At 40.5% G+C, this 72,089-nt stretch overlaps 2 protein-coding genes, 1 long non-coding RNA gene and 1 pseudogene across 4 annotated transcripts; 1 reads left to right on the top strand and 3 right to left on the bottom strand.

Moving 5' to 3' along the window:
- Nucleotides 1-18,042: 18,042 nt before the first annotated feature.
- On the bottom strand, nucleotides 18,043-18,875 carry LOC143742067 (uncharacterized). Its single transcript, XR_013205341.1, has 3 exons — nucleotides 18,841-18,875; nucleotides 18,577-18,721; nucleotides 18,043-18,487 (listed from the first exon to the last, which is right to left on the bottom strand). It is a non-coding gene; the product is annotated as an uncharacterized LOC143742067 (long non-coding RNA).
- A 2,719-nt stretch (nucleotides 18,876-21,594) lies between these two features.
- On the top strand, nucleotides 21,595-26,355 carry LOC143741434 (EF-hand calcium-binding domain-containing protein 4B-like). The gene is made up of 4 exons (XM_077233783.1): nucleotides 21,595-21,599; nucleotides 25,561-25,683; nucleotides 25,908-26,124; nucleotides 26,252-26,355. Exons 1-4 carry the CDS (start codon nucleotides 21,595-21,597, stop codon nucleotides 26,330-26,332), a joined length of 426 nt encoding a protein of 141 aa, XP_077089898.1. The 3' UTR covers nucleotides 26,333-26,355.
- Nucleotides 26,356-36,962: 10,607 nt separating this feature from the next.
- LOC143742062 (scavenger receptor cysteine-rich type 1 protein M130-like) lies at nucleotides 36,963-54,246 on the bottom strand (annotated as a pseudogene). Its single transcript, XR_013205336.1, has 21 exons — nucleotides 54,020-54,246; nucleotides 53,398-53,703; nucleotides 52,745-52,877; nucleotides 51,491-51,675; nucleotides 51,091-51,406; nucleotides 50,681-51,004; nucleotides 42,642-42,959; nucleotides 42,012-42,247; nucleotide 41,404; nucleotides 40,641-40,704; nucleotides 40,254-40,331; nucleotides 39,761-40,075; nucleotides 39,442-39,654; nucleotides 39,260-39,343; nucleotides 38,681-38,740; nucleotides 38,519-38,575; nucleotides 38,047-38,124; nucleotides 37,807-37,866; nucleotides 37,614-37,676; nucleotides 37,364-37,426; nucleotides 36,963-37,244 (listed from the first exon to the last, which is right to left on the bottom strand). The product of XR_013205336.1 is annotated as a scavenger receptor cysteine-rich type 1 protein M130-like (transcript).
- Nucleotides 54,247-57,177: 2,931 nt separating this feature from the next.
- On the bottom strand, nucleotides 57,178-71,582 carry LOC143742042 (scavenger receptor cysteine-rich type 1 protein M130-like). The gene is made up of 20 exons (XM_077234670.1): nucleotides 71,415-71,582; nucleotides 70,862-71,170; nucleotides 70,364-70,669; nucleotides 69,953-70,261; nucleotides 65,768-66,073; nucleotides 65,353-65,667; nucleotides 64,799-65,122; nucleotides 64,405-64,722; nucleotides 63,863-64,165; nucleotides 63,570-63,647; nucleotides 63,030-63,344; nucleotides 62,742-62,942; nucleotides 62,560-62,643; nucleotides 62,091-62,150; nucleotides 61,875-61,931; nucleotides 61,669-61,734; nucleotides 61,480-61,542; nucleotides 58,047-58,109; nucleotides 57,823-57,885; nucleotides 57,178-57,695 (listed from the first exon to the last, which is right to left on the bottom strand). The coding sequence occupies exons 1-20, from the start codon at nucleotides 71,470-71,472 to the stop codon at nucleotides 57,646-57,648; spliced, it is 3,648 nt and encodes a 1,215-aa protein (XP_077090785.1). The 5' UTR covers nucleotides 71,473-71,582; the 3' UTR covers nucleotides 57,178-57,645.
- Nucleotides 71,583-72,089: the final 507 nt, after the last annotated feature.

The raw sequence follows: 72,089 nt of genomic DNA, 5'->3' as shown, positions 1-72,089 counted from the left end.
TTATTTAAATGTTTAATTGAGCTTCCAATACAATAGTATAGAAACTGAGAAAGTTTATTAGTGTGAATTTTGTATCTAAGGTAAATGATGTCACAAACCTGCCTGTTCCTGTCTGTCCAGCTCTCTATTGTAAGTTAAATTGGTCAGAGCACTGAGACTATCACCTTTTGTCTTTATGCACTGCCTGGCCATTAAGATAATGTGAAGGTATCGGTGAAGAGTCTGGCTGATTGGATTAGGATATTTACATTACACTGTTATGCTGATTGGATTAGGATTGGTAACACTCTCAGTCTAGGGCACATTCCTTAACCGGTATGCCTCATTTACATGCTTTTGTTTCAGAGTGCCTCCACCTTTAGGTAACTCCTCCCCCTGAAAGGGTATATGAACTAAATGTATACTGCCTTAGTTAGACTTGATTGAGATGACTACAGCGACGAAATAAAGAACTTATACCTCAACAATCTCCTGGTCTGCAACTCTATCTTTTCTACACTTGAGAAGAAAAAGTTTACAACAGATAGTAAAAGGTTTTTTTTTTGTGTGAAAGTTTTGGGTGGGCCTGTTGAAAAGTGGGGCTGTGCCTGAGCTACAGGACATCGTCTTTGAAAACATAACCTGTGCGAAAGAGAGAAAAAAAATTAATACGTCATTGTACCCAGCACTTCTGAAAATGCACTTCCGAATGCGTCTCTGTCCCCAGCACATTTCAAACCAAACTGACGCCCATGATAACAAAGATAGATTGACAGGTGACACTGCAATGACTACCCTTTTAAATTGCTAATTTATCCCTTTACACTTTTTTTTTTTTTTTTTTTACATCAGCAGGGTTCACTTGGAATGCTCCGAATGCAATGGGCAAACACGGTCCTCAAGGGTAAATGCCCTCTGCCCTGCAGAGTTCAGCTTCATTTCATTTTTTCTAAATGTAATAAATTTTCAGTGAAATCAATTCTGATTTAAAATAGTAATGCATATGTTAACAAAGTGACCCACTGTACCTTTTATCATGCAGATGATTTGTATGAATTTATGATCACAAGCTTGGATGGGTTCTGTCAGTGCTTGAGGAAGGTAAAGTAAGTGGGGAACTGAAAAAAAAAAACGAGTTGGCTTGAAACTCCTCCCCCTGAAAGGGTATATGAACTAAATGTATACTGCCTTAGTTAGACTTGATTGAGATGACTACAGCGACGAAATAAAGAACTTATACCTCAACAATCTCCTGGTCTGCAACTCTATCTTTTCTACACTTGAGAAGAAAAAGTTTACAACAGATGGTGCCTGTGACCCGGATGGAGAAACTGAAACTCAACAAAGAATGAACTTTTGAAACTTCAAAGCTCAAAGGATCTCAACAAAGATCTGACTTTCCAGTTCCAGACTGAATCTTTTGAATCCAGAAAGATCTCAACAAAGCTGCCTGAGTTCGCAAACTGAATCTCAACAAAGATCTCAACAAAGCTGACTGTGTTCCAGAACTGAATCTCAACAAAGATCTCAACAAAGATAACTGAGTTCCAGAACCAAGCTCAACAAAGATCTCTGACTGAGTTTCCAGACGGAATTTTTCCATACAACAAAAATTTGGTGAGTCTCACTCCATTTAAAGAACCGTTGAAAAACCAGTAAAAAGTATCCTTTGTGCCATCAGAGAAGAAGTTAACAGACAGCTGTAGGGTTTGTTAACTAAAGTTATCCTCTTAAGTTGCATTTAGAGATGAAATGTATCCTCTGTTTTTCAGGCAGGGAAGATTAACGTACATGTTAATATTGCTTATCCTCTAAAGTTTCTGTTAGAGATGAAAGTGATCCTCTGTTGTCAGGCAGGGAAGAATTTAGTATTACGTGTTATTATTTGGTGATCCTCTGTTTCAGGCAGGGAAGTTTAGCGTCAAGTGCTACTATATTGTACCCTCTGTTTTCAGGCAGGGAAGATTAACGTACATGTTAATATTGTTTTATCCTCTGCTTTGCCAGGGAAGTGGAAAAAGTTTTTTCAGGCAGGGAAGATTTTAGTATAAATTGCTAATATTTTGTGTGTTACCCTTTGCTCTGGGCAAGGAAGGTTAACTGTGTTATCGAGTGTAGCCTCTTTTGAACAGAGAAGATTTAGTGTTTTTGTTTGTTTTATCCTCTAAAAGTTAAGAAGGTGAAAGATCCTTTGCATTTTTCTTTTAGGGAAGATTAGCGTAACATGCTAAAAGCTTGTGATGTGTTGGTAACAAGGAAGTTTAACAAGATTTGATCTGTGTTAACAAGTATACCCTCTGTTGATCAGAGAAGTTTATTTTTTGATTGTGTGGTAACAAAAGAAATCCACAAAATGGTTAGAAGAAATGCTAGGCTAGTTCCATCAACTGAGAAAAATGGACTAGCTAGCCCTTTATGGACAGACAGTGAGTTCAAGTCATTGTTAGGAGAGAAAATGGATTCCATAGTGACTGAGTCAGTTAGATTGGATTTGACAAAGAAATTTGGTTTTGATCCAGACAAAGTTTGGTCTATTGAAGAATGCAAGAAGGTGTTAGGTGCATGTATCAGAAAGAAAAACATGAAAGGCATAATCTGTTGCCATAGAGAATATAGCTTATCCATTGCACAAGAACAAACTAGGTGTATTGATAAGTTAAATGAACAAAACAAACAATTGCAGACTCAAGTGTCCTGTTTCAAGACAAAGGTGAGCCATAACAAGGCCTAAACCAAATGTGACTCAGAAGACCAACAGTCAGATGAAACTTATCCTGACTTACAAGCATTCTTTGAAACAGATGTAGACATCCCATCAGTAACTGATAAGCCTGTAGATTCAGTAAAGGTATGTGTCGCAAGAAGATCTCAGGGAATTGAGAGAACTGAAAGTGTTCCTCCCAACTCTTCTGTTGTCCAAAACCAAACTGTTGCCAAAGCACTCGGACCTAGAGACATAGAAAGACTATCCCAAAGCTTACCTTCAGTACGCACAGATTTTTCTGAATTCAGAAGGGCATTGATCAGTAAAATGCGTCTTTACGACACGTCGTTGGCAGAAGTCACACAGCTGATGTCACAAATTCTAACTGAATCTGAATTCAACAGTTTTGAGTCTGCTGTTACTTCTGAACTACAACATGCCAGAAAAGATGAATTGAGAGAGGGAGTTCTGAAGGCATTAAAGAACATTGTTGGACCAAACATGGACTGGTCAAAGATCACTAGTTGTGTACAGAAGAAACATGAGAATGTTAGTGAGTACACTGAAAGATTTTGTCAGTCAGCAGCAGCATACAGTGGTATAGCTGACACTTCAGAGAAGGTGCTAGAAGATAATGGTCCCCTAGTTCGCACATGGTTTGATGGTCTGTTATCAGAACATAGAAAAGCATTGCCTTTCTTAGACTTAACATGGTCCACTAGAACCATACAAAACAACTTAGACAGTTTGGCTGCATGGGAAAGAGACTCTGATGTCAAGGAAAGAGTAAAAATTGCAGCAGCATCCTTTAAGGTCAACACAGAGAATCAACAGAAACGCAAATGTCCTAAGAGAGAGGGCAGTAGTTGTTATTATTGTGGTAAACATGGACATTGGGGAAAAGAGTGTAGAAAAAACAAAAAGAATGTTAGAGAAACTAACAATGTAACTCAGCTTCTGCTCAGCCTGCTGGCTGCTCTGAAGCAGCCCCTCCCCTCATCATTAAGCTCGTTGGGCAGCTGTTTTAGTTGTTAAACAGTTGGGCTGTGAGTGCTTAATTTCCCCACTAACTTGCAACAGAGATAAAAGACTTCGGTTTTTGTTTAATAGAACTAAAGGAAAGTGACTATCTCAGTTTTTCCTTTGGGGGACACTGGTTAAAGTAGACTCACAGCCTTAAATGTTATGCTACAGCACAGGCCCTTCATCAGTAATGGTGTTAGGTCAGACTGTAAATGTAAAATGCCTTCATGCAGTGTCCACACTGATGAATGAAACAAAAGAAACTTCTGTCACCTCCTCCCATTGGGGAAATTGGTTAGCAACTCTCACAGCTCCGAACATTGTTTTACAACGTGCACCAGTCACGAACCCAACCTCATGTATGATGTCTGCAATGACTGAGAATTTGTTAGGGGATGAAGGAGAAATGACTCATTATTGTGTTACGCTTACATACACACCTTCAAGGGAAGTAAAAGAAAACTCCCACAGAGAATTCAGAATTTGAGTTGTTTGTTGACGGTTCAGCTCAAGTAATTCAGAAACAAGCCATTAGAGTGACATGGACCACATTAAGTGATGTTGATTACAGCAGCTGCAGTATTGTGTCAGGGAAGGAAAACCTGGACTCATGTGTCACACTGTAAGGTTGTTCCTGCTCCAACAGGGATAGGATTGGACACGAACCAGTGGGGAGCCGAGGGAAGAACCGATTGCAACAGGCGTCGGAGGCCAACCCTTCGGTGAAGAATCCCTCATAGGCCTTCCCATCCATTAATCCATCCTCACCTCACTGCGTTCTTTAGGTGTCATAATTAAGAAATAGGGAAAGAGGGAACAACAATAGCAGACTCAGAAAAGTTTACAACCCTAGTGTTTGAACAAATACTGGTCCACTGTCTAGCAGAATCAGAAAAAGTTCACAATCCTAGTGTTTGAACAAATACTGCTCTCCTGTCTTTTGTTTTCTTTCTTACTCTGTGCAGATACCACTTGATGATGGCTGTCCGGGACCCATACGCACCGACCTCGTCATCTGCGTAGGAAGCCACAAGAAAACCTCAAGAAAATGACGAGACCCACTGCCGAATCAACTATCACCAAAGGAAAAAAAATACACAACGCAGAGACTCACATACGAAACCTTCAGTCATCCATCAACATGATCAAGATTGTCGTACCAGTAACATCACAGACACTCTCGCTTCGCACAAGATAATGATCTTACAGAACAGAGTGGCCTTGGATTACATTCTAGCAACGCAAGGAGGAGCCTGCACATCATCGGACCTGAGTGCTGCACCGGGTTAATGGATCCAACAGAGAACTTGAACAAAATCCAACAAGACATTCTTGATTTTTCAGCAAAATTACACCAGATGACTGAAGATAATTCTTCATGGTTCGGAAACTTGATTGGGAAACCCTGGCTGTGGATAAAGGAAATAGTAATTATGTTGTTGTTTGTTCTACTGGCGTACTATCTATGCGTCCACAGTATCAAGTGTTTCATTCAACATATGAATCACGCCTCTCACAAGAAAATCACAGTTCCTATCAGAAAAGACTATTACCCGTAGGAACGTCATGGACCCTATAATTGCATGTTTGTTTCTGTGTCAGCATGCAATTGCAGAAAAGCAAACATAGAACACGCATTATGTGCCTGTAACGATCACAAGTTACAAGAATGAACTTTTATACAATAGTATAGAACTCCAATAAAATAGTATAGAAACTGAGAAAGTTTATTAGTGTGAATTTTGTATCTAAGGTAAATGATGTCACAAACCTGCCTGTTCCTGTCTGTCCAGCTCTCTATTGTAAGTTAAATTGGTCAGAGCACTGAGACTATCACCTTTTGTCTTTATGCACTGCCTGGCCATTAAGATAATGTGAAGGTATCGGTGAAGAGTCTGGCTGATTGGATTAGGATATTTACATTACACTGTTATGCTGATTGGATTAGGATTGGTAACACTCTCAGTCTAGGGCACATTCCTTAACCGGTATGCCTCATTTACATGCTTTTGTTTCAGAGTGCCTCCACCTTTAGGTAACTCCTCCCCCTGAAAGGGTATATGAACTAAATGTATACTGCCTTAGTTAGACTTGATTGAGATGACTACAGCGACGAAATAAAGAACTTATACCTCAACAATCTCCTGGTCTGCAACTCTATCTTTTCTACACTTGAGAAGAAAAAGTTTACAACAGATAGTAAAAGGTTTTTTTTTTGTGTGAAAGTTTTGTGTGGGCCTGTTGAAAAGTGGGGCCGTGCCTGAGCTACAGGACATCGTCTTTGAAAACATAACCTGTGCGAAAGAGAGAAAGAAAATTAATACGTCATTGTACCCAGCACTTCTGAAAATGCACTTCCGAATGCGTCTCTGTCCCCAGCACATTTCAAACCAAACTGACGCCCATGATAACAAAGATAGATTGACAGGTGACACTGCAATGACTACCCTTTTAAATTGCTAATTTAACCCTTTACACTTTTTTTTTTTTTTTTTACATCAGCAGGGTTCACTTGGAATGCTCCGAATGCAATGGGCAAACACGGTCCTCAAGGGTCAATGCCCTCTGCCCTGCAGAGTTCAGCTTCATTTCATTTTTTCTAAATGTAATACATTTTCAGTGAAATCAATTCTGATTTAAAATAGTAATGCATATGTTAACAAAGTGACCCACTGTACCTTTTATCATGCAGATGATTTGTATGAATTTATGATCACAAGCTTGGATGGGTTCTGTCAGTGCTTGAGGAAGGTAAAGTAAGTGGGGAACTGAAAAAAAAAACGAGTTGGCTTTATAGCACAGTCTCATTTCAGTAAACTGCTGGTTAGGTATGAAATATGCCACATGGTGTCCGGTAAGAGACTTGGTGAAAATATGTTGGAACCTGTTTATTTGTCACCACAACAACTCAGTTATTAACAAGGATTGAATGGTTGTACTTAGTTGTGGGTGTATTAGTGTGTGGTTTTCTATAGAAACAGAAAATGCAGAGTAAATATTCTAACATTAAATATTAGAGACAACACGGCACTGACAACATACATTATACTTCATCTCATTAAACGTCAAATTAAACCCCATGTAGCCTACTATTTAAATCGATTGCTGGACGTCGTAATGTTATTGTAGCCTACATAAATCTGATTTAGCATTTTATTAGCAACCCCCACCCCACCTGTTCCACCCACTTTTTAAAACAAAGTTACGTCACTGATTTTTATGTTTATATGTTTACTTAAATGTTATATGGTGTTTTACCAAAGTGTCTAATAATTTTTGTACAAACGCCGCAAATTACGGCGTTTACAAAGCAAAAGCGCCGTCATTATCGGCGTTTTTTATATCCAGCCAATGACGCCGTTTCTGACGCCGCAGGCCATCCATAGTGCGCCGTTATTTGCGGCGCTTCTGTCTGACCAAGACGGCGGTGGGTCCCTTTATTGCTGATTATAATGATTTAGATGGGCTTAGGTAGATGCTTCACGATATAGCCTAGTCCATTTCGCTTTTTAAGATCATAAGACTCTTTTAGCAGTTCCCAGGATACACGAAAGGAGGTAGAGCCTTCCTAAACGATTGAACTATTAAAACAAGAGATGACTCCAGCCCAAGGAGGACTACAGCTGCTCTTGACCATCATACAAGACTACAATATATTTCACATATAAATTATTTATTATCACGCTGCCATTGCCTTTAAATAGACATAAACGTCAGAAACGGCGTCAATGGCTGGATATAAAACACGCCGATAATGACGGCGCTTTTGCTTTGTAAACGCCGTAATTTGCGGCGTTTGTACAACAGAACGCCGTAATTTGCAGCGTCTTTTCGTCTTAAACGCCGTAAAAAGCGGCGGTTTGAGAATGAAAGGCGTTTGGCTAGTGGCGAAATTTGACCCTTTTGGCGTTCCACAGAAATACGCGTGAAATACGCGTGACATAATCAACGCGTATTTTACGCGTAAAATACACGTGAAATACGCGTGACATAATCAACGCGTATGTCACGTGTATTTTACACGTGAAATAAGCGTAAAAATTTGCGTGTTTTTGGCCCTCTTGGCTTTCCATAGTCTGCCGAACATCTCGTCTGCGTCTGCCACATCACTCGTTCGTGTGCCGAACGTGACGTCTGCGTCTGCCGAACGTGACGTCTGCGTCTGCCGAACGTTACGTCTGCGTCTGCAGAACGTCTGCAGCAAGGGGGTTTCCAGCACATTTCACACTTTTTTTTCCTCCACTGATCTTCTGTTGTATTTTATTAGCAATAAGTGATTTTTACCTTGCTTATGTATAGCTTTTTATTCCAAATAATAAATATGAATTTACACAAATGATCATGTTAAAATTTTTGTTTGCCATTGTTTCTTGTCAACATATCCACAGATACTTAAGAAGAAATCATAAAAAGTTGTTCTAGCATGTATGTAGCCTATATTCAGCACTAGGAGTCTCTTGACCAACACAAAATAATGTTGTAAACATTTGGGCTTATTTAACTAACGTAAATAATATTTGTATTTTGTAATGTTTAATTTTAGAGTTGTAATGTTTAAATTTAGAGTTGTAATATTTAGTTTTAGAGTTTCGCCGAAGTTTGATTGACAGTCGATCTGACCGTTAACAGAATTATATAAAACAGTTACACCTCAAAAGAGAAAGGCGAGCACAGTTTATTATTGAATAAATTGAGGTGTATTCTCAGTGTATAATTGTAAATGTTGCAGAAATTACTTGCATTTTTGATGTTGATACTTCCTCAATATAGATAAATTTATTATTTCCCATTTGTGAATTGAACTGTTCTCAAATCTTTTAATTCTGCCTTTACACTATATTTTCCTGCACTAAATAACATGCTACTATCTCGCTGATTCTACACCTTCACTAAGCCGTTGAATAGGCTATTAGTTGGCATAGTCAAACTGTCTCAGACTAACTTAGCCTACTTTTTTCTCATACCTGCAAATTTTATTTAGTTTCCCCAATTAATTCATTAATGGTGAGGCAATACCAACAGTTTCTCAGAAGCCAGTGAAGAGTCTAGGGAGATGGTACGATGGGGATCTAAAGGACACAGTTCGAGTGGGAGAAGTTAGACGACAAGCAGTGGAAGGGTTGAAGAGCATAAACAGCTGTGCTCTACCAGGCAAACTAAAACTCTGGTGCTTTCAGTTTGGTCTACTGCCAAGGTTGCTGTGGCCACTGACTGTGTACGAGGTTTCTTTGACAACAGTGGATAAGCTGGAAGCGTTAATAAGTTCATACATCAGGAAATGGTTGGGAGTTCCACGCTGCCTCAGCAGAGTGGGACTTTATAGTAAAGGAGTATTGCAGTTGCCAGTCTCTGCTTTAACCGAGGAGTTTAAGTGTGCCAAGGTCAGACTGGAAATGACTTTAGCAGAGTCACGCGACAAATGTGTAAGGGAGGCAGCCCCTGTGGTAAAAACTGGTAGAAAGTGGTCAGCAAAGAAATCTGTAGTAGAGGCAAAGGCTGACCTTCAAATTGGGGATATCGTGGGACAGGTACAGCATGGAAGAGGGGGTTTTGGGCTCAGTTTAGCTCCTCCTAAATGGCACAAGGCAGGCCCAGCTCAAAGGAGGAAGCTGGTAGTCAACGAGGTGCGAAAGCAGGAGGAGAGGATGAGATGTATAAAGGCCATTTCCCAGGGCAAGCAGGGAGAGTGGATGAGATGGGAGAGTGTGGAACAACGAAAAATGGGCTGTCAAGACCTTTGGTCAATGGAAGAGAGTAGGATCAGTTTCCTTATTAGGTCAACATATGATGTTCTCCCATCACCGCAGAACCTAAACCTCTGGGTAGGAGAGGATCCCTCTTGTCCTTTGTGTTCATCACCTGCCACATTAAGGCACATTTTGACAGGATGTAAGGTGGGTCTTAGCCAAGGTCGGTTTACTTGGCGCCATGACTAAGTTTTGCGATGTTTGGCTTTAGCATTGGAAGGCAAGCGTAGTATGACCAATAAGTTGCCGCCTGTTCTAGCAAAACATTACACGCAGAAGACAATATTCCTCCGCCCAGGCGAGCAACCACCAAGAAAAGGTGCTAACACCAATTCTCGCCCAGGACAACTGGAAGCTGCTAGGGACTGGAAGATGCTGGCTGATCTTGATCAACGGCTTATTTTTCCACCTGAGGTTGCCACCACTAACCTACGACCAGATATTGTTTTGTGGTCTGGATCAGCACGGATTGTTCAACTGATAGAGTTAACAGTGCCATGGGAGGATGCGGTAGATGAGGCATATGAGAGGAAGAAATTGCGGTATGCTCATCTGGCCACTGAAGTAGAACAGCGAGGATGGAGAGTCCAGGTTTATCCAGTGGAAGTGGGTTGTCGAGGTTTTGTGGCACACTCTACAACCCGGTTCCTCAGAGACGTCGGATTCAGTGGTCAAGAGTTGCGTCGCACAGTAAAGAACTTATCTGAAGCAGCAGAAAGGAGCAGCAACTGGCTGTGGTTGAGACGGAAAGATTCTAGCTGGCTGAGTACAGGCCGCCATGCTAAGGTTTCGTAGAATTCTTGAAAACTTGAAGGGTGTTGGTTTATTTGTATAGGTTGTATAGTATTTACAGTCATTACGTTCCTGTGTATATTGCGTGAATGACGGGATGTTGGGCAGATATTGTGTTTTGCGGTAGGTGGTATGCCATACGGAACCGTTGCCACTGAAACTGCATATTAACGCACCAGTGGGGCTCGACAGCCTTAGTCAAACGGGTTGGCGCGTATGGTTGGGATGCGGAGAGATTGTGAGATTGTGGTTAGGTCTCAGCAGCACTGTTGGTTTATTTGTAGAGGTTGTATAGTATTTACAGTCATTACGTTCCTCTGTATATTGCGTGAATGACGGGTGGTTGGGCAGATATTGTGTTTTGCGGTAGGTGGTATGCCATACGGAACCGTTGCCACTGAAACTGCATATTAACGCACCAGTGGGGCTCGACAGCCTTAGTCAAACGGGTTGGCGCGTATGGTTGGGATGCGGAGAGATTGTGAGATTGCGGTTAGGTCTCAGCAGCACTGTTGGTTTATTTGTAGAGGTTGTATAGTATTTACAGTCATTACGTTCCTCTGTATATTGCGTGAATGACGGGTGGTTGGGCAGATATTGTGATTTGCGGTAGGTGGTATGCCATACGGAACCGTTGCCACTGAAACTGCATATTAACGCACCAGTGGGGCTCGACAGCCTTAGTCAAACGGGTTGGCACGTATGGTTGGGTTGCGGAGAGATTGTGAGGTTGTGGTTAGGGCTCAGCAGCACTGTTGGTTTATTTGTAGAGGTTGTATAGTATTTACAGTCATTACGTTCCTGTGTATATTGCGTGAATGACGGGTGGTTGGGCAGATATTGTGTTTTGCGGTAGGTGGTATGCCATACGGAACCGTTGCCACTGAAACTGCATATTAACGCACCAGTGGGGCTCGACAGCCTTAGTCAAACGGGTTGGCGCGTATGGTTGGGTTGCGGTGAGATTGTGAGATTGTGGTTAGGTCTCAGCAGCAAGAGGGAAGTAGAGGTCAGTAAGCTGGGCTGAGTTGAGTGGGGGACGGAGGGGGGTGACTCTGGGACGCCAGAGTCACTGTCGAGCCCTCTTGAGGTGTCGTGGGCTAGTCGACGAAACACTGAGGACGGAAGGTGCCTGCTTGAAGACCCTAGAGATGTTCCCTACTCCGCTCAATCCAGAGGGTTGTTATGGGGGGACCGCACTGTGGTTGCAGCCGTTGTGTGTGCTGTAGCTACACTGGTCATAAATGAGTCCACGCTTCATACTGATGTTCACAATCACATTTATTCTTCTCTGAAGTATCATGAAACACCGTGAAAACTAGAAGATAAACAAAACAGTTTCAATCACAAAGCACCCAAAGCAACATTCATATACTCTTATTTCTTATACAGACCAATACAATGCGTCTTACATTTTCTTGTAATCAAAATTTAACAGTGCTTAATAAGATAGTTCGTAATTATTAGTGTTCGCCTGGTAGACCAGCTGTAGAATAATAGACGGGAGCTTAAAAGTTCGCTGTTTTCACCCGCGACTCTCTTCTCACACGCGCTACTCTCAATACTTCCGGGGTTCTTCTTCTTCTTCTTCTTTTCAATTTTACGGCGGTTGGCATCCAGCTTTTTGGTGCATTACCGCCCCCTCTACTCCGGAGTGTGGATCAGATACAATAATTACAAAACATCATTGTCCATTCTCTTTCCTACTCTTACATAACCCTAATTCTCTTCATATAAACACTCACATACACAACAAACTTTATTTATCAATTAAATCCTATTGAAAACTCCCGCCTCCCTTAAAAAAGACATCAATATTCTATTCTGCGTTCCATTTACTGCTCTTAATAACCCTTTTAATGTAATCTCTTGCACCCCAATCTGCCTCGACTTATTCTTCATCACCTGCCTCTGCATTTCATATCTCCTACACCTCATAATTATGTGCTCCACTGTCTCATCTTCTTGACATCCCTTGCTTCCCTATCATCTTTAGTGTTTTATTCAGCGAACAGTGTCCCAACCTTAACCTCGTCATCACAGCCTCTTCTCTCCTATTCCCACTTCCCACCCTATCCTCTTTAACATTTCTCTGAATTTGGTATAAGTGCCTCCCTTTCTTCTCTCTATCCCACCTCTCTTGCCACCTTTTATTTATTTTCTCCCAAATTATGCTTTTAACCTCTGCTTTACTAATATTAACCTGCATTTCTACATTCCCTTTTGTTAGCGCCCTTTTAGCCAGCCTATCTGCTATCTCATTACCTGTAATACCAACATGTGCTGGAACCCACATAAATTTAACCTGACATCCCATATGACTTAATCTTGTATTTAATTGAAGTACTTCATACAGGATATCTTGCCGAGCTTTTGAATGGAATGACCTTAAACTTGCCAAGACTGATAAAGAATCAGAGCATATTAAAACCTTTCCCTGTCTTACCTTTTCCACCCATTGCAAAGCACTTAAAATTGCCAACATCTCTACAGAATATACCCCTAAATTATTAGATGTTTTTATACTCATTTCTACTTCTTTCCCTGGAATTGCCACCCCAAACCCTGTTTCTTCCGTCTCTGGTTTTTTAGCACCATCCGTATAAATCTGCATAAATTCACTATAGTTTCCACCTACTCTGTTATTAAATATACTTTTCAGATTAACTTCTTCCTTTCCCTTCCTTTTTTCCTCAAGCACATACCAGTCTACTTCAGGCCATGTCATCTTCCAAGGGGCAATCTCTGGAAAAACTACCGTAGGGCTTATTCTAAGATTAAATACTTCTAACTCTTTTGCTACATTATTTCCAATCCGACCAAAGTTTTCCTTTAACTTTCTTCTATTTTCCCAGCAATCCTGCAATACTGCTTTCGTGGGATGCGAGTCATTATGGCCCTGCAATCCAGCCCAGTAATTAGCCATCAATTGAATCCTTCTTAATTCCAGTGGCAGTTCTCCCATTTCCACTTGTATGGCAGGTACTGAAGACGTTTTAAAAGCACCACAGCAAATTCTTAAAGCTTGATTCTGAATAACCCCCAGCCTCATTAAAAGAGACTTAGCTGCAGACCCAACCACTATACTACCATAATCCAACACTGATCTTATTAGAGCCACATATATACTCTTAAGCGATGACCGACTGGCTCCCCACTCTCTTCCTGTCAAACATCTCATCACATTAATTACTTTTTTGCACTTGTCTTCCATTTTCTTTATATGTTCTGCAAACGTCAACCTTGCATCTAAAATCACTCCCAAAAACTTAATGGAACTTACCCCCTCCAACTCTCTCCCATACATCATTAGCTTAACTTCTTCCTGAATTCTTTTCCTGGTAAAAAAGACTGTCTGAGTCTTTTCTATTGAGAACCTAAATCCCCAGTCATAAGCCCACTCTACCACTTTATCAATTGCTTTCTGTACCTTCCTAATTGTGTACTGTATGTTCCTTCCTCTTTTCCACATTGCCCCATCATCTGCAAACAATGATGTTCCAATATCTTCTGAAACATTTGCAAAGACATCATTTATCATTATAATAAATAACAAAGGACTTATCACACTTCCTTGAGGTGTCCCATTCCCAACCTCATATTGACTTGACACTTCTGCCCCTATTCTCACTTGAATTTTCCTACCAAACAGAAAATCTTTTATCCAGTTAAACAAATTCCCACCTATCCCTATTTTATCCAACTTGATTAATAGCCCCTCCTTCCACAACATATCATAAGCCTTTTCAATATCAAAAAATACTGCAACTACAGTCTCTTTAATTGCTTGTGCCCTTCTTATTTCAGTCTCTAATCTCACTACTGAATCCATTGTATTCCTTCCCTTCCTAAAACCACTCTGACAACTTACCAGTAATCCTCTTTTCTCCATTTCATACGACAATCTCTCTGTTATCATCCTCTCCATTATCTTACACAAGTTAGATGTTAAAGCAATTGGTCTATAACTTATGGGTTTACTTGGATCTTTGCCAGGTTTCCTAATTGGAACCACTACTGCTTCTTTCCATGCAACTGGCAGTTTTCCCTCCTTCCATATCTTGTTAAAAAGTTCCAGTAACTTAAATAGTGATCTTTCCCCAAGGTGTTTTAACATTACATAACATACCTGATCCTTTCCTGGAGAGGTAGGCTTTGCTCTTTTAATCGCTCTAACCAATTCCGCCAGAGAAAAAGGCTCATCAATGTCACTACCAGTCTCTTCCTTCCTATTTAACGCATGCATATTTTGATTTAAAGTTACTGACCTTCTCCTTCTCTCTTCTTCTGATAAATTTTCTGAACTGTGTATCTATGTAAACGACTTTGCCAATATTTCTGCCTTTTCTAGATTGGTGACACCTATCTCCTCCTCTAATGTCAATACTGGGTACTCCCACTGTCTCCTATCTCCACCCATCCTCTTTATCATAGACCATACCTTACCCACCGGTGTTGACCTTCCAATTTCACCACAAAATTTACTCCAACTTGCCCTCTTTGCCTGCCGAATAGTTCTTCTCACTTCTGCCTGTGCTTTTTTATACTGAATTAATGACTGCATGTTGTGATCCCTCTTTACTAGTTTAAACGCTTTATTTCTTTTCCTCGCTGCCTTTTGACACTCTTCATTCCACCAAGGCACCAATTTCCAATTACCTCTGTTTTTCCCTTTAGGAATAGCTTCTTCCGCTGCCATTATGATTGCTGACGTAACTTGGTTACTTATCTCCTCTATACTTCCTGCTGTTCCAATCCTAGTCATTATTTCTTCACTCACCCTCTTGAATTGATCCCAGTCTGCTTTTCCAAATATCCACTTTGGGATCCTTTCTTCTACCCTTATTTCTTGCCTCCCACCTACTCTGCATAAAACTGGGTAGTGATCACTACCCAGTGTAGTTGTTAGCCATACCTCCCATCTAGTATTTCCAGCCAAAGTGTTAGACACTAATGTTAAGTCTAATGCAGATTCCATTCCTATTACTAAATTTACCCTAGTTCCCCTTCCATCATTCAGACTAACCAATTCTCTTTCATCCATCAATTCTTCAATTATCTTACCATTTGCATCTGTTTGTTCTCCCTCCCACACAGGGCTATGAGCATTAAAGTCTGCACACCAAATTACTTTTTGTCTATCCTGACCTTGAATACTTAATAAATTATCAATCATCAGCCTTTTACACGGGTTATAGTAGTTAATAACACTTATCCCCTCCCCTCTTTCCCACACCTCCACCGCTATATATTCCTGCTCATCTCCCATTTCTATTAACCTATAAGTCAATCCAAGCTTTATAAATGTTGCACACCCACCTCCTCCTCCATCAATCCTATCTTTCCTTAACACAGTGTATCCATGAATTACAAAATCAAGACTTGGTTTCAGCCAAGTTTCCTGTATACACATCACATCTGGTTTCTCTTCCAATTCATTTATGAAATGCTTAAATTCTTGACCATTCGCCATTAAGCTTCTAGCATTCCATTGTAAAAGAATTACCATTACAATGATTAACCAACCCATGACGCTTCTTGACCTGACTGAATAGTAAGGTTCTCTCTTACTTCTTCCCACGTCAGTCCTACCAGTCCTAAATGATTAACTGCAGCTTTAACTATCAACTGGATTTTTTCATTTTTTGATTTAACTTCTGCAGTGCTATTAATCACCCCTGCTATGAATGTAACTATATCTCTTTTTCCCACATACATTCTTTCATTGGTTCTTTGATGTTGTACTTGTTCTTCCACAACTTCTGGTTCTCTCATTACATATACCCTCTCTTTTGACACTCTTACAGCTTCAGCATAGGATATCCTTTTCTCCACTATTATCTTTTGAATATTAGTCTCCCGTCTCATAATTTCACACCCTCCATATGCTACATTGTGGGCACCTCCACAACTGCAACATTTTGGTGGAATCCCTGTACCACACTTCCCATATTCATGATCTCCTCCACATCTAGCACACCTTCTCTCCCTATTACAATTCTTTGCTGTGTGCCCAAATCTCTGGCAGTTAAAGCACCTCATCGGTTTTGGTACAAACATCCTGACTGGATAACTCATAAAACCCAAGAATACTTTCTTTGGAACATGTTCTCCTTCAAATTCTACTGACACCGATTCACTATCTCTCATCACTCCTTCCTTTGCTGATTTCAATCTTTGTACATTAAGTACTTTCCCTCCTTTAATATTCCTTTTTAATTCTTCCATGCTAACACTTATTGGCACCCCCGTTATCACTCCTATGTTTCCACCTCCCATCCGAGCTCCTACCCTTCCCGTATTTTCCACCTTGCATTTTCCTATCTCTTTAACTTTTAGCGCTTTTTCCATTTGCACTGCATCAGCACATCTCACCAATAAATTGCCATCATTTAGAACCTTTGCATATTCGATATCCCCTATCTTGTTTGCCAGAGTTGTTGTTAGCACTAGTGGGCTAACTTTCTTCATGCTCCCCTGGTTCTTTTCATTAAATCTTATTATGACTACATAATTTTCCTCTCTTCCTTTTTGAACCATACCTTGCCCCTCTTCTTCACTTTCTGTATCATTATCTTTCTCATTTCTGACTCTTTTATTCCCTTTGGTTCTCTTGTCACTCATCCGTCCCCTACTTTCTTCCCTTTCTTCATCTTCTCCTTCATCATAATCCATATTATTCCAGCCACCTACCTCTGATCCATTCACGGAGCAGTCGTGCTCAACCGCCTTTTCAAAAAAAAAAAAAAACACTGTAATGTCAGATTTACACACAGCAGGTGTATCTCCTTTCAAATGTTTAACCAAAGAAATTCCACAGCCTAGTACGAAAGTCCCGTTCCCCTTGTCGCTACTCGATCCGTACCGGAAACACGATCTGTACTGCGCATGTGCGAAAACGCGTCTCCTTCCTGTCTGATGTCGAAACCATTTACGGCAGTTGTTGTTCGACACTACCCGATCCGTATCGTAACCATAGACAGTAAAAGATCGTAACTGAAGCCCCTTAACTGACTTTTATTTATCCTTTGTCATTTTATTTATTGTTTATTTATTTTATTTTAACTTTAATTGATTTTCTTCTCCCTAAAGTTGTGTTATTCTACGTGCTCTGTTTCCTGTTAACACTCATATATTTGTCAATTCTGTTTAAGCCAGTTATTGTTGTCAATTTTACATACAGGTGTGTATGTAGCCTTCTCTACAGAAGTAATATTGTAATATATTGTAATATTTACAATATTACTACATGTAATATTTCATTTTGTAAAGGTTTGTTCTACTTATTGCAGCATACTTTAACAAATGTCTGCACTCAAGAAAACACACAGAAACACTCAGAATAACATTATTTATTTATTAATAAATGAATTCATCCATACCTACCTCCATCCATCTATCATCCATCCATCCATCTATCTACCCCTCCATCTATCCATCCATCCATCTATATCCATCTCTCCCTCCTTCCTTCTATATCTATCCCTCCCTCCATCTCTCCTCCCCTCCCTCCATCCCTCCTCCCTTCCCTCCATCATCCCTCCATCATCCCTCCTCCCTCCCTCACACACTCGCTCTCTCTCTCACACACACACACTTCCTCAATCAATCACACCCTCTCACTCGCTCTCACACACACACACACACACACACACACACGCTCTCCCTCCCTCATGCACACGCTCTCCATCCCTCCCTCACACTCAGACACGCTCTCACTGTCACACGCCCGCTCTCTCTCACACTCACTCTCTTGCTCTCACACGCTCGCTCTTACACTCACACGCTCTCTCTCACACTCACTCACTCTCTTGCTCTCACACGCTCGCTCTTACACTCACACTCACTCACTCTCTTACTCTCTTGCTCTCACACGCTCTCTCACACTCTCGTTCTCACACATTCTCACTCTCTCACATGCTCTCAAACGCTCTCACTCTCACACGCTCTTACACTCTCACACGCTCTTGCACACTCATGAACAAACAAACATGGCATTGACCTTCAGGCCTTGTTCATCAGCACAGGATGATAAAAATGTTTCCATGTCATCTAGACACTGGAATAAAAACAAAAAGTCATCCTTTGCGTCAGGAAGTTCCTCCAGGACCTTCCTGAGGGCATTTTTTTGTTGACTTGCGCTCATCTGCAGAAAAGAAGGCTCTGTCACCTTCCCACAGAATAAGTCTCCATGACTGCGTACCCAGTCCCGCGCTGTAAGAAGGTCTCTTACAATGATTGGCTGTAAATATATATAATGGCACAAAATAATTAATCTCTCCATCTAGCATGCATGCAACTGCTTGATATATGACCAATAAAATAATTTACCTCATCAGTGTCCTCTTCAACTTCAACTCTTTTGCTGAGCGACAGTTTGGTGGTGGTGGATTTTGACACCCTAAAGACAGGCTCAAGGTTTCCCTGAAGGAGTTGGGATGCTTCCTTTGTCCAAAATGCAAATCTTTGTCCATGCCTTTGGAAAATATGTAAATGTAGGACCTCTATTTGTATAAAACCTTTTTATTGTCACTTTTCTAACAGTGGCTAAACACAGCCAAGATACTGAAATTTTATCTGTAGAATCTGTCATACCCTTCTAGGCAAAACCTCTCCATCAGCTGAATGCACCATTAAATAAGTTCATCAATTCAGTTTTCCCGTCGACATCTAACTGTAGATATAATAAATATAATAAGTAAACGTGTTAAGACCTGCTTTGCAGTGTTGATACCGTACACCACAGCAGGAAGGTGGAGGTCCCAGTCATTGTGGTTGTCATTAACATACTTTCTGAGAGCACGCTTGATGTTTTGATTGGTTCTTTCATCCTGTACATATCAATGCATTTATAAAGTTGATGAATAACCAGCCCAGGCTCATATGGACCATATGGAGCTGGTTAAGTGATGCAAACTTCAGAATTTATTAGTTTACAAATCATGCACTATGGTAAAAAGGGTTTTGAGGTCATAACATAATATTGTGCAAGGAGCCACGTGAAAACAAGTCATTGATCCATAATCTGCCCTTGTAATCATAATTGTGTATAAAAATGATTAAAAGTGCTTGCTATTTTACTGCCTCTAGAGTTAATTTCTGTTGGAAACTGCAGTGACATGTATAAATATTGCCACAGGAACGATTTTCTAATGAGCCTGTGTTGTGAATAACCGTAAGACAACAATAGTCAACAACACATATGTTGAGAGTGACTAGAGTAGGGGGAAAACAATTAAACCTTTACAAAACTTCACCTTGTTGACAAACTCCTTCCCTTGGTCGGTAATTATTTTTCTGACCGTGCCGAACAAGTACAACTTTTTGATTATTTTTGCAGACACCTCAGCTGCTGTCGTAGATTGCAGGGGCGCTGCAATCACCCACTTTGTGTACAGGTCTGTCATGGTAAGGACATACTTCTTGTTGCGTGCCGTTTCTGGAAGAGGTCCAATCAGATCCAAACCAATGACCTCCCAAGCTTCTTTTACCTGCATGCCACAAAATTAGTATTAGTCAAATGCTGGTAAAACTGTACACAAGCTTGAGACTAGCTTGTTAGTTTCATCAGTACGCTAAAACATTGTAAGCAGTACCTTAATGGAATGCAAGACTGGCACAACAGTCTTGATTGGGTCATTCAACTGGCAGCGGTGACAAGATCTGACCTAAAAAGCAACACATTTTTTTGAACAAATTGTCTAGAAAAATAGCCAGTTGATGAGAGGCGCTATTAACATTAAGTGACATGGCATCTGTGGCTTTAATATGTTAAGTCCATAATGCTACTGCAGTTGATACAAATTGGTGATAATACAGTAGTCAACATTTGAAGTGGATAAAGACCTTTCATTAAAGTTATATATGACTTTTGAATAATACCTGTTCTTGTCTTAGGACAACTTTGATTAACTTTTTTGATCCACTTTTGATCCAGAGACAACTTTTAAATCAAGGAGGTATCTAACAATCAAAGGTGGCAAAAGTAGACACATTCTTAAGTATAGATATAAGATACCCATTAAGTATGTAAAATTACCCATTCTTTCACATCCTGGACAATTGTAGACCAATAGTAGCCAGCAATAACCCTGTTTTGTGTGCCTCTGACACCACTATGATTCCCAGTCCCAGGATTATTGTGGCACTCCGTGAGAACAGACCTCTTCTTTTCCTCTGACAGGACAACTAGCCGCATATACTGCATACTGGGGCCGATGTAGAAGAGTCTGTCGTCTGTTTTAAAAGGAAAAAAGAAAACGTCTGAAGGAGTTGAAGTTCAAAGTAAATAGAAAAATATCATATTACTATCTGATATCTGACAGGTTTAACTACATTAAAGTCACGTATTAATACCCAGATATGGGAGCTGAACAAGTACAGTTAAAATAACTTGATATTTTAAACAAATTTGTCCATTTAGAACATGAGGTTGTACCAGTCAGTCAGTTCTCTTCTATTTTTCATTATAAAATCTTCCGGTTCTTATACCCCCGGTATCACACAGACAAGGCCCAGAGAGTAAAATGCATATTTGAGCTGTTTTAACTGAAAGCAACACCGTGACTGATACATCTTAAGATGTGTCAGTGCCATTTTTTTGTCTCAAGATACACACCAGTAATGTTTATTTTTCTAAGGCATGTTTATAAAAGTAGGGTATAACGATACCCTCATTTCACGATTCGATACATATCACGATACTGAACTCACGATACGATATTATTGCGATACTCCCAAGAAATATTATAAAAGGTTATTACAAATTGCACTGTTGATTAAAATGCTAACTTTTATATTACATTGTGGGTTTAAATGAATAGGCTTGGACTTGGTGCTTGTAACCCAAAGACAATGGTGCCACCAGAATAAAAATTATTTTAGACGAATATGCTTAACATTCTGGTAACATAAGACGTTTGGCATTAAAACAACATTATATAGTAGTTTAATGTAGTACTTACACAAAAACTCTGCAAACATCTTTTTTTTTCCTCACACAATTTTTATTTTGGGTGAACTATCCACGATACATATATTGTCACAATCGTATTGTTGCATGAATTTTGTATTACGATATATTGTGGCACGATATATTGATGCACAACAAAATTGAACTAAGGCTTAATCCTGGATTAGTCTAAACCTTGTCATAGTTACCTTTGATGATAAAATTCGCAGATGACTGTTTCACTTTCCGACGCTCTGCGTGATTGTCAGGCATTTCTCCTTTTAAGAGAAATTCTTGAACTTTCACATAAAATGCAAAAGAATCCATGTTTTTTTCGCACATGCAGCACAGTACAGTACAAATTGTGACAGTAAACGGATCGAGTAGTGACAGTGACGATGTCGTAAAAACATTGATGATGACAGGAAGTGGCAGAAAAACTTCCTTCTCACACATGCGCAGTACAGATCGTGTTTCCGGTACGGATCGAGTAGCGACACCCCTCAACAGAAAAAGCAAACGCTCTGGCGGTTCGACCTACTTCCGGGGTTAAACATGTGACTATTAATAAACAACTTTTCTCTTGTTCATAAATTTAACAAGAGCAAGGTAAAAAACAGCTTTAAGTCACACTATTACTCAGAATTACTATAAACAAGACACATTATAAATTGCATTACAAAATGACTTTATCGTCTTACAAGGTTGCGCATTAACAACTTCCGGTGTAGTCATGGAAACGCGTCTACACTGAACTCAGCGTCAGCTACATGTGCTGACGCGCAAATACACTATTAAAGGGTTAGTTCACCCAAAAATGAAAATTAAGTCATTAATTACTCACCCCCATGCTGTACCAACCCCGTAAGACCTTCGTTCATCTTCGAAACACAAATGAAGATATTTTTGATTAAATCTGAGAGGTGGATCACTGCTACATAGGCTGCCAGAGGGAATGAAACTTGACGGCCCAGAAAGTCATTAAAGAACATGTTTAAATATTCCATGTGCCTACAGTGGCTCAACTATAAGTTTATCAAGCGACGAGAATACTTTTTTTCTGAAAAAAAAAACATAAATAACGACTTTATTCGACTACTCCTTTTCTTCCTTGTGGGCCTGAGACGAGAGTTCAAGAGATTTCCACGACGCATGCGCGAGAACTGAACAAGAAGTATTAGAAGAAGAACGTCCTCTTCTCAGTTCTCGCGCATGCGTCGTGGAAATCTCTTGAACTCTCGTCTCAGGCCCACAAGGAAGAAAAGGAATAGTCGAATAAAGTCGTTATTTATGGGGTTTTTTTCGGGAAAAAAGTAGTCTCGTCGCTTGATAAACTTATAGTTGAGCCACTGTAGGCACATGGAATATTTAAACATGTTCTTTAATGACTTTCTGGGCCGTCAAGTTTCATTCCCTCTGGCAGCCTATGTAGCAGTGATCCACCTCTCAGATTTAATCAAAAATATCTTCATTTGTGTTCCGAAGATGAACGAAGGTCTTACGGGGTTGGTACAGCATGGGGGTGAGTAATTAATGACTTAATTTTCATTTTTGGGTGAACTAACCCTTTAACACCAGACAGAAGGAGATTCACGTCACCAGATGGAAAGAAGCGTAAATGGATGGAGAAGCATAGGTTACTGTAAAGCTACGCCTTAGTTGGTGCTTATCTTGGCGAAAGCCGAGTTCAAATCAGCATGAAGTTTTAACATCTACTCTCGTGTAATGGAAATCAGATCTGCATCATTTGGCATGATGTTTTTACGATGGCAGATTGTAGTTGTATTATTTTTCGGATATCAGACATGATGTTTTAATAATAATTTTAGTAATCATAGTTTTATATATAGGCCTATATATAAAAATATTATTTTTCCAATTCTATTCTTCTTTTTATTCCAAATAGTAAATATGAATTTACACAAATTATTTTGTGTAAAAATTTTTTTTTAACAGACATAGTTTTCAGAAGAATATAGGTTTTCTAGTTTACCAAAGTGCTGCCCTTTTACTATTATAAAAAATTAAAATCACAATAACAACCCCAACAACAAGCTATGAATGCAATAGCCTACATCAATTTGGTTTCTTCATAATTCTATCTTTGTGGGGGCATTTGGCCCTCAAAACGTGGGTTAAACAAGAACACACACACATATCCTATATAAAAATCACACACGCAAGTGAAGTGTCACGTTCATTGAGACGAGTGCAAGTTGCAAAGTCATATTAAAGAACCGATCGCAACCGCTGGCACACTGCACTGAGCTGTGCTGAGTAGTGTTAAACCCGTGTTAGAGTAAAAAACAATTTATAACTTCACTGCTACACGTGAACGTCTGACAATACACTTCACTGCCACACGTGATTTACGTGACGTCTGTGTCACGTCTGCGCCTTAAATTTAATGGAATAAATAGCAGAATAAAAAAAAATCAAGACGTTGAGTGAGATGTTCATTGAGACGAGTGCGTGCTACAAAGTTACATTTTTTAGCCTATTCCATAGGGAAGTCAAGTCTTAGAATGGTCACTTTCCGCTCGCCATACCATGCCCACTGTTTTAAACGGAGTCAGACCAGACCAATTCAGCACGGATCATTTGTGGTATTTAATCCAATGCTCCTAAGGAGTTATTATCAACATTAAAACAAGGAAAATAATCCAGTTCGCTAACGTTAAAGATGGACAGTAAAAGCTTAATTTTGCGCTGCAAGCACACATTAAATGACTGCTATCGCCAGCTAACAGGATGCTGGACCCAATGTGCTTCAGTCAACTTTAGTGAGGTATGGATTGCTTTCAAATGTATAAATCAAATATAGCGTAAAATATCTTCCGCTGCTTGTATCAATGCATTGCCCATACCACGAGATTGTTGTGATTTAATGGTGTACAGGTCATCACAGGTCTTCATCTAAACTAAAATGTAACACTTTTTGGTGCCATATACCTATAGTTAGCCTATAACAGTGATTAAAGTTAGTGTGTGGCTGGGTGTAATGAACATATTATTATTTTATTGTGTAGGACCAGGCCTATCCCCATTTGTATATGCACTTTTTAATCAAGCTCAGTTATGTTATTTATCGCACCTGAGTACAAGTATGAAGTTGTTGAGAGAAATAAAATAAATAAAAAAATCGAGGTAAGTCGCTCTGGTGTGTCAGTTGCATTTTAAATACCAGTAAAAACTAGTTACAAACATTATCAACATGTATTTTAGGGTATTTCCTCAACAAATCATTTTACATTTACTGGTATTTAATGCAAAACAAGAATGAAAACTATAAGTGTAAAGCAAACATAAATTAGTGCCATTTATTTGCCCACAAGAACGTTTTAAAATACTTGTTTCAGGCTGGAAACAATGCAGATAATAAATGTGTCTGAACAAATAACGTGGCATTTTAAATGTTTATTAATAAACTATTTTTTTCTAAATCAGGCAGCTAACATATCTCCATCCAACCCAACCACGTAAGTTGCTCTCCCCCTACATGTGCAATTTACTATTTAACTTTGCACAAGGTGGTGAGTGGACAGGTCAGTTCAAGTGGGTTTAACAGATGACTTTGCAATGAGGGATTTTCAGAAAATGCAAATTGGTTTCCCTTTTACTGGAGTTTACCTTATTTGATCAGAAGGATGGATTCCTACAATCGTTTTTGTTGTGATTTAAATGGTCTGTGCATTATTATTGTGCATACATAGTATTACTCCTTAAAGGCGTTTCAGTGCATTGGGTTTGAATATTTGTGAGAGAGTTAATGAAAAGCTACTATGCTATATCAGATGGATTTCTTAAAGCAGGAAACATCACATGAAAGGGCTTGGGAAGTCACACTCCCTGTATTTAAACCCTGCCACACATAGTGCAGCAGATTATGTCAAACACCATCAGTTCACTTTATTCAAAGTTTCTAGTCTTTCACCCTTGGACTCTAGTTGCCCATAAACAACCTGGACGCTTAAATAATTCTGATAAAAAATGTAATTGTATTAGTTACAAGTAAACCAAAATGGCAATTAACACTGGACTTTTCTTAGCCATTTTAGTTACTTTCAACCAGCTGGTCCCAAGTAAATTTTTAGTGAATGTTACTTTGTTGTCTTTCTTTAGAATACATACAACTTGGTTCTATATTTTGCTTTATAATTCAATGACAATCATAAGCATGTGGCTAAAGTGTTCAAAACACCTGTATATTCCACACAGAAATATTACTCAACAGTGCCATCTAGTGGCCATTATCCCTCACTGTTTGTTGTCTGTTTTGATTTTTAATAAAGGAACATGACTTCAGCAGTATTTTTATCCCTTTATTTTGTTGTGTATATTTTTATTTAGCTTTATGTGTGTAGTGCACATTTATATATAACTTCAATTGTGTTGTGCTGTACAGGCATTGACTATAGTGTGCGGACTCTGAATTTGGGGGACTGTCACGTTGCTCTTCAGCTATGGGACACTGCAGGCCAAGAAAGGTGAGGCCATGATACAAACATACAGGATAGAGTTTTGCATTTATATCTTCTTATTTAAGACATTTACATTCAGTTTCAGTTTGTATTCTTCGTTTTTTTCCCCAGATTGTGCTGTTATCCTTTGAAGCATCTCTAAAAAGCTTGTCGCAACCAAAACATGAACTCAGTTGTCACTGATGATAAACATCCAGCATGAAAAAATGCACTGTCACTGTGCCCTGCAGGTATCGCAGCATTACCAAGCAGTTTTTCCGCAAGGCAGATGGCGTGGTGGTCATCTACGACATAACAATGGAGGACAGTTTCAGATCAGTCCGGCCCTGGCTGACCAGCATACAGGAGGCCGTAGGCGACCCTATCCCGGTCATGCTTCTGGGAAACAAATCGGACCAGGAGAATGAACGAGAAGTGCAGACAAAGGAGGCTGATATGCTTGCAGAGGTGTGCTCTTGTGCTTTCTTTCACACACACAGTATATCTTACCATATTTACATCATACGCTTTGCTTTCACAAGTCTACATCACTATATCCAACACATTATGCACAGATTTCTGTTATATTTGGTAGGAAACAAACCTGATGTTCTACGAGTGCAGTGCTTATACTGGAGCTAATGTGTTGGAGGCCATGATACATCTGGCCAGGTAAGAACTGAAAAACACATGAATGCAACGGTACCAAATGTACTATGTTTAGCTGTGATCTTTGTAACACCTCACACAGGTCTGCAACCCACAAGTAAGAGACATTTATAAAACTGAGAGACAGCTATAGCGGTCTGCAAACATTATCAGATGTCGAACGGAAAGCTTGTGGATTTTTTTTTATCTTCAAAATGCGATTCTCTCATCTCTACATCAGTCGTTTTTTTGTTGCAGACCTCGTGAACCTAATGCAGTTTATTTACTTTGAAAGTCCCACTAAGTGTGCATGTTGAGATCACATGACCAGCCTAATACTACTAAATACTACACAGTAACCCCACTATAATCAGACACTTTCAGCTGTCGAACAAATTAAAAATGGTTACATTTAAATTAATGTATTAGTTACATCTACTTAAGTGTTCATTAAAATACTTATATAATAATGATAATAAATATCAAAGTTGCATTTACAGAATCCAGTAAAATATAAATTATTTTCTCAAAATGTTTTTGGTTGTACTCCCATTTTTTTATTTATTCGACAGCTAAGACTTTGATGTTAAAGAACACTGATATTTTTGCAAGCTAAAAAATAAGTTAAACGGCTAACATTTATATTGATTTGTTATACGAGGGAATTTGATGTCTAGTGACATATCAGGGCCATTTTATATGAGGCGCCACGTAGGATTTAAATCAATGATCGTGACGAATCGTGCCCACGATGATTCAACCAGGCCACCTGTTTATGAGGGATGCTTTGCATTGTGTTTAAACTTCATTTTTTTAAATGGATAATTCTAAAAAACGACATTTAGGCTTGTACCTTTAAAGTCCATTTTTTGGGAGGAAAAAGCTCAGTATAATAGAATAAGCAAAAAAAAAAAAGACTTCACATATAAAAAAGAAATATAACACAAACACAAGGTTAGGTTTATTATATAAAATAATACATTCGTAAATTATTTTATGATTAACATATTACTGTCTTCAGGGAACTCATTTATAGTTATAATTATAAACACAAATAATAATAATAATTATCATTATTATTAGTAGTACATTTAGGCTACATATTTAGAAGCCACTTTTATCAAAAAAAGGAACAAAGCAATTCGTCAAATGTCAGTCATAATACAGGTTAGACAATAATAATACATACAGGGCTAAGATTATCATAAATAAACACAAGATTTTGACGCATATCCAAGTGTGTGGAGCGCGCACTGCATGGTACGGAGGAGCGGGCGCGGACACTTGCATTTTCCTATCAACAGTGGAAACAACTTAAAATAGGCTACTCTATCATTTCTGGTCATACAGAAAAGAATAATACATCATTCGCAACTACTTTTATTTGTGCAAAAACGAATGGACGCAAAAGTACACGGACCCAACTCTTTCTACAAATACATTATTTGAAATATTTAATAAGGTCCGTGTACTTTAGCGTCCACTCATTTTTCTTTTTTTAACCCGTAATTGAAAAAAAGAAAAATGAATGGTTGTTAGGCTACCGGGTATTTTTAAAATGCAAAGTTGAGCACCAAAATTTGAATTTGAACTGTACACACCAAATGCTGCGCAAAAAAAAAAAAAAATTGACGTATTTTCAAATTTTTGTTTATGACTTTTTTCCCCTTTATTAAATATTTGAAATATTCACAAATTAATATGGAAAATTTTTCGATTTTACTGGTTTTCTAAGGCCAAATTAGAACCTGGAAATTATATTCGAATTTGTTCGTTTAAAAGTGGACATTTCAAGCTTTGTATAGGTAGGCTATATTTTTTTTCAGTTCATTTTTGAGACGCGCTCCAGTTCACGGAGATCATGAAAGCACGCCTGATTGTTTTATTTTATTTTACAAAAGCACAAGATTTTCTTGTTATTGTGAGTTTAATAAAATAAAATTGTGTATTTTTATACATTTATGTTTACACATAAAAAATATTGTAAGTACAGTTTATAAACTGAAGGGACGGATTGCACAACCGTCGTCACGGATTGTTTTGTTTTTCCCACAGATGGAGGGTTTTTTTCCCTCCATAATAGGGGGTTGAAATATATATTTACCATATTCATATTCATCATTTATATTGTCCATTTATGCTACATAATAAAAAGAATATACCTTCCCCTCTTCTCGATGTCACACATAAACATGAGTCAAGTATTTTTGAGAAACTATTTTGAAATATAATTTAAATAATTATGTCCAACTCAATTCCAGATTATAAGAAACTATAGCCATACAATGGTAGCCATACAACTATAGCATATCCAACATGTATCCGCCTACCTGGCAAAAACTTGATACAGTGGAGGACCAGGAATGTTGGTCTCTTGAAAGTCCCTTGCTCACTACACTTTCCCTAAAATAAGCCAGCAATAAAAATAAATAAATAAAATAGTGTGAAAAGTACAGTTGCAGTGAAAAGGATTTCCGAAGGACCACGTGACACTGAAGAGTACTGAACTTGAGTAATGATGCTGAAAATTCAGCTTTGATCGCAGATATAAAATACTTTTTAAAATATTTAAATAGAAAACAGTTATTTTAGATTGTAAAAATATTTCACAATATTACTGTTTTGCTGTATTTTGGATCAAATAAATTAAGCATTGGAATGAATTAAATCATGAATTACATTCTGCATGATAAAATATAAAGATTTCACAGTGTTCCCTTTCGAGAGGTCTCTCCTATTGCGTAAGTAGCTTACGCTATGGGAAAACTCCTTTTCTCGAGAATATTGAAGTCTTTATGTAAAACGCATTGCAGCTGCACAGCTGACAGCAATGAACGAAGGAAGCTCGGTCATTGGCTGTGCTGCGGCAACTTGCTCGAACCAATGACGGGGCGACTCTGAATGCGCGACCAATGAGCGCGCTTCGCGCCCGCGCGCGTCAGAGCCCGCCAAGATGGGCGTGGCCAAGAGCTATTTATTGGGCGCCCCGTCATGAGAGTTCTTTAGATTTAACCTCCTTCTTCGTTGGATCCTCCGGATTATTGAAGCCTTCGCCGCCGTCGAAAAGCATACCAGCGGGATTGCTACGAGGACGTCGGCACCTTCAGCCGCCTTCGAACGCCATCCTACTGAGCCATCCGGCGTGCCACACACGCAAGTATCTTCACATCTGTTCGCCCCGCGACACTTGTAAAAGAGCAATTTTCTGAGGCGTTGTTTCAAATGCCTTCCTGCGCGTCGTGCATAGACCTTCTCCCGGACGGGGATCGTCACATCATCTGCGCTCGCTGCCTGGGCCGGGACCACGCAGAAGCTGCTTTGACCAAGGGCGGATGCCCGGAATGTGATGACCTGGGTCTCTCCGCACTGCGGGCTCGCCTCGCCGCTTTCGCCGTGAGCGAGCCCATCGCCGCCACCCCTCTGTTTGAGCCGCGCACTAAGAAAAAGCGCCGCTCACAGAGGCTTCCTGAACCGGAGCTCAGTGACGTCACGCCGAGCCAGTCTCCGCGTGCTTCACCGCCGCTCTTGCCTTCCCCACCGCCGGTTCAGTTCACCCAGCCGGACCCACACCCCTCTAGCAGAGCGGTGGGCCTTGTGACTTTCAGCGCGTCCGAGGACGATGGGGGAATGGATGACAGCTTGTCCATCGACGCTGCATCGGACGACTGGCCGGGCTCCACTCTCGACCCCTCCCCGTCGACGCTAGCTAGCACGAGCGGGGGCTCCACCATAGATACGGAGGTTATCCGCGTCCTCTCGAAGGCCGTAGAGGACCTCGGGCTCGATTGGTCTTCTCCCGAAGAACCAACCCGAAGCCGACTGGATGAGTGGTTTCTGCAGGGGCGCCAGCAGGCCCCTCGGCAAAGGCCTTCTCCCTTCTTCCCGGAAGTTCATGACGAACTCACCAAGTCATGGAAAGCCCCCCACTCTGCGCGTCTGAAGCCTTCTTTTTCTTCGTCGCTCTCCTCTGTAGACGGCGCGAAGGAAAGAGGCTACGAGGGAACGCCGCCCCTCGAGGAGGCCGTGGCCAATCATCTCTGCCCCCCCTCCACCACCGGATGGAAAGCCAAAGCTTCCCACCCCTCGAAGCCCTGCCGCACTACTTCTGCTCTCGCCGGTCGCGCCTACGCCGCCGCCGGCCAAGCTGCATCAGCGCTTCACTCATGGCGGTACTTCAAGTGTTCCAAGCCAAGCTTCTCCGCTCTATGGACAAGTCTGGCCCCGAACCCGAAGCCTTTAAAGACCTACGCAGCGCAACTGATATAGCTCTGCAAGCCACGAAGGCCACCGCCCAGTCTATTGGCCGCGCCATGGCTAATTTGACTGTTCTCGAGCGCCATCTGTGGCTGACTCTGACGGAGATGAAGGACGCGGATAAGGCGCCGTTTCTCGATTTCTCGTTTCTCTTGTGCTGAACCCTGAGCCTCGAAAGCCGTCCTAGCCACAGGAATGAGAAGAGAGAGTGCGTGTCTCGCAAAAGCCGGACCACTCTTTCTGCAAAAGCTCAAACATTACCCAGTCCCCTTACAGGCGGCTGGAAATGTCCATACAGCAGTCAATGGGCCAGTCACAGAGCTCGCTCACCTGCAAACAAACGCCGTTTTTACGGCGACGCACAGAAAACACAAAAAGATTCTTTTTCTGCCTGTCACTAAGGGTTCACATGTCCACAAAGTGTGCATTCCCAGATACTGTCAAAACAGTGCCAAATTCATTCCCAGCTCAGGCTGCGCGCCCCATGAATGTAGATCACGAGCCTACGGTCATGTACGCACCACTACACACAAGCACTGTTCACACAGTTATGAATTCATCCCCAGTAAAAGCGGGAAACATTATAAAAGTGACGCGTGTGCCTACCACTGTTTATGCACCCCCACTTATAAACACTGTCCTTACAGTGTCAAACACAACCCCAGCTCAGGCTGCGAGTTTTACAGACATAGCGCGCGCTGTTGTAAGCACACACGCGCCCATTCACTCAGCTGCTCCCTACGTCACAGCGGCCCGCTCCTAGCCTGTATTCAGCCCATATCTGTACACGCAGCGGCATGGGAAAACATTACAGATATGCCGAAATGGGTATTGAATATAGTAAAGCACGGATACTCGCTCCAGTTCGCTCGCAGACCACCACGTTTTACGACTGTGGTCGAGACGAAAGTGAGAAAGGAGTGTTCACATGTTCTACGCACCGAGGTGCGCAAACTAATAGAAAAGGGCGCTGTGGAAACTGTTCCCCCCTCTATGAGCGAGGCAGGTTGTTACAGCCGCTATTTTCTCGTCCCGAAAAAGGATGGCGGTCTCCGCACCATCCTAGATCTCAGACACCTGAACAAAGCACTAATGATTCGCTCGTTCAGAATGTTAACAACCAAGCATATCCTCGCGCAAGTACGCCCAGGAGATTGGTTTCTCTCAGTGGATCTGAAAGATGCTTACTTTCACATTCCAATAGCGCCTCATCACAGGCCGTTTCTGAGATTCGCTTTCGAGGGACAGTCTTACCAGTACACAGTACTTCCGTTCGGCCTGTCCCTGGCTCCCCGTACATTCACGAAATGTATGGACGCAGCACTTTCCCCCTTGAGACGAAGGGGAGTCCGAATACTGAATTATCTCGACGATTGGCTGGTCCTAGCACAATCAGAGAGTCAGTTAATAACACACAGATCTTGGATTATCAGCCATTTAGAATGCCTGGGTCTAAGAATCAATTTAGCAAAAAGCATACTATCTCCCAGCCAGAGGATTTCTTTCCTGGGAATAGTTCTAGACTCAATGCAAATGACCGCGCGTCTCTCATCAGAGCGCGCGCTCACCATCCGGCGCCTTGCAACATCATTCAGGGCGGGCGCGCGCGCCCCCGTCAAGCGGTTTCAGAGGTTTCTCGGTCTCATGGCCTCAGCATCGGCCGTACTCCAGCTAGGATTGTTGCATATGCGCCCTCTCCAACGCTGGCTCAAGAGCCGCGTCCCTACTCACGCGTGGCGTTCGGGCCACTTTTTAATCAGAGCGAACCACGGCTGTATAAAAGCCCTGACGCACTGGAAAGCCGCCGACTGGTACCAGTCAGGCGTGAGTCTGGGTGTGAACACAAGGAGAAAGATGATAAGGACAGATGCCTCCAAAATAGGTTGGGGGGCCCTTTACGAGGGCAGGCCTGTCTCCGGCTTTTGGTCAAACCCGGAGAAGCGCCTACACATAAACTGTCTGGAGATGAAAGCGGTCGCTTTGGCTCTCAGAGCCCTGCTTCCACATCTAAAAAACGAACACGTCCTGGTCCGAACGGACAACATGACGGTAGTGTCGTACATAAATCGCCAGGGTGGACTCAGGTCGAGCTCCATGCATTCAATGGCCAGGAGACTCATTTTATGGTCCCAGCACAACTTGCGCTCGCTGAGAGCAGCGCATGTGCCAGGCGCCCTGAACCAGGGGGCAGACATGCTATCTAGAGACAAGATTCTCCCAGGAGAATGGGCTCTCAACCCGCTGACGATTCAGTGGTTATGGAAAACCTTTGGCAAAGCGGAGATCGACCTCTTTGCCTCCAAGGAGAACGCGCACTGCTCTCTTTTCTTCACAAAGAGCACGGACGCGCTCGCCCAGAGCTGGCCGAGCCGCCCCTTATATGCCTTTCCCCCGATCGCGATGCTGCCACAGGTTATCAGTCGGGTCAGAGAGGAGAAAAACGCAGTGCTTCTGATAGCCCCACTCTGGAAGAACCAAACAAGTTTTCCAGATCTGATGCAAATGCAATCTGCACCACGGCCGATTCCACTGAGGCCAGACCTCCTCAGTCAGGCCAGCGGGATGATATTTCATCCCCGCTCCGATCTGTGGGCCCTTCATGCATGGCCCCTCAACGGGTTCCCAGGAACCTCACGAGCGGAGCGCTAAAAACCATCGCTGAGGCGCGGGCGCCCTCCACGAGACGCTTATATGCCCAGAAATGGAAAGTGTTCAGTGACTGGTGTAATGCCAAGGGCCTGAACCCTGAGACATGCGAGATTACGTGAGTGAGAACGTACTCGCTTTTCAACAAGGGCTTCTGGAGGCGGGCCGCACCCCCTCCACGCTCAAAGTATATGTGGCGGCTATCACAGCGTCACACAACCCTGTAATGGAACGTCCATTGGGAAGAAACGACCTAATTATTCGTTTCCTAAGGGGCGCTAGGAGGATGAACCCTTCACGCCCCCTCTTAGTGCCGATCTGGGACCTAGCTACTGTCCTAGACGCTCTTAAAGGGCCCCCGTTCGAACCACTCCGAACCGTGCACCTTAAACAGCTCTCGCTCAAGACTGCGCTCTTGCTGGCACTCGCCTCGGTCAAAAGAGTGGGCGACCTGCACGCGCTTTCGGCAAGCGCTGCCTGCCTAGAATTCGGACCTAACGACTGCTGGGTCGTCCTTAGACCGAAACATGGGTATATTCCTAAAGTAAACACCACTCCCTTCAGAGCACAGGTTATCTCCCTAACTGCGCTATCGTCTCCAGCAGACGACCACGACGCTAATCTACTCTGCCCCGTTAGGGCTCTCAGAGTGTATTTGGAGCGTTCTGCCCTATTCAGACAGACAGAACAACTGTTTGTATGCTTTGGCGGCCGTACGAAAGGTTCCGCCGTTTCAAAGCAGAGAATCTCTCACTGGATAGTTGTGGCTATAGCGCTGGCTTATGAAGCTAAGGGACTTCAATGCCCCTGGGGAGTCAAAGCACACTCCACCAGGAGTGTGGCTTCTTCCTGGGCATGGTCGAGCGGGATACCGATCGATGATATTTGTGCGGCGGCAGGCTGGGCCTCACCGTCCACATTTATCAGGTTCTACAACCTACAGGTCCCGACATTGCATTCCAATGTACTATCAGCATGATGCTAGTTGAACTACGAGTTCGTATCTAGATTATGTATGTGCTTGTGTCACACACTGTCACACTCTGTATCTTTCCCACATATAAAGCTCGCCTCTGCCGGCTAGTTGGATGATAACTTCGCTTTTCAGCTCAGGCACCTGCCTCTGGCTATCATAAGGCGAAGTTCAGCACGCACAGCGTTTTGTATGGTGTTCCCATAGCGTAAGCTACTTACGCAATAGGAGAGACCTCTCGAAAGGGAACGACTCGGTTACTAACGTAACCTCGGTTCCCTGAGAGGAGGGAACGAGAATTGCGTAAGCTGCCGTGCTTGTGTTTGGTTAGTTCGCTTCAGTCGTTTTAACCTAAAGAACTCTCATGACGGGGCGCCCAATAAATAGCTCTTGGCCACGCCCATCTTGGCGGGCTCTGACGCGCGCGGGCGCGAAGTACGCTCATTGGTCGCGCATTCAGAGTCGCCCCGTCATTGGTTCGAGCAAGTTGCCGCAGCACAGCCAATGACCGAGCTTCCTTCGTTCATTGCTGTCAGCTGTGCAGCTGCAATGCGTTTTACATAAAGACTTCAATATTCTCGAGAAAAGGAGTTTTCCCATAACGTAAGCTACTTACGCAATACTCGTTCCCTCCTCTCAGGGAACCGAGGTTACGTTAGTAACAGAGTCGATCTTCTGTAATGTTTTTTTTTTAGTTACTACTACAACATTACTGTAGTAAAACCATGTTTGACTACATTTATACATGAGGACGAGCAGAGAGTATACTATAGATTAAAAAAACTATAGTGAATACGTGCATATCAACAACCTTGAATTAACCATAATTTAATATAATTACCATAAAAAGATGAAATGTTAATAAATTAAGTGTATCAGCAATCATAATTCAAAGAAGAAAATTTCTTAGAAATATATGTCACCTAGGTGACGACGAGGATCACTCAGTCGCTTTGTGTAGTTTCAGTATGAAACAGCGCGGGGGCGCGCCTGTGCTTATGATTTTCCGATGGTAAAAACAAATGATATGTTGTTGTAATACTTATGAATATATTGTTAACATTTTACAAAAGTCAAACTCAAATACAGTTACGGGGTTCTTGACCAGCGAATGTGTGCAAATGTGCATTTTGTCCGTCATTAAAACGGTGCCGGCGGCATCACATTAAGTTACATTTTCATCAACGGGTTAAGTTTGTTGTAGCTATATAGGCGCTCAGTTTTTCCTGTTGTAAAATACATTTGGCCAAAATCGCATTTTATAAAAGTTGAAATGCTCCTGTATGCACAGGCTATTTAAGTGTAGGCTATGTATTGGCTATGACTAGATGGCAAATTCTAGCCTAGACCTCTCTCTCAGGTCCCACATGTCTCAGTCAGACATCAAATAAATAAAATATGAGATTTTATAGACAAATTGTTTAGTACTTATTCAAACAACAAGATCTTTATTTACCCTTGCAAAACTTCGTTGAGCTGCTGTCTGCGGTGCGGCTGCTGCGGACCTTCAGTACATTCAGTCACGATAGAGGGGGCGGAGTTATCAGTTTTACTGACAGTTTGAGGATCGAACAACTCTTTTTAAGAACTTTCATTGGCTAAATATTTTTAAAACAGACAGACAGACGTAAAGGGTGACCAATAGCATTGATTTATTGAAGAAGAAAAAAAACACCACCACCACCAAAAAAAAGGGCACTTCGAGTGTAAGAGAAAAAAGGGCATGTGCTCTGCACAGGTTGAGCCCTACCTGTGCACGTGCCTGTCGGTTACACTGGAATGGCTTCCGTTTGCACTGAAAAGTTCACGCACATCCACATATGAAATCACTCGCATATACATATATACACAACTAGCATGCATCCACGTTTTATTTTGTAGGCTATGTATGCGCGCATCGGGTTTATATGTATGTGCGATTGTTTATAGGTGTATATGCATGGAAGTTTATATGTATGTGCGAGTGTTTATAGGTGTATATGCATGGAAGTTTATATGCATGTGTGAGTGTTTATATGTGTATATGCATGGAAGTTTATATGTATGTTTGTGCGAGTGTTTATAGGTGTATATGCATGGAAGTTTATATGTATATGCGAGTATTATAGGTGTATGCGAGTATTATAGGTGTATGCGAGTATTTATAGGTGTATGCGTGCATCAAGTTTATATGTATATGCAAATTATTCACAAGTGTATATGCATTCATCACTAACATATGTATTGGTATGGATTTCATATTAGTGTGCACGTGTATTTCATATATGTATTTTGAAGATCCAATAGTATACATGTATATGCGAGTAATTTATAGGTGTATATGCACGTGTGATATGTATGTATTGATAAGCGAAGTTTGATTTAAATCCTACGTGGCGCCTCATATAACTGTTTAAAGCTGTTTAAAGCATTTTAAAGTAAAAATGCACCACCTCACAATAAAATGTGCAGTTTGGGCGATTGTTTTCTACATAGTGTATAACTGTGTCTTTATAGTAATATTTTGTTTTTAAAATAAATGGTTAAATTCTGCTCTACTTATGTTAATTCAAGCTGACAGTACACTATAAATACTATGGCAGTAAATTTATGGAAAAATGTGATGCCTAATAATAATCTATTAAGTTGTAAATCCATTTTATTAGGTAGATAATGCTGTCAGCAGCTGAACTGCCTAACTGTTTTTTGAACTTTTTTAAACATTTATAGTGTTTTGCCTCATTTTTTCATTTTCTCTAACTGCTTTTTAAATATATATATATACAATTTGTGACAAACGTAATTAATGAATGGTATCTTTTGTTTATTATGTAAAAAATATTGATTTCAAAATAAAAAATAATAGGCCAAATATTAAAATACAAATACTACAAAATTTGTTGCAATTCATGTAACCTGTTATACAAAAATATTTCAGATAATGAAAACATGAATCTTTAACAGCAGTTTAAGAAACCCCCATATCTCCAGTAACTGTAATATGATTTGATGAAGAGGCAGTGGGTGTGGTCAGTGAGTCATATGGCTCCTCCTTCTTTATTTGACTCCTCCTCCACATCATCATAGTCTGTTTTTACAAACAAAAGCAAACTGATCATTTTCATTGTAATAATTACATCAAGATGCACTTTAAATGAGAAACATAACAAATAAAAATGAATGTATAGAAATGTTACAATAACCTACCCAACAGGTTTCTGTCATCTTCATTGTTGTTCTTCACATCATCATACTCCTCCTGATCTCCCTCTGATTCACATGTGAAAGAAAACCTCATATTGCAGTTTGTAAATCAGCTTGTGTCACTGATGATGTCATTGATCTCTTTCCCTCATGTCTGAGATTATTAGATTTACTCCTGATAAAGTGCATAGAAATGCATGTTCAATGTTAGTGGATGAAGGGTGATAATGAAATGCAGTTCTGTGTGACTCACCGGTTACATCTTCAAAGATCTGTTCATTAATGATGACATCATCATAATGCTCTGGTGTGTCCACTACACATGAACATATAGAGAGAACAAACATTTCATTATATCTTACAATGTAATGGGATTAACCCATAATATCATACATCACTATAAAAGGATTATGGTAAATACACCAATAACAATAAAAAGTAAACACCATTTTTGATAGAGTTCTGTCCACTTGTCATTACATCATCATAGCTCTCAGGTGTGTATTCTGTAAATTTAACAAGAGACAATAATATTTGTTCAGATATATTTATTATTATTATTTATATATTTAATATATATATATATATATATATATATATATATATATATATATATATATATATATATATACAGATTTTAATATAGTTTAAATATTTCTTTATATTATTGAATAACCGAATGACACCTGTCTCACGATCTGGTTTCAGTCCATCAGTGATGACATCATCATAGTATCCCGGTGTGATTTCCTTCATCATCTCTTCTGCATCAAAACGTGTATATTTTGGGCATTTTTTTGTATTTTGGGAAACAAAATAAATGTTAAATAAACTGTTGCAGGCTTTGGGTAATGAATGTTAGCTGTGTCCCAATTCAGAGGCTGCATCCTCCAGAGGTCTCATTTAAAGACTGCATACCTCAACAAGAATGTCTTATTTAAGAAAAGTAACCGTAATAAAATTTTACTGTTATTCCTTGTAAGGTGTAAAGTACTGAAACTTCTTTCTTACTTTGCAATCTAACGGTTATTTTTCTTAAATGAGAAACCGCCTCAATGACGTATACAGTCTTTAAATGTGACCTCTCTCGGAGAACGCAGTCTCTGAATTGGGACACAGCCGGGTAATAATAATGAATCATGTGATCAGTTAACTGACCTTTCAGGCCACTGCCATTGGTGACATCATCATAATATGCAGTCTTGAACTCTTTTTCTAATAAGATAAAAGTTTTAGTATTGTGAACAGTTGAATTAGTGTTAAAATGTGTTTACATTTGTAAATCAAATTATTGATTTGAATCTTCTACAGCTCTCTAACCTGAGAGAAGCTCATCAGCATCTTCATACCCAGAATGCAGTTCTTCAGAGACGAGACTTCCTGTTAAAGAAGAGCAGAACAGTCAGAAATATATTCATCATTCCAAACAGATTAAATCCTCATTTCTCCTTTGGATCATAAATCATTGTGTTACACAACACAAATATTAATTACTTACTTTTTAAAAGCATTAGAGGCAGAAATCTTAAGTTTTAGGCCTATTAGCAAACACACACGTGTCCTCACATGAACCCATGAATCCTCACAGCCTTCCAGAAATACAGACAGGAGGAGACAAACACACACACAAACACACACACACACACACACACCTGCACCTAGACTTACAAACATATGAACCCCTCCTTATTACCCTCAAAATACACACAGGAAGAGACACTCACTGACACACACACACACACACACACATAAACATGCACCTGCAGCTCTGTGGTTTTCTGAGAGGAATTCTGTGGTTTAAAGCCGGAGGTTTAACAGGACTAATAATAGATAAACATCAAGTGTCTGAAAGACTCTCTTATTAATCATATTAAATAAGTTTCACGGCTCATGTCTCACCTCTCTGACTGAAGTGATTGTGTCTATGTTGAATCTCCTCATAAACGGCCTCAGTCGTCGTCCTGTGTCTCCTCTTAGAGAGAGCTGTGAGTGTAGACAGACAAACCTGCTGTCAGTTCACAACACATGACTGATCACACACTGAATAAGACACAATATGACAGTCTCTGGATCTCTCCTACCTCTCCTCATCACTCTGTTCTGCTGAATCAGTATAAGCAGTGGCACTAAGAGCAGTAAGAGCAAAACTCCCAGTACAACCACAAGCACAAAGAGAGACGCTGCTGGAGGAGTTTGTGGAGGAGTGACTGATGTTGAGCGCACTGTCTGAGAAACTGGACGAGAAGATGATGTTGTTGTGGCAGGAGTAGTGGACACTGACAAATCTGACAAATCTGGCAAAACAGACACAGACAGATTAAATTATGCAAAAACACAATTAGTAGCATTAAAATGATGTAGAAATGACTACGGTACTATCGGTCAGTGTATTGGTGTGACCTGCACATGTGAGTCCAGCGAGCTCTTTGTGAGAACAGTCAGTGTGGTTCTTCAGGGAGAGAGGACAGTCCCACAGGTGAATCTCATTCCCTCTGCACTCGACTCTGTTCAGCCACACAACACCTTCACCAGCACCAAAGACTGAATTCCCATCAGCCCTCAGTGCGTCTCCACAACCCAGCTGTCTGCAGACCACCTGAGCATCGCTGATGTCCCACAGATCATCACAGACTGAACCCCACACAGCGTTATGATACACCTCCAGCCTCCCAGAGCACCGGCCCAAACCTCCACTCAGTCTGAGAGGAACATGATCTAAATCACACACAGAAACATCACTGACCAGCTTCAGCACAACATTCACAACAAAACACACTGAAACTGGAGGACTTTAAAGCTATGATTAATTTTGACTGTGGAATAAAAAATGATTTACTGTACAAAAAAATTATATATAAGAAAAAAAGGAAATATAAGCTTATGATAAACTTACTTGAACACTGTCTCTGGTGAGGAGACGGAGAGTTTGAACATGTCAGACGACTCTGAGGAGACTCATGATTTTCCTTTTCTAAAATATTAAAGTTTCAAAACATCACTAATAAGAATATTAGACATAAACAATATTTGGTAACATTTTATTTTACAGTGTTCTTGTTTCATATGTTACATGTAATTACCATAGTAATAAAAGTAAATAATGCATAATTACATACAACTAACCCTCAACCAAATCCTAATCCTGTAGTTGCTTAATGTGACTCAGTACTTAATTATATAGTTACACTGTAACAATGACACCTTAAAATAAAGTGTAACCCAATATTTAAACAAATATGATCATGTTGAACTATCTTAAATCAGTTAAATATCTTCTTACCTGAGCAGGTGATTTTGGCCACTTCATTATCACAATCATACTGTCCCCATGCTGAAGATGGACACTGCCATAGAGAGGAATCATGACGTCGACATTTAAAATTATCCAGCAAATTATGGGTTCACTGCCAGATCTTCCACAGTTCAGCTCTTGACAGATCAGACTCGCTGTGTCTCTGTTCATCTTGTTGTAACACATGTGATTACGATTTTTAAATGCAAATAAATTCTTGTTTAAATGCAAATTTTAATCATTTATTAGGAAAACATGCTTAAATTAACAAATGTTAAACAAATTTACAAAATTCTTACTTGAACACTGTCTCTGGTGAGGAGATGGTGAGGTAGAACATGTCAGAAGACTCCGAGGAGACTCACGACTTTCCTCCTCTGAGATTAAATATTAAGATAACTGAACATTAGGACACAAAAATCATAACTTCTCTCAGTGAAACAGATCCATGTGAAAACATTTACAGTTTTCTTCGATTGCTAAACGACAGTGAGCACAACTGGAGCTACATGTGCAAAACTCTAACTACAGTCTGCACAGCAGCAGTTCATGTGTTGTGGACCAAACTCTAGTTCGTTTTTCATTGCTTGAACTCAGTTTTCAAAACTCTACACACTTATCCCATGACTTTAACCACAACCTGCACAACACTGTGGATTTACAGCACTGTTGTTCTAATGCTAATACACTGCTGTCAAAACTGAACCACACATTCAAAACAGAATAGATTTCAGCCTTGTGCCTTTCAAACACTGCTGATTGCAATTTCAGCTGAAAGGCTAAGCAGGTCTTGTTATTTGTTCGAATTACAGTATGTACTTTTAGTTTCTACCTTTCTTTCTCATTACTGTAATTCCGTAAATTACTACAGACTATTGAAGCAAACTGCTAATTTTCATTTACCTTAAAGAATTATGTTCGAAAAATTTGTGTGAAAGAATGTGAAAGAATGTCACTCTTTTCTTTGAAGAAAATATTACTTTGTATGAAGTCACTGAAATTGTTCAAACTGTAAAGATGAAAAGTTTGTATTTTCTGTATTGGTGTTTGATGCTAGTGTTTTTACTCTCAGTGTGTTCTGAGTGACAGTGTGTGTTATCTCAGCGAGGGTTGTGCATAGTGTTTAGAGTTGTGTTGCTCGGAATGAGTTTTGCAGGTGATGTGAACTGTTTAGCTCAGGTGACTGTTGGTAGTGCAAACTGTAGTTAGAGTTTTGCACATGTAGCTCCAGTTGTGCTCACTGTCGTTTAGCAATCGAAAAAAAACTGTAATTTAAGCCTCATAAATCATTTTAGGCTGTCCATCAACAAGTTTAGTTTTTCAGAAACAGTTTATTCACCCCAGGGTGAAGATGGACACTGCCACAGATTTGAATCATGTTTTCAACATTTCACTTCATCCAGCCAGTTACGAGCTGATTCCAGTCTTGGTGTAGAATCAGACACAACACCATGATTATTCACAGTTCAGCTCTTGGCAGATCAGACTCACTGTGTCTGTGTTCATCTGGTTCCAGAACACATTACCCCAGGATCCATTGTAGAAAACCTCCACATTCCCTTCACAGCCCTCAGTTAACCTGATCTCTTTAAACTCTAGATAGAAAAGGATGTGCATTCAAAATATTGGAAATTGGGTTGTGCTAAACCTAAAATATCACCAAAATAACTGGTTAATACAAGGTTAATGCATGCTGATAGCACTGATAGCATCTGAAAAAGATACTTAATTATATTTGTATAATATATTATAAATCTTATGTACTAGGCTACTTGATTCTGCTTGGTCAATAAAACAAATATTTAAAAAGTAGCAGCATCCATGTCTATTAGACCATCGATACAGTAAGATGGTCTTTGTTGTAAAATGTGACCCATCCACTCCTGATTATCCTGGTGTTTATTTTGAAAAGATTACCACCTATACTTTATTCCTTTAAACATTTGAAATAATATGTTTAAAAATCAATCACATTACTTTACTGTTCACCTGAGCACACGACTCCTACATCCTCCTTGTGTTGACAGTCATGTTTCCCCCAGCCTGGAGAAGAGCAGTTCCACAGGGACGTCTCATTCCCCTCACACTCCACCTCATCCAGCCATATGGGTCCAGAACCAGGACCAAACCAGGCTGGTACCTGCTGGTTACTGAGGGCCACTCCACACTGCAGCTGTCTGCACACCACATGGGCATCTTTAATATCCCAGGAGTCATCACACACTGTCCCCCATGAGCCGCTGTGAAAAACCTCCAGCCTCCCTGCACAGTCTCCCCCAGAACCCACCAGCCTGATGGACCCGCGACCTGATATTCAGAGAGAGAAAAACACATTATTGATCACTAACAAATGAAGAATCTGCCCAGGTGTTGTTGCAGGGTATCTGCAGGTATCTTCAAATTAAATTTAATGCCTTTTTAATGCCATTTTTTAAATTTTTAATGCCATACACGACCCATGACTAACCACACATATATATATATATATATATATATATATATATATATATATATATATATATATATATATATATATTTCCTGGAACACATAGGCGTAATTTGCAGGTGGGACATGTCCCCACCACTTTTGCCAAGGTCGATTGTGTCCGCACCATTTTTTAAACATCTCGCGGCAAGAATTTAACAATACAAATAAATAAATGCAGAGTCTGATGAGGGAAAAAAACTATACTTCTAACGTTATATTGCGGATTAGAACCCAGAACCTCTGACACGCTTGGCAAAAGTTGTGCCACTGCACCATTAAAGTACAAACGTGTAAGAAGGAGAATTTTACGTGAATAAATACATATATCCGACTAACAACATACGGTTTATTACATCCCATTAGACGACAAATGTAACACAAGCCATGTTTCCATCCTCTTGTCAACCGAATTATCTGAAGTTCGGTAGAAAAACTGATGCGAATAAAGCTGGTGAAAGTGTGTTTCCATCCAACGGCTTTAAAGCGAATAAAAACCTGTACGTAATGACGTCACATGCTGTTTTGCGATCAAATTGGTATATCAAATTGATTTGAGACATTTTAAGGTGTTTCCATTCATTTTCGCACTGAATCGAACAACATTCAAGCAAACTTTTGCGAACAAAGTTTTGCTAGACAAAACGGAGCCTAATAGTGCTTAGACAAAACGGAGCCTAAGCCAGCTGATAGCGATATGTAAGGGAAAATGCCAGGCGGTTGTTAGCCTGAAGGGGTTGTATTCGCTAACAACCGCCTCGCTATACATTATCCTGCTTATTACATGGCTACCTACCAAATAAATCAATAATTTGACACAAAATATTAACTTAAAAAGGAGTTTATTGATCTAAAACGAGTAGTGCTTCTCCTAAAGAAAATAGTCTGTTCCGTCTCTGAACTGCGTCCATGGCAACGGTGTGTTATACTTAGCAGCTCCGCAGTCTGTTAACAAGAAATAACGTCTCTGGTTACTCACGTAACCGTAGTTCCCTGAGAGGAGAGAACGAGACATTACGTATGGGGAAATCCATTTTCCTCGAATCATGAAGTCTGATAGAATAACTCTTTTGCTTGCAAATAGCCAATGTCAGTCCCGCCATCACCTGATTGGCTGACACTGCTCAATATAGGTGACGGCGGGCGCCAAAAACCTCAGAATCTTAGCGTAATGTCTCGTTCCCTCCTCTCAGGGAACTACGGTTACGTGAGTAACCAGAGACGTTCCCTTATCGAGTCGGTCTCTCGACATTATGTATGGGGAGCAATAAAACCCCCGCCGCGTGGGAAAAACCCCGCCCAGCTAGAACAAGCTGAAGATAGCACAAGCGCTAATCCCTATACAGCTCAGGAACCGCCACCGGACCTGGTCGAAACCACCTCTTGGCACAGAGCCAAGTCGGCAACCGCACCAGCGTGGCCCCTCCCACACAGTTAAGCAACACTGAACTGAATGAGTGGGGAATTGCAGCAATGTGATTGGTGCTTAGGAATACACTGCCGGCTTATGAATGCGGGCATAATAATAAGGACACAACATAGAGAATAGATAGCTTTATATTGCTAATAACTCACGCTTAGTCGCAACCGCGGCTAGAGTGTGCGCCACTAGGGGCATGTCTAGCCTAGTCCAATGACAGCTCAGCTTTCTCTCCCTGTACTGACAGTACATGCGGTGTGAATGAAGGAATATTCAAGTTATAGAATCTCGCAAACGTATTACGCGACGACCAGCCTGCCGCGAAGCAAATGTCCTGGATAGACATACCTCTCGCCCACGCCCATAATGACGCCAAACTCCTAGTGGAGTGGGCGTGCACTCCTATAGGGCAAACAGCTCCCCGAGAAGTATAAGCCAGTCGCACAGCCTCCACTATCCAGTGTGATAGCCTCTGTTTCGACAGCGCGCCGCCTTTCTTGGCACCCGCGAAGCAAACGAAGAGCTGCTCTGAAGTTCGAAAATGGCTAGTTCTGTTCACATAAGCACGCAGGGCACGCACGGGGCACAAAGCGTCCTTCTGAGACTCTGAAATACTGACCACATCGGGGCAAAATGCTGGAATTGTAATCACCTGGGCTCTGAATGGAGTTGAGAGCACTTTAGGCGAGTATCCGCGCTTGGGTAAAAGTCTGACCATGCAATCTTCCGGTCCAAACTGCATACATGCACTGTTCACTGACAGAGCCTGCAAGTCCCACCCGCTTACCGCAGGCTAGCGCGAGCAAAAGCGCCGTCTTGAATGAGAGAACTTTGATGTCACTAGACTCAGCTGGTTCGAAAGGCGGGTCAGACAGCACACTAAGCACTAACGACAGGTCCCACACCGGCACCTGACGAAGGCGGGGGGGGAAAAGCCGCCTCGCTCCCCGGAGGAAACCCGTTATCAAAAGGTGTTTCCCCACTGAATGGCCATCTACATTACGACAAGCAGCAATAGCGGCCACGTAAACTTTCAGTGTAGATGGCGAACTGCCAGCATCCAGACGCTCCTGTAGGAAGGTCAAAATAATGGCGATATGCAATTCCTAGGGTCCTCCTTTTTGTCAACACACCAGTTAGCAAACACCCTCCACTTTAGAGCGTATAAGCGCCTCGTTGAAGGGGCTCTAGCCTCTGCTATTGTCTGTAGTACCCGCTGTGATACTCCGTGCTGATCTGCCACACGTGCAGGTCCCACAGCTCCGGGTTGGGGTGCCATATGGTCCCCCTCGCCTGAGATAGGATGTCTCTTCTCGGCGGTATCCGCCACGGGGGAAAAAGCGCCATGTTCACTAGCTCCGGGAACCACGGCTGGTTGGGCCATTTCGGCGCTACCAGAACCAACGCACATCTCTCCTCCCTGATCTTTTGCAGCACCAGCGGCATTAACTTGATCGGAGGAAAAGCATACTTCCGCCCCTTCGGCCAGCGGCTCGACAGTGCGTCTCCCTTTAGAGGGGCCGTCGTCAATGCAAAGAACAGCGGGCAGTGGGCGTTCTCCTGCGATGCGAAGAGATCGATCTCCACTTTGCCAAACAGATTCCAGATCATGTTTACCGTCTGCGGATGAAGCCTCCACTCTCTGTGCACAATGCCGTCCCTGGACAGCATGTCCGCGCCGCAATTCAAACTGCCCGGCACATGTACTGCTCGAATCGACAGTAGTACTTTGTCCGTCCATAATAATAGCCGCCTCGCTAGCCCCTGCAGGGATCGCGAACGTAAACCTCCCTGGCGATTTATGTACGCCACCACTGCCGTCTTGTCCGTTCTGATGAGAACATGACGGTCTTTCACAAATGGGAGGAACCCACGCAGCGCTAGATGAACCGCTTCCATTTCCAAGCAGTTTATATGCCAGCGCGTCCGATCTCCTGTCCAGGTACAGAATGCCGGTCTGCCATCGCAAAGGGCTCCCCAGCCTGACAGCGACGCATCCGTAGTGACCACTACGCGTCTGACCACTCTGCCCAAAGCAGCTCCCTGCTCGAACATGGTCGTGCCGAACCACGGTGCTAGAGTCTCCAGACATGAACGCGTTATAACAAGGCGTTCCGTTCCCGCTCTCCATGCCCGCGGCTGTACGTGCCCCTGTAACCAGTGCTGAAGCGGTCTCATGTGTAATAAGCCCAGTCTGCAGACGGAAGCTGCAGGTGCCATTAGACCGAGTAGCCTCTGAAACGTTTTTAAGGGGATGGCTCTGCCTTGAACGAATAGGGCTGACACTCTCTGAATCGACTGGATTCTCTCCTCTGATAGCTTCGCGATCATAGTGCGCGAGTCCAGCACCATACCGAGGAATGTGATGGACTGGCACGGTTGAAGCGCGCTCTTCTGCATGTTCACAGACAGTCCCAAATCCGTCAGGTGAACGAGGAGTCTGTGTCTGTGTTCCACAAGGACACTCTTCGAACGCGCGATGACTAACCAGTCGTCGAGATAGTTCAGAATGCGCATTCCACTGAGCTTCAGGGGAGCAAGCGCTGCATTCATGCACATTGTAAACACACGGGGTGCCAGGGCCAGCCCGAAAGGCAGCACTTTGAACTGGTATGCCACACCCTCGAAAGCAAACCGAAGGAAGCGCCTGTGATGCGGGGCTATCTGAATATGGAAGTATGCATCCTTTAGATCCACTGCAAGGAAGTAATCGTCGGGCTGAATGTGCGCGAGGATCTGCTTCACTGTTAACATTTTGAACGCGCGTTTCGCGAGCGCTTTGTTCAGTAATCTCAGATCCAAAATAGGGCGCATACCTCCGTCCTTCTTTGGTACAAGAAAATAACGGCTGTAGAAACCGGAGTTTTTCCGCTCTTCGGGAACTATCTCTACTGCTTGTTTGGCCAGGAGAGAGGAGATTTCTTCCCGAAGTAACGGGGCGCTCTGTTCTGACACCTCTGTCAAAATCACACCGCCGAAGCGGGGTGGTCTGCGAGCGAATTGGAGCGTATAGCCGCGTTTTATGGTGTTTAACACCCACATTGAAGCCGTCGGTAGTGTTGACCACGCACTCAGGTGACTCGATAGGGGGGGCTTTAATGAATGCTGCGGCGGGGGCTGGGCGCCAGCCACCGGGGAAGCATTGGCCACTATATTGAGGGCAGATGGCTCGTCCGCGGCTCTTAGCGCGGGGACATAAATAACCACCTTCTCGGGTTTCCCCGAGCTTCCGCTCTGCGAAACGTCTCCCGGGGGAGAGATTTTGCTTATGGCGCGGGTAATAGTGTTGGGAGGAGGAAAGCTCTTTTGCTGAGACATGTAATGCACTTTGTTTATTGAAACAGAACACAGCGGTTTCAAAATCAACACATTCTCGTCGAACTCTGGGCGGGAACACGCCCTCTTTGCAGCGGGTCCGACGAACACGTCCCGCGCTCCCTCCTCCCCGACACACGCATCAGGAATGCCGCTCCTTTTTGCCCGCCGGGCGTCCTTGGCTACTAGAGGCCGGCTTCGCACCGAAGCGGGGCTGCTTCCTGAACTGCCTCTGGCGGAAGGGGGGCTCTGGCTCGTGACGTTCTGCCGCGCTCGGGGGCGCGCGTCTGGTAGGTCCCGCTGGGCGCTGTGCAGAGGAAGATCTGGATCTCGCCGCCGGGGGGGCTTGAGACCGTTTCGGCAGCAGATGCGGCATCATTCTAGACTGCTTGACGGTCTCTGCGTACTTGTCGGATAACGACTCCACCGCAACACCGAAAAGGCCCGTGGGGCTTACCGGAGCGTCCAGGAACTGCCTTTTGTCAGTATCGCGCATCCCCGACAGCGTTAGCCACAGATGGCGATGCAGGGCCACAAGACTGCCCATATTGCGTCCGATTCCCTGAGCGACCTTCTTAGACGCCGCCAGAGCGAGATCTGCCGCCGTGCGCAGTTTCCTGAGCAACTCAGGGTCCGGGCTTCCCTCATCCAGGGACCCTAGGAGTCGCGTCTGGAAAACCTGCAGGATTGCCATCGTATGGAGGGCAGATGCTGCATGTCCCGCAGAAGTGTAAGCCTTCTCAGCCATGTGGGCAGTAGCGCGACATGGTCTGGAAGGCAGTTGGGCGGTCTTCCAGCCAGGAGAAGACGCCAGATGAGCCGCGATGGCATCCTCGACGGGAGGCAACCGAGCGTACCCTAATTTCTCAGCTCCTTCCACTGTAGTCAGCAGCTGGGTACCTTGTGCATGGGCTCGGGCTGAGTAAGGGGAGCGCCATGATCTGGTGAGCTCCTCGTGGACCTCAGAGAAAAAGGGGGCGGGTCTCCGCGGGGCTTCAGCTTGACGGCCCGCGCCGAGGAAGGAACCGTCCATCCATCTTTTCGACGGCAGCTCCTTGGGAGCCGTCCACTCCAGCTCCATATCTGCCACCGCCTCTGAGAGAATGGCCATTAGCTCCGCATCCAAAGAGGCGGGGGCGCCTTCAGACGGAGACTCGGACCATGCTCCGGGGTCGGAGGCATTGGTGGACATGGCGTCGTCATCGTCGTATCCAAACGAGACCATTTCCTGCGCTTCCTGAGGAGGACGGTAAGAGGCCTCAGAGTAAGTCACGGGCTCTGCCACGTGAGGATGGCGTGGGCCTTGGGCCGACGACAGCGCCTCAACAGAACCCGCGGATGGAAATCTCTGCTGTCTCCCGGTCCGCGGCTCGACGGCGGCAGACTGGGGAGAGGCAGGAGACACAAGGTCGTCGTTACGTGTAACGGCCAGCCTTGCACGAAGGATCTTGATGGGAAACTCCTCACAGGCGGGACATCCCGATCCCTCAAGTGCCGCCTCAGCGTGGTCCCGACCCAGGCACAGCACACAAAGTTTGTGTGCATCCGGGAATTCGATGGGTCCACCACACGTGCGACAAAGAGACATAGTAGAATCCACCGGAACGCGAGAGGGGATAAAAACTCCTAATTTTACTCCGCTCTGAATGCGTAAATCAAACGGTGAAACAGACTCGAGTGAAGAAAAAAGATTCTGAGGTTTTTGGCGCCCGCCGTCACCTATATTGAGCAGTGTCAGCCAATCAGGTGATGGCGGGACTGCCATTGGCTATTTGCAAGGAAAAGAGTTATTCTATCAGACTTCATGATTCGAGGAAAATGGATTTCCCCATACGTAATGTCGAGAGACCGACTCGATAAGGGAACACACCGCATTCTACATTAGAATTCAACCAAGCCACGTAATAACAAGCAAACCTTACATAAGAAAACAACGACTCTATAAACACATTGCTATGATGATGCAGATGCACGTAAATGCCCGACGACAACGGAGGCAGCCTGTGGTGTGGGAACGACAGCGCTCCATCAGTTCTGGGAGATCGTGGTTCAGAGAGACTTCTCGGAAACCCTTTGGTTGAAGCATTTTTTTGCTTTGTCCACTTACATCTGTCTTTGTTGACATCCGCCATGTGTGCGCAAACAGAGCGGGAATACTGGCCGGAAATGAACTCGTCTTCTTCTATGTTTTGTGGGGTGTTGCAACCATAAAAGGGCCTAAAACTTAATCGCAATTCATTATTTATTCGGCAAATAACGTTTCCATCAGCTTTTATCGCATTTGCCGTATATCGATCAAGATAAAATCCGATGAGACCGAACGTATTTCATTTGAGTCGATATTCATGAAATTTAATCGTATTTTACTGTTTCCATAAGGCATTTTTCATTCGATATCACTTAATTCGGATAAAAAGGTGTGGATGGAAACATGGCTCATGTCTTAAAAGTTTCGTTTTCCAGTCATTTTGGCTGGAATTTGCACTTTCCCATTTTTCCAAGGTTCCGACCCGTCCACCGCTGTGCAAAATGCAAAATGCCCGAGTCACCTTTTGCTCCGGCCGGAAGCAATTGGTTCCGCGTGTTTATCACACTAACGTAGGCATATTTTGCGACAGCAAATAAAGATTATTAATTATGAAGGCTATATTCAAATAAATTGATATACAATTCTCTTCAAAACGATCAACATTTTTAATGCATGTAGGAATCAAATGTAATGCTTTTTAATGCCATTTAAGGCCTTAATTTTCACAAAATCCATTTAAGGACTTTTAATGCCCCGCGGAAACCCTGTGTGGTTCTCACCAAGGCAGGTGATTGACAGCTGTTGTGTGGAGCTGCAGTTGAGAGTTTGTGGAGAGCTGCAGTTCCCCAGATGAGCTTCACTCCCAGAGCACTGGAAGCCCGTCACACACTCATGACTGTGTTCAGGACTGGATGAAGAGGAGCCGGAGAAGTTCAGCACAGAGCCACAGCCCAGCTGTCTGCAGACCACAGAGGATTCAGTGAGACTCCAGGAGTCCAGCAGAACTCTCCTCCAGACCTGATGGATGGAAACTTCCAGCTCCCCCTCACACTTTCTCTCTCCAGACAACCGCACCAGACCGTCATGAACAGCCAGAGAGGAACCTGAGTGAAAGATGTGGCATTTAATCAAGATATTGCAAGATTTATATAGGTAATTTATAACTTTTTTTTTCAGTAAATCTCCTCACCAGAGCAGACGACTCCAACATCTCGTCTATGAGAACATTCAGCTCGACTCCATGAAGAGACGGAACATTCTGAGAGTTTTGTTTCATTCCCGTCACAATCAAACACATCAGCCCAGATTTCACCACTTCCCTCTCCAGACCATTCTGATCCCACAACAGACACAGCAATCCCACAATTCAGCTGTCTACTGAGGACACTGGCAGCTCTCATATCCCAGCATGCATCACAGACTGTGCCCCGTTCATTAAGAAACCGAAGCTCCACTCTTCCAGAACAAGAGTCTGGAACCATTCATCAGTTTGGCCTCTGTGTAACCTAAATAAAGAACAGAGAAGTGAAAATAGTGTATAATGCAGCTGACAGAGAAGAATGAAGAGAGACAGAATATTGATAATTTACCAGAACAGATCAGGCCCACATTATTGTCACTGGTGCATTTGTGCTGGTGTGATGATGATGTTGGACAGAAGTAAATCTGAGACTCATTTCCTCTGCACTGAATCTCTTGTGTCCACATCTGAGCGTCTCCTTTTCCAAAAGCATCTTCTCCCAGCACCTGTACAGGAGCCCCACAGTCCAGGGGCCTTATGTATCAACACTGCGTACGTACAAAAACACGTCGTACGCCAGTTTTCACGTTCACGGCCAGATGTACTAACAGTGAAATTAACGTAAGAATGTGCGTTCCTCCAAGTAAACTTCATGTCTGGCGTACGTACATTTGCCTTGATTTTTGTCCGTTGGCGACTCATAGAGGCAATAAAGTGAAGTGGCAAACATTACACTACGAATTGTTCTATCGCACCACCAGCTGTCAGATATTGCTTAATAATATGTCAAATAACGTATAAATTACAAATTATGTCACACGAGTCTTAAAATATTATATTATGCAATTAAGTAAGAACATAATGCATGTGCAAACCCATCTAGCAATGGCAGCGTTGGCTTAACTAGGAATAAAAAATAAACTTCATTAATTCTGTCAGTAAAGGTAAAAAAAGAAAGTAATATTTTTATTCAGCAAGGACACATTGAATTTGTTTAAAAGTGCCAGTAAATGCATTTATAATGTTACAAAAGATTATAAGATTTCTATATGTGTTTGATTTAAGTTTTTATTCATTAAAGAATCCTGAAAATGCTATATCACGTTTTCCATGAAAATATGAAGCTGTTTTCAACACTGATAATAATCATAAATGTTTCTTGATCATCAAATCATCATATTAGAGTGATTTCTGAAGGATCATGTGACACTGAAGACGAGTAGGCCTAATGATGCTGAAAATTCAGCTTTGATCACAGGAATAAATTACACTTTAACATATATTCACATAGAAGACATTTTCAGTGAAATTTCGTTTCTTGCTGGCTTTAGCCATGTTCTTGCAGGTTTCTTTTGCCAAATTGGACTAATTACCATATTTAAATTAATTTAATTGAGGGAGGAGACTGGGTGGGGCGTTGTGCTCGTGCATGTGCGCTCAATTTTACGTTAATTGGGATGTACAAAGAGAATATGCGTGGGATCCTTCGTACGCAGACATTCATACATCTGTTTTTTTTTGTGCGTACGCACATTTACAGCTTTGTTCGTACGCAATGTTTTAGTATGAATTCAACGCAAGTCTTTGTACATAAGGCCCCAGCTCTCTACACACAACCTCTGCATCCTGCTGGTCAAAGGCAGCGTCACACACGGTGTACCAGGTGTTCCCATGAATCACCTCTAATCTCCCAGAACACAGGTGAGACCCATCAGAAAGTCTGGGATGTTTATGATCTGTTTGTATTAAATAAAACCATACAAAATAGATTTATTTAGAGTGGTAGGTTTAAGAGTTTGTTTAATAATAACAACATTCAGTTTTAAATAAATAACATGGATATTATGCCAATTAGTAGGAAAATAGCTAAATAAATATTGCAGGTTAGACACTGAAAACCAGCCGCCTACAAGAAGCATCTCCACTCTCCCAAACACAGGTGAGTAGTGTCCACAAGTCTTGACCTTCCGTAGTTTATTGTTTCTGAATATATTTACACAACAGAGAAGACAATCTGTTACTATGATTATGATATGGACATAAAATAATAGTCCTTTCATTAATAATAGATTTTATAAATAGATCAAATTTAGTTGTTAAGACAATAAAATGTACTATTCATCAATTAGCTGCTTATGATTTGCTCTAACAAAAAAATTACAATCAATTATTTTAAATTTCTTAATTTAAAAAGATGTTTATCAATGAAAGTCTGATCAGTGATGCATTAACAGAGTGATGTATGGAGCCGCTCACCTGAGCATCTGACTCCAGCATCTTCACCATGACCACAGTTATGAACACCCCATCCTCTTGATCTACAGTTCTTCAGTGTTGACTCTGATCCACTACAGGCCACATCATCCATCCAGATCGGTCCCGATCCTTGTCCAAAGTCAGCATTATTCACAGCCTCTCCACATCCTATCTCTCTACACACCCCTCCAGCATCAGTCATATCCCAGTCATCATCACACACTGTTCCCCACTGACCTCCATAACGAACCTCCACTCTACCAGCACAGCGACTGTTACCACCAACTAACCTCACAGTCTCAAAATCTGTACATGAAAGAGAGAAAGGATCGAATCATGCAAAGTCAAGAAACATAAGATGTAAAAAGTTGGTAAATATAAATGTAATATTTTAAAGCTGGGCATGAGTGTATAACAAATTGGTTGCCTGTAAAAGCTCAAATCATTTGTAAAATGTAATTGATAATTAATGATATAGTATCACAAGATCTTAAGTTTCTAGATATTATAATGCTTCTATTTGTAATATTCTGCTTCAGTTTCTACTGGTCTAATGCCATCATAGACAAACTGCTTTTTTAAAAATGTAAACTTTTACATCTTAAGTCTATTTTGTACTTACCAGATGTGTTAATAGTGACAATAGAGGAGAGTAAAACGAGTGTCAGAAATCCCTCCATCTTCTTCTGCTCGTCACACTGTTTGTTTGACTCTGTTTCTCCTCTGCTCCTCAAACACACTGAAGAAACTGGCTCCTGTCAGTCCCCTAAAGAGAGAGAGACTCTCACAGCTGCCAATGACACTCACTGTTACCTTATTAGACACAACAGAGGAAATCATCAAACATAATCACTGACAAATCACAAAGCAGCATTTTTATTTTCTCCATATATATCAATAAAGTGTGAGCGCTGATGAGCGGGACTCCTCCTCCAGCGTGAAGAGACACTTCACTGAGGACAGACTCGTGTCAGTCATATGTCAGCGTGGAGAGAAAGTCACACTAAACTTACAGGAGATTGATAGAGAAACACTGCAGGTTATATTCAGCATCAAAGCCTGTATCTACACACAAAACATACAAGACTGATGACTGACTGCTCACGACTGAAACTTTATTTCACACACAAAATACTTGATCTTTGTTATAAATATATAAATCATATTAAACTCAATATTTTAAAGTTATTTCTGGAACAAATGTGTGTAATATCAAGTGTATTTCACTATACTGTTATTATGTTCTAACCAATAGCACAATTAACAGTATGTTAATAAATTATTAAATAAACTGGAACTAGTATGCTTGTTTCAGACCACATTTGTAAATAAGCATTGCTTTGTTTTCCACCTATATTCATTTGGCATTATATTCAACACATTTGTAGCTGTAATGTGTGTTTAATATTGCAATGTGTAATTCCTCCAGCAGCCGGCGGCAAAACACTTATTATAAAGAGAAGCAGAAAAGAGTCTGGTCCATGTTAGAGCTTCTCAGAGACGACATGTTTATTGGCAGAAAATGTAAATTACTTTGTTTACATCTACAATTTTAATTTATTAGATAGGGTGAAGTCAGCAAAATTGGGACAATTTCCCCAATTGGTAAACTGTATTAAATACAAATATATCTATTCTACCTACACTTTTAATGTTTTAAACAAATGCTCACGGTCTCTTGAATCTCCAACTATGGTTGTTTGAAGGAATATGGGTGGTTTTTAAATATACAAAGATTCAAAAATGAAAAGAACCGCTTTTTATTCCAAAGCCGTCTTCAGGTAAATTTGGGACACACAATTTAATCTAGTTTGTGATTGGATAATACAATTGCTTGCAACAGGATATTGTACAAATCCTTTTCTAAAAAAAAAAAAAAAAATCAAAATTTAAACCAATAACTTTATTAAAACACATTTTGGAACCCGTATTTGACCTTTGACCTTTCAGTAAAAAAGCTTTTTTTTTTTTTTTTTTCAGAAAACTATTTCATTTCATTAGCTTTTGCATATTCAAAAGCTATTTTTTTTGCACATCTCTGCAAAAAAATGCTTTAACATGTTTTCTAGTTCCTTCTCAGACGACTTTGACAAAAGAGGTTTTCTGCCAGAGGCATATTCTGAGTAATAGAACATCCTTGTTTTTAGGAACTTGGATGGAAAAAGGAATAATGGCGCTATCACATTTGATGTATCATTTTGGTAATTTGTTGAATTACAGAGATTTTTGTGATAAATTCAATTTCCAGTGCCCAATTAGAGAGTATAGTAAAGTGTTAAAGGCCATCCCAGCACTCCTGGAAATGATGATTAAACAGTTTGTAATGAACTCGAACACTCGATCAGAAACGAGACCACTTTGTATTGAAGGAATTCATTTAAATAGTAAACATTTTACAAATAAGTTTATTAGAAATATGTTATCCAAACAGTATTACTCTGGTCAACTGAAAAGAAAAGAAAAGATTTCAGTGATGAAGAGGCTAAAAAAAATATTTATCTTACCCAATCTTTTCCTAAGGCCAAAGAAGTGACATTTAAAATCTTGAATAACATTTATCCATCTAATGGCTTTTTATATGAAAGATTAATTGGGAAAACAATTCATGTGGATTTTGTGAGAAAGAAATTGAGACTGTAGAACATGTTTTCTTTCATTGCGAATTTGAACAAGAATTTTGACTTACATTTCAGTCTCTCAGAGTTTGGCCATTACTCCTGTAGACAAACTGTGTTTTGCTTCACCCAATAAAAAAATAATAGATCATTACGTTCATTATTCGAGCAGGACATTGTTACTTCCACCCGTGACCGCTTACTGGAACTATCAGTTGGTAAGGCCTATATCTGTTGGAAAAAAGTGTGGATGCTTACATCTCTTTTCTTTTTACCAATCAAAGAAAATGTTTTTGGCAAGATGTTTTATGATTTATTTGGAATTACATTTATAATGGATTGTGTGTTGTATTGGAAGTATGTGGGAGTCTATATGCTTTGCTGATTACAATCAATCTAAAAAAGGTCAATTATATGTAATTAATCTGATCTTGTTACTCGCGATATTCCACATTCACAAATGTAAATATCTTGCTAAACATCTTTTTTGATTTTATGAAAATTTTAAAAATACCTCTTTTCAATAAAATCTTCTGAGAACAAAAAGTTTTTCAGTGTCATGTAACTGTCATAATATTTCAATGTTTAATTTATATTATGCCCCCACCCCCCCAGTTCTTTTTTTTTTTGTATTCTGTTGTTATTATTTGTGTATTGTTTTGCGAATCAATTAAAAAAAAAATGCTGTTCATGTTTTGGCCAAGAAGTAATAGGTATAATAAATATCATAACAATGAAAATTATAATAAATAAAAGTAACAAAAAATTATCATGTTACTTTCATGTTGAGGTAACTGGATTAGTTTACTCTCTTGCATACGGTTAGATAAGAAGAAAAGATGGAATATATTTATACGTTTACCTTGTCTTAATGAATGAAATGTCATGTAAACATATTCAGCACCTTTAAATTCTTTGGCAAATGATTGATGCATGTTTTATTATACCTGTCTGAGTAAATACATTTTTGAAAGAGTTGAAAAGTTGTTGAGAAGAAAAAGAATGTTCAGTCCAACCTCAACCTGCAGATAGAGCTAATGCAAAATCAAACACAAAATAAGACTAAAAAACTGTTGTTTATTATAAAATTAAAAAAATTATTGAACGTATTTTACATTTAAAATGGAACATCACATAATAAAGTGTGCAGTTGAGATTGGTGTTTAAATGTTTATTTATTTATTGAGGACCAAAATTATACGTACAATTATCTTTGCACCTTTTTGTTATCACTGAAAATTTATTTAAATAAAATTGCATTGGGAATTGTTAGGCTCTAAATTTATTTTACATTTTGTAATTGGATAGTGCTGACAACTGCCTAAATACTGTAATTTGCCTAAAAATAAATGTTCCACATTTTCTTTTGTCCACTATCCTAATTCATAAAGTTCATAAACATTCATTTATTGATTAAAAAACATATCTTTTGAGTATGCATTGATATCAATATAAAAAGACTGAATATTTTTTTTTATCAAATTTTGTGACGCATGTAACATTTCATACAAAAAGAATTGAAATAGCATAAAAACACAAGGCACTGATGCATTAGAAACAACATAACAATCTCCCAGTAGCTCCAGTAACTGTAATATGATTTGACGAACACAAAGTGGGTGTGGTCAATAAATCACATGGCCCCTCCCTCTTTATTTGACTCCTCCCTCACATCATCATAATCTGTTTTTAAAAACAAAATCAAATTCATTTGTTTTTTCATTGTTATAAATGCATCAAGATTTTGTTTAAATACGCAACATAACAAATAAAAACAGATATATGTTATAGAAATGTTATAATAACCTACCCAACAGGTTTCTGTCATCTTCATTGCTGTTCTTCACATCATCATACTCCTCCTGATCTCCCTCTGATTCACATGTGAAATAAAAACTCACATTATAATTTGTAAATCAGTTTGTGTCACTGATGATGTCATTGATCTCTTTCCCTCATGACTGTCTGAGATTATTAAATTTACTCCTGATAAAGTCATGATTCATTAATGGAATAAATTCATGCGTGACTCACCTGTTACATCTGGAGCGTTCTGTCCATTAATGATGACATCGTCATAATCCTCTGGTGTGTCCACTACACATGAAGATATAAACAGAACAAGCGTTACATCATCATATGCATCATTTCAAAGGTATTTTGTTAATAGTTTGAGTAAATCAGTCACATCTGAGAAGAAAGTGAATTCCACACAATTTACAAAACAGAGCTGAAGACACTACAAACCAAAAGCTATCAGTGTTACATCAAACATTTGAAGCCACTCAAGTTTTAACCAAATAATTATGTTCTCGAATTCAATACCATTCAAACCAACTTGTTCAAATGACTTGATAATGTCAGATTTTCTGATTTAATGGGTTTTATGCCTCCAGATAAAGTCATAAATTTTTTGATGACTTGTTTTTGTAATAGCTGAAGAGGAAGCCAAAGCAAAATCAATCTAGATAAATATTCAACTTTGGACAGAAAAATTCTCCCAAAAAATTGAGAGATCTCACTGCAACCAGCAATTCAAGAATCCATTGGCTTTTTGCAACTTATTTTTAAAAATGTAAACCTTCAAATTTTTGGTAACTGAGATACCTAAATATTTTACGTCTCTTTAACTGGGATGTTAAACAAAGAAGTAACTTGATTGGGGTGTAGGGCCATAAACTCACGTTTGTTCAAATTCATTTGAAGGCCTGAAGCCTCAGAGAATGAGTTAATTATAGAGAGAGCCAGAGGAATTTGGTCTTTGTTTTGTAGAAATGTTGTGTCATCTGCTATCTGACTGATTGCTAAAGTTTTTCCACATACATTTAATTTCTTCACCGTTAAATGACTAACCAAAGTGAACATCATATCTATAGCCAAAATGAATAAAAGAGTGGATAATGAGCAACCCCACTTTATTCCACGACTAATCGGAAATCTTTGTGTACCAAATGGAAGAGAAACTGAACTATTCATATATTTGTAAACAATTTTTATAACACTAACAAATCTTTCACCAAAACCAAAATGTTCTAAGGATTTAGAAAGAAAAACATCAACAAAAAAAAATCATGCCAAAGGCCTTTTTAAAGTCCAAGAATAAAATGAATCCATCATCCTCTATCAAGTGACTATACTCCACCAAATCCATAACTAACCCTATATTATTGTGAATAGATACCTTACAGAAAAACTGACTGACTCATTAATTAATAATGCCCTATTTTAATCTATTAAGAGAAATATGTGTGAAATTTTTATAATCATTGTTGAGCAATGAAACTGGACGCAAGTTATCCATATAACTCTTTATCTGGTTTCGAGATTAAGGTAATGAAACCATTGATAGATTCATAGTGGTGCCCAATGACCCGTCTACAATAGATTCCACAAAACCAGTAAATAGCAAGAGTTTGATATCTTTCCAAAAAAAAAAAAAAAAAGGTAAACACTAGCCATCAGGACCAGGAGATTTGTATATCTTAAGATTTTGAACCACTAAATAAAGTTCTTTGATACGTAATTTGGCATCTCAGTGATCTCTCCAATGATTGTCAATTTTGGGAATGAAATGTATTATTTTCCCAAAGAAATTGTTACACTGACTGTATACTGGAGAGGTTGGAAGAATACACTGTCACTTTATAACTTGTGGATTTTCTTGTTTATTAGAGTAGGATCCTTGCTTTCAGTGCCATTTATCATTAATGAGTGAATTGAAATGTTAGTTAATTGTTAGGTCCTGACTGAACAACGCCATCCAATGACCACTGAGATCAAATTTTCCCTGGACAGTTATTGAATACAACTGCAGTTCCCATCGAGTGTGAGGATCCATGGCTAAATAAAACCTTATCTCCTCATTGACTGGACCAAAAGCAGCATCAGTTACAAGAGAGTGTGTTTCTTGTAGAAAAATTCAGTGAGAGACACTTCCTTTACAACACAAGAATATTGCCTTTCTGTTGACCTTGTTGCCCCGAACGTTTAATGACATGAACGAAAATGGTAAGTAAACTGGAAACATAAAATAATAAATCAAATAAAGGAAAATTTAAATAAAGAGCAAGCGCTGGAACGAAAGAGAACAAAAGTTTCACAAGCTTGTATAACAACAAACCTGGAACATACAGTATCTCACAACCTAGTCTCTCCAAACCATCATATCTCACACCATCCTACCCAGAATCAGTTCAAGTAAACCATTATTTTGAGTCAATGCGTCTTCCTTCAATGTAACTGAACTGTACGCATTGTTTCCAGCTTTACGAGCCTGATCGATCAAAGTCCACAGCGATCCTCCGTCGTAAGATCCTCTGTGAATCTGACTCTGCGGAAGAGAGGCAGATAGACAAATTCTTGGTAGATTTCCACATTTCGTCCCTGTATTTCCACATTGTAAACTGCACGATCATCTGCCTTGGTTTCCTTTGTTCCTTCTTTCCAATTCGGTTCACAGTGTCGACATTGTTTTCCAAGTGAAAAACAATGTTGCAATAAGACCAATCACTTATAGCGTGGATCCTCTTCATCCTCTCCTTCAGACTGTTGATCTGGAGGTTCAATCTTCTCTTATTTCTCCAGGTCTTTGTGTGATGTTGTTAAACCCAGGAATGATTTGCTCGTTTCTATGCACTTTTCAGGCTTTGAAATCTCTGCAATCATGACACTGTTCCTACACATCTGATTCAGCCATTTCTTTTAATGTAATGTTTATTGGTCTTGTGAAACAAAACGAGCAGTCAGAGAAGTGATGGCTTGCAGGAAAGTTGCATTGGTGATGTCATTGTCGTGAGATATATTTTTTTCGAGGTGTTTGATTTATTAGCTTTGAACTGAACGAATCACAACGTTTCATTTTTAGTTCGGCCTGTACCTTCATCTCAGAGACGTCTGACACCGAAGCTGGGCCGTGCCATGAGCCGAAGGAACGATAATCTTCAGGTGGGAATTTTGCTGAGAAGATTTTCGCATTTTGAGGGCAGAAATGGACCCAGGGTCCAAATAATATTTTAGGTAGGTGTAGAGAATTTTGAAGCTTTCAATGTCACAGTCATCGTCTGCACCAGTCTGTCTTCGTCTGCACTACACTTCCCAGAATCCTCCTCGTCTCCACACCTGAACTCACTCCCTCAATTACCCACCTGTTCTTCGTCTTCATCATCCGTGTCATCTGTGATCACCTTGTTATGTTTGATTTGTATCTGTATTTAGTTTGCTTCTGTTCAGTCTGTCCTTGTCGGTTATTGTAGTGTAACGTTTTGTGTGATTTAGCCTTCTGCCCGTCAACCCGTCTGCCTGTTTGGAAGTATAAAGTAGTAAATGTTTGTATTGGAGCCTTTTGACTCTGACTCTTCTTCAACCCGCACCACAACCGTGACATTCAAATCAAAATTGTGAGATTAACTAGGCAGTTCGGTAAAAACATACAGTATGTGCTCAGCCCGCCATCTTTGCTGAAACCCACCTTTTTTAATATCAGAATTCTGTTCACTCGTCATGACATCATCATAGCTCTCAGGTGTGTCTTCTACAAATTTAACATGAGACATCCATACAAATTATAATGTAAATATATATTTTTATATACACAGATTTTATATATTTTAAATATTTAATATCCTAATACAGAATAATAGAACGCCACCTGGCTCACTATCTGGTTTCAGTCCATCAGTGATGACATCATCATAGTATCCCAGTGTGATTTCCTTCATCTCTTCTGCATCAAAACATTTTTGGGTAAATAAATAAATAAATATTTTGGGAAACCAAATAAATGCAAAATATACTGTTGGTGGCCTTGAGACCATTCAGGTTTTTAAATAATCTAATAATGAATCATGTGATCAGTTAACTGACCTTTCAGGCCACTGCCATTGGTGACATCATCATAATATGCAGTTTTGAACTCTTTTTCTAATAGAATAAAAGTTTTAGTATTGTGCACTGTTGAACTGTTGAATTATTGGTCACATCTTTTTCTTTAGTGGTACATCGTGTGAATTAATTTCTTTCGATTTGTAAATCAAATGATTGATTTTAGGTATTATTTTGAATATACTTCAGCTCTCTAACCTGAGAGAAGCTCATCAGCATTTTCATACCCAGAATGCAGTTCTTCAGAGACGAGACTTCCTGTTAAAGGAGAGCAGAACAGTCAGAAACATTTTTATCTTTACAAACAGATCCTCATTTCTTTTGGATCATAAAGAATTTTCTTAGTGATAACACATCAAAAATATTAATTACTTGCATTTTAAAAGAATTACAGGCAGAAATCCCAAAGTTATAGGCCTATTAGCAAACACACCTGTCCTTACATGAACCCATGAATCCTCACTGCCTTCCAGAAATACACACAGGAAGAGACAAACACACACAAACACACACACACACACACACACACACATGCACCTGCAGCTCTGTGGTTTTCTGAGAGCAATTCTGTGGTTTGAAGCCGGAGGTTTAACAGGACTAATAATAGATGAACATCAAGTGTCTGACAGACTCTCTTTAATCATATTAAATAAGATTCATGTCTCACCTCTCTGAGTGAAGTGATTGTGTCTGTGTTGAATCTCCTCATAAACGGCCTCAGTCGTCGTCCTGTGTCTCCTCTTAGAGAGAGCTGTGAGTGTAGACAGACAAACCTGCTGTCAGTTCACAACACATGACTGATCACACACTGAATAAGACACAATATGACAGTCTCTGGATCTCTCCTACCTCTCCTCATCACTCTGTTCTGCTGAATCAGTAGAAGCAGTGGCACTAAGAGCAGTGAGAGCAAAACTCCCAGTACAACCACAAGCACAGAGAGAGACGCTGCTGGAGGAGTTTGTGGAGGAGTGACTGATGTTGAGCGCACTGTCTGAGAAACTGGACGAGAAGATGATGTTGTGGCAGGAGTAGTGGACACTGACAAATCTGGCACAACAGTCACAAACAGTATATTAGCACTAAAATTAGGTTAAAAAAAAGAAAGACAAATATTGTTCAGTGTTTTGCAGTGACCTGCACATGTGAGTCCAGCGAGCTCTTTGTGAGAACAGTCAGTGTGGTTCTTCAGGGAGAGAGGACAGTCCCACAGGTGAATCTCATTCCCTCTGCACTCGACTCTGTTCAGCCACACAACACCTTCACCAGCACCAATGACTGAATTCCCATCAGCCCTCAGTGCGTCTCCACAACCCAGCTGTCTGCAGACCACCTGAGCATCGCTGATGTCCCACAGATCATCACAGACTGAACCCCACACAGCGTTATGATACACCTCCAGCCTCCCAGAGCACCGGCCCAAACCTCCACTCAGTCTGAGAGGAACATGATCTAAATCACACACAGCAACATCACTGACCAGCTTCAGCACAACATTTACAACAAAACGCCCAGTGAAACTGAACAAAGATGGCTTTAAATGTATGATTAGTGGATTACATTTATGAATTTGATTATGATTTTTAAAGGCAACTAAATTGCTCATATTGTAATAGTTTATTAAAAAAAACTTAAATTAACAAGAGATTAACAAATTTGTCAAAAATAAAATCTTACTTGAACACTGTCTCTGGTGAGGAGATGGTGAGGTAGAACATGTCAGACGACTCTGAGGAGACTCACGACTTTCCTCCTCTGAGATTAAATATTAAGAGAATTGAACATTAGGACACAAGAGTCATAACTCTCAGTGAAACATATAATTTAAGCCTCATAAATCATTTTAGATTTTTCCCATCAGCTCAGTTTAGTTTTTCAGAAACAGATCACTCACCACATTATATATAAATATTGTGTTTAAAGAAACACAACTATTGAGACCATCTTACATTATTTAAACATAATCTCACCTGAGCAGGTGATTTTGGCCACTTCATCTTCACCACAGTCATTCTGTCCCCAGGGTGAAGATGGACACTGCCACAGATTTGAATCATGTTTTCGACATTTCACTTCATCCAGCCAGTTACGAGCTGATTCCAGTCTTGGTGTAGAAGAGGATTCAACACCAGATCTTCCACAGTTCAGCTCTTGACAGATCAGACTCGCTGTGTCTGTGTTCATCTGGTTCCAGCACACATTTCCCCAGGATCCATTGTAGAAAACCTCCACATTCCCTTCACAGCCCTCAGTTAACCTGATCTCTTTAAACTCTAGATGAACATTAAAAATATTATAATTCAAGTTGTGCTAAACCTAAAATAACAGTGATTGGACAAGGGGTGAAGGAACAGGTTCAATTTATAAAGCAAGCATAAATGAGATAATGAAGGATACACAGCTGATCTAGATGAACTCATTATGACGGTGACCAGAGTAATGCGGAAAACACAAGGAAAACAGGAACTGAAGAAATACAAACTAAAAGTCCTAAACATAATGGTGACATTACCTGAGCACACGACTCCTACATCCTCCTTGTGTTGACAGTCATGTTTCCCCCAGCCTGGAGAAGAGCAGTTCCACAGGGACGTCTCATTCCCCTCACACTCCACCTCATCCAGCCATATGGGTCCAGAACCAGGACCAAACCAGGCTGGTACCTGCTGGTTACTGAGGGCCACTCCACACTGCAGCTGTCTGCACACCACATGGGCATCTTTAATATCCCAGGAGTCATCACACACTGTCCCCCATGAGCCGCTGTGAAAAACCTCCAGCCTCCCTGCACAGTCTCCCCCAGAACCCACCAGCCTGATGGACCCGCGACCTGATATTCAGAGAGAGAAAAACACATTATTGATCACTAACAACTGAAGAATCTGCCCAGATGTTGTTGTTCTCACCAAGGCAGGTGATTGACAGCTGTTGTGTGGAGCTGCAGTTGAGAGTTTGTGGAGAGGTGCAGTTCCCCAGATGAGCTTCACTCCCAGAGCACTGGAAGCCCGTCACACACTCATGACTGTGTTCAGGACTGGATGAAGAGGAGCCGGAGAAGTTCAGCACAGAGCCACAGCCCAGCTGTCTGCAGACCACAGAGGATTCAGTGAGACTCCAGGAGTCCAGCAGAACTCTCCTCCAGACCTGATGGATGGAAACTTCCAGCTCCCCCTCACACTGTCTCTCTCCAGACAACCGCACCAGACCGTCATGAACAGCCAGAGATGAATCTGAGGAGAAGATCTGAGGTTTTACTGAAATATAGTAAGTTTGATACTATGCTTTTAATTAATAATACATTTTACATAATAATAAATAAATTCAGAAATTAAGGGCATTAATCATTTAGTCTAAAATGAACATGAAATTCAGTACATGAAGAGAAATGAAATATTTTATTTCTACTATTAAGTCTTTCAACAGCATGAATTCAATAATTCTTCCAGTAATATAGACTCACTAGTGCAAATGACTCCAACATCTCGTCCATGAGAACATTCAGCTCGACTCCATGAAGAGACGGAACATTCTGAGAGTTTTGTTTCATTCCCGTCACAATCAAACACATCAGCCCAGATTTCACCACTTCCCTCTCCAAACCAGTCTGATCCCACAACAGACACAGCAATCCCACAATTCAGCTGTCTACAGAGGACACTGGCAGCTCTCATATCCCAGCATGCATCACACACTGTGCCCCATTTACTGAAGTACTGACGCTCAACTCGACCAGAACAGGAATCTGAACCATTCGCTAATTTGAGCTCTGTGTAACCTATAAGATAACTGAGTTTTTAGTAAAACAGTATGAAACAGTTCACAAGCAAAAGAAAGATTACATTTTAATCTTAAACTGAAAAATTATTCTCCATTACCGGAACAGGATAGTCGTACGTCATTAATATCATTGGTACAGGTGTGTTTGAGAGAAGATGATGTTGGACAGACAGATATATAAGACTCGTCTCCTCTGCACTGAATCTCTTGTGTCCACATCTGAGCATCTCCTTTTCCAAAAGCATCTTCTCCCAGCACCTGTACAGGAGCCCCACAGTCCAGCTCTCTACACACAACCTCTGCATCCTGCTGGTCAAAGGCAGCGTCACACACTGAAACCCACGTCCGATCATGAAGTATCTCTAACCTCCCGGAGCAGCGAGAGCCTCCAACCAGCCGGACTCCTTCAGTAGAAAGATGGGAACTCTTGTAATTTTTATATGTGCAAATTGTGGTCCAGACAGATATGCTAACACATATTTATAAAGTACTAAAATACTCATAACACCATCTTATTAGTAAACATATCAGGATTACTATATTACTAAATTATTAAAACTATATTACCAGTGAACCACACATTATAAAAATGGGTTTAAGCATTTACTTTTCAGTCAATGACAGAAACTAATATAAAAATATTAGACTTAAAAGACTTCTTATCCTGCGGGTCTGTGAATGTTTCTTCAAAATCACTATGTAGACAGTTTTAATAGGTTTTTAATTTGTGCAAACAACATATAGACATTTTACTCATAAAGGGCCATACAAGACATACAAAATGTAATCTGCTAAACGGTTTAATAGATTAAAATTCTTTTGATAACATTTTGCCATGAGGGTGTCTAGATGAGGCATGTCAAGTTTCGAGCAAATCGGACAAAAGGCCTACGAGGAGTTTAAAAAAGTAGATTTTTCAAATGATGACAAATATTTAACAAACTATTTGATTGACAGCAGTGGTTCTTCTTGAGTAGTTCAGGATGAGGAGGTTCAACATAATATAAATATTGCATATATGTGTGATATGTTGCGTGATATAGCACCACCTGGTGGCCATTTTCTTTCAAACTTCGCACAGACCTCAAGGGCCACGAGTCACTGAGTTTTGTTCCAATCGGACTAACCTTACAAAACAAGAATGACTCTCTCTCTCTCTCTCTCTCTCTCCCCCACACACACACACATATTCCTCTCACACAAACACACACTATCTCTATAACATATACATCACATTTGCTACAGCTAATTTATCAACACTGAGGTCACTTTTTCAAACCTTTCACACATTGAGAACAACAGCAGTCTATGCGGGCTAAACTGTGGATCATTTATCATTGCTTTGGCTCAAAAAGCAGTCAGCGATCACATCTATCATGAATTATTTTCTCACTCAGACAAAAATATCACCAAAATTATACCTACATGCTTACACATTTTTTATAATCGCTAGGACACATTTCTAAATAATAAGGTCACTCTTTCATAACTCTTCACACAGTTCTCTTAACCAACTTTCGCCTTTGCACAGCAGTAAATTTCACTTTCAAAATGCACTGAAATGATACATGTCTCAAATCAAGCTATTACTCCTTAACACAAAGGTTGTCATAGAAACACACCTTGTTACTCATAAAACAATGACATAAAAGCACCACAACAGGTTGCATTGTGCAACATTTTCTTTTGTGATATTTCTTTACAAAACAAGAATGACTTTCTATTGTTTAGAATTCACTGCAGTATACTATGTTATATGGTCCATGTTTACATTACAGTATATGATATGATATATGATATCATAAAGTTTGAAATTGGTTGTGCGTTACAGTAAGTTAATTCACACTTGCAAAAACCACAGCCTAATACATAGACAAGACCTTTAAAATCACATAAAATAATTGAGTACAAAATTATTCTCTTTTAAAATGATCCAAGTCCTCTTTTGTATAGATGGTGTAAGGCCCACAGTTGACCTAATGACAGTTTCCGATAAGGTTTCTGCACGTTCTGTCTTTTCAGAGTCAATTAATTTAACTCCATTTAAACTTTTATCTGACTCCATTTGTGTCCCTGGATCACAAAACCAGTCACAATTAGCATGGGTATATTTGTGGCAAAAGCCAACAATGCATGCACAATCGTGAACATAAATGGACAATTTTAAAGGCGATTCTCTCAATGTTTATATTTTTTTGCACCATCGGATTCAAGATTCATTCCAGATCATTTTCAAATAGTTGTATCTTGGCCAAATATTGTAACAAACCATACATCAATGGTAAGCTTATTTATTCAGCTTCCATGTGATGTATAAATCTCAATTTCAAAAAATTTACCCATGTGACTGGTTTTGTGGTGCAGGGTCACATTTTATCACAGCCTCGAATTTAGGTTAGAATGCCAATAGATTTTTGGTCATTTGTATAATAGTTTAGTTACAGATTTTATTATTCTATTTAACTTTAACCTTAAATAAGTGGTTCATCTTACATGGTGGGGTAGTAGAGAAGGATTTTAACAAGACTGCTCTCTCAAGGCAGCCACGCCAGAGCCTTCAGCCAAGATGGCCACCGCCACGCCTGAGTCCTCTGAGGTTGCAGAGTAGACAATATGGACCACGCCTGTCGTGTGTGTATGGGCTGCAAACACGTCGGCTCTAGCCCCTGTATTCCCATGCTAGTATTTCTTCTTTTTCTTTAGATTTGGAATATAATGGTAGGCTACTACTGTAGAAAAGCAAATTCCTGTCTTACTCAATTTTGACAGTTTTAAAAACATGTTAAAAACATGCAAATTGGCCTGCAGGTATAGAGTTCCGGTTGTGGTGGTTGTGTCTGAGTGAGAAAATAATTATTGTAATTTGAAAGACGCTGACATTTAATGCATTTTGTACCATAGCAATAATAAATTATCCACGGTTTAGCCCACATAGACTACTGCTGTGTTTACTGTGTGAAGAGGTTTAAAAATTGCCTTAAGTATTCAGAAATGGGTCCTAGTGATTGGGGGGGGGGGGGGGGGGGGTACTGATACAGTTATGTATTCTCTTATGAGTTTACAGTTTTTTACAGTCGCTAGGACACATTTCTCAATACTTAGGTCACTTTTTCAAAACTCTTCACACAGTTCTCCAAACCAACTTTCAGCTCGGCACAGCAGTTCATTTCACTTTCAAAATGCACTAAAACTACCATATCACTTCATACATGTCTCAAATCAACATATTCTTCCATCACACTAGCAAAGGTTGACGGACAACAAACACACTTTGTCACCCACAAAACAATGACCTAAAAAACACTAACAACAGGTAGCATTATACAATGTTTTCTTCTGTAAAACAAGCACACCTCTCTACTGTTTAGAATTCACTCCAATATATTTTACTGGAATGAATCAGACATGATGCAGTATGCTTCAATATATTTTATGTCTTTTTTTGTTTTTTGCACAGACTTATTACAAAATACAAGGATTTGTACACACCATTCACTGATACAGATACAATAGGAATCAGCTGTGGTTGGTCCAATTGTCCAATTGTTTTTATAGCATTCATTTTTAGATTCGAAATATATTTCATCACAATATTACCGTAGAAATGTAGCAAATTGCTGTCATATTCAGTTTTGTATTATGTTATAGTTTTGAACATAAGTTTAACAGTTTTGAAAACAGTATGTAAGCATGTGCAAATTGGCCTGTAAGTACACAGAGTTTTGGCGGTTGTTGTGTTGAAGTGAGAAAATAATTAATGTAATTTGAAAGATGTTGTCATTGAATGGATTTTGTGCCAAAGCAATGATAAATGATCCACAGTTTAGCCCACATATACTTCTGTTGTGCTCACTGTGTGAAGAGTTTTGAAAAAGTGACCTAAGTATTGAGAAATGTGTCCTAGCGACTGTAAAAAACTGTAATAGACTAAGGACAAATTATAAAAATAATAGATTTATTTAATAATTATAATTACTTAGTATTTACACACTTTAATCATTAGAGTCCCTGTGAGCCCAAGGAAGTGCAGGGGACCTAACAGAACATAAACATAATTCAAATCAGATTTATTTCTGCCCCAATGAGTCTCATTGAAAGACTAGATAGGTAAAGAAAATGTGAGTGGCCACTGTGTCACAATCAGTAATTCAATTGAATGACGACATCTCCTCAATTAGCCACATGATTTGACAGTTCAAAACTTTATCAAAGTTTTGGCAGTAAGAAGAAGCAGAATAAAAAGTGAAATAATCTCTCAAGCAACTTTGTTTAGGAGAACTTACCAGAGCAGATGACCCCAGCATCATCAGCATGATTAGCCTTATGTTTTCTCCAACCATGTGATCCACAGTCCTTCAGTGCAGACTCTACTCCAGTGCACATCACATTTCTAACCCAGACTGGTCCTTTTCCCCAGCCAAAGTGGGCGTGCTTAGGTGCAGCAACGGCCTCTCCACAGTCCAGCTCTCTACACACCACTGCAGCATCAGACATATCCCAGCCTAAATCACTTACTGTACCCCACTGACCATCATGAAGAACCTCCACTCTACCAGCACAGGAACTGCCACCACCTACTAATCTTAATGTTTCTACAAGAGAGAAGGTACACAACAAACAAAGAGAATGAGAGGAAATAATTTTAGGCAAAACAATGGTATATTTAATTTTGAATTTAAGTTGTGTTTGCCTACCAGAACACACAAGTTCAACATCATTATTATGGGAACAATTGCTGCTTGAAGATGATACTGGACAGAAAGCAATCTGATATTCATTTCCTCTGCACTGAATCTCTTGTGTCCACATCTGAGCGTCTCCTTTGCCAAAAGCATGTTCTCCCAGCACCTGTACAGGAGCCCCACAGTCCAGCTCTCTACACACAACCTCTGCATCCTGCTGGTCAAAGGCAGCGTCACACACTGTGTACCGGGTGTTCCCATGAGGCACCTCTAGTCTCCCAGAACAGCGAGAACCTCCAACCAGCCTGACTCCTAAATCTACAAGAGATATTACAGACATGTAAAAACATTCAAAGTAAAGCCTTGAAATATTCACAAATGCTATATTGTTGATAGCTTAATTGCTAAAGTAATGTTCTGTTATCCAATGTATGATATACTTCAACTGTCATTTTTATAAATTATTAGTAAATAATAATATGAAAAAATATAAGGCAGATAATAACTCACCTGAGCAGATAACCCCAGCATCTTCACTATGTTTACAGTCATGTTCGCCAATTTTTCTTCTTAAGCATTTAAATATTGAGGACTCTGACCCCGTACATCTCACATTATCCAGCCAGATTTTTCCAGATCCTGGTCCAAAGTGAGCAGCACGCATTGTTTTTGAAGTATCACCACAGTCCAGCTCTCTACACACCACTGCAGTGTTTGTCAAACCCCAATAATCATCACACACGGTTCCCCACTGACCGCTATAATAAACCTCCACTCTACCAGCACAGGAATTATTGCCACCCACCAGCCTCACGTTTCCTGCAAACGAGATATAGAAAGTTGTGTATAAAATGTATGTGTGAGATGATGGACATCAACAGACATTGAATCAGTGAAAGAGAGGAATAGAGTGAATATAATTCACTTTTATATTGATTTTAAATATTAAACATAGCCTACACAAATTGAACTATATATTATATCATGAAGAATTCATAACACAAAAACAGGGTCAATCACAACAACATTAACTCATTAACACATAATGATCCTGTGTACGTACCAGCTGTGGCGAGTCTGAACACAGATGACAAAAAAATGAGTGTTAGATAGCTCTCCATCTTCACTGATCATACACTCTGCTTCATCAACTCAGAAGTGAAAGGTTCAAGAGAGACAGAGACAGGAGGCTCCAAAAATCACCAAACAAGCCAATCAAAGTCACTTTTACCTTATTAAACAGAAGAGAGGAAATCATCAAACAGTTTCACTGACAAATCAGGAGACGTATTTATGATTCTCACCATATTTATTAAAAGCACGTCAACACAGATGAACATGACTCCTCCTCCACCTTATAGAGACACTTAACTGGGGAGAAACATGCAAGATAGAGGGGTGATAAAGTCTCACATACAGGAAACTGATTTCAGGGACATGAAACATTCCAGTGTATTTACAGCATCAAAGCAGAGCATTTGCAGATATACAAATACTGATAATTAACTGCTTCATGTTTCTCACTTTGAGTCCATGTTTATAAATATTAATTGGATACAAACAGAAATAAAATGTGCTGTTTTAAAGATAAATTTTAACTATATATTCAGAAGTAGCCGTAGCAATGCTTGTCATGCTCTTCAAGTGCACAGTAAATGTTATTTCACAAAAGAGTGTAAGGAAAAGAATATTTTGTTAAAAAATAATGATTTAAAAAAAACAATAAAGTATACCTATG

This window comes from Siphateles boraxobius, unplaced genomic scaffold (assembly GCF_051911475.1).
Source record: "Siphateles boraxobius isolate OS27281-9 unplaced genomic scaffold, OSU_SipBor_1 19, whole genome shotgun sequence".
Classification (NCBI taxonomy): Eukaryota; Metazoa; Chordata; class Actinopteri; order Cypriniformes; family Leuciscidae; genus Siphateles; species Siphateles boraxobius.
This window is presented reverse-complemented; position numbering and strand designations above follow the sequence as displayed.

Coding starts and splice junctions, on each gene's coding strand:
- LOC143741434 (XM_077233783.1), top strand. Junction 25,684..25,907: donor GACACTGCAGGCCAAGAAAG/GTGAGGCCATGA, acceptor TGTGCCCTGCAG/GTATCGCAGCATTACCAAGC. Junction 26,125..26,251: donor AGGCTGATATGCTTGCAGAG/GTGTGCTCTTGT, acceptor TATATTTGGTAG/GAAACAAACCTGATGTTCTA.
- LOC143742042 (XM_077234670.1), bottom strand. CDS start 71,472: ATGGAGAGCTATCTAACACTCATTTTTTTGTCATCTGTGTTCAGACTC. Junction 71,171..71,414: donor GTTCAGACTCGCCACAGCTG/GTACGTACACAG, acceptor TCTCGTTTGCAG/GAAACGTGAGGCTGGTGGGT. Junction 62,644..62,741: donor GAACAGAGTGATGAGGAGAG/GTAGGAGAGATC, acceptor CTACACTCACAG/CTCTCTCTAAGAGGAGACAC.